Source organism: Dreissena polymorpha, chromosome 3 (genome assembly GCF_020536995.1).
Source record: "Dreissena polymorpha isolate Duluth1 chromosome 3, UMN_Dpol_1.0, whole genome shotgun sequence".
In the NCBI taxonomy this organism is placed as follows: Eukaryota; Metazoa; Mollusca; class Bivalvia; order Myida; family Dreissenidae; genus Dreissena; species Dreissena polymorpha.
In genome coordinates this window covers 52957475-53018422 of record NC_068357.1, presented here as the reverse complement: position 1 = coordinate 53018422, position 60948 = coordinate 52957475, and the positions used below count along the sequence as shown (strand labels likewise).

General features: G+C 35.3%; 3 protein-coding genes across 4 annotated transcripts in view; 1 reads left to right on the top strand and 2 right to left on the bottom strand.

Annotated features, from left to right (window-relative positions):
• Positions 1 to 829: 829 nt before the first annotated feature.
• LOC127874169 (polyadenylate-binding protein-interacting protein 1-like) lies at positions 830 to 16643 on the bottom strand. 2 transcript variants are annotated; one of them, XM_052418368.1, is made up of 10 exons: positions 16622 to 16643; positions 12385 to 12494; positions 11857 to 12078; positions 9407 to 9519; positions 8647 to 8749; positions 8216 to 8338; positions 7544 to 7650; positions 3972 to 4092; positions 3001 to 3278; positions 830 to 1168 (listed from the first exon to the last, which is right to left on the bottom strand). In XM_052418368.1, exons 1-10 carry the CDS (start codon positions 16626 to 16628, stop codon positions 1072 to 1074), a joined length of 1281 nt encoding a protein of 426 aa, XP_052274328.1. In that variant the 5' UTR covers positions 16629 to 16643; the 3' UTR covers positions 830 to 1071. The 2 variants fall into 2 exon arrangements, with proteins under 2 accessions (XP_052274328.1, XP_052274327.1); XM_052418367.1 differs by lacking the exon at positions 16622 to 16643 and adding an exon at positions 15640 to 15865 and having other exon boundaries at positions 834 to 1168.
• A 4703-nt stretch (positions 16644 to 21346) lies between these two features.
• LOC127874170 (polyadenylate-binding protein-interacting protein 1-like) lies at positions 21347 to 48441 on the bottom strand. Its single transcript, XM_052418369.1, has 10 exons — positions 48245 to 48441; positions 33927 to 34027; positions 33384 to 33428; positions 31479 to 31697; positions 30101 to 30213; positions 29192 to 29300; positions 28503 to 28625; positions 28048 to 28148; positions 25040 to 25147; positions 21347 to 23908 (listed from the first exon to the last, which is right to left on the bottom strand). The coding sequence occupies exons 1-9, from the start codon at positions 48297 to 48299 to the stop codon at positions 25081 to 25083; spliced, it is 933 nt and encodes a 310-aa protein (XP_052274329.1). The 5' UTR covers positions 48300 to 48441; the 3' UTR covers positions 21347 to 23908; positions 25040 to 25080.
• Positions 48442 to 53162: 4721 nt separating this feature from the next.
• Positions 53163 to 60948, top strand: part of LOC127874171 (ribosome biogenesis protein BRX1 homolog) — a 14117-nt gene continuing 6331 nt past the window's right edge. The window contains exons 1-4 of the mRNA XM_052418370.1: positions 53163 to 53437; positions 58146 to 58257; positions 59015 to 59058; positions 59460 to 59530. Coding sequence (XP_052274330.1) covers positions 53318 to 53437; positions 58146 to 58257; positions 59015 to 59058; positions 59460 to 59530 — 347 coding nt within the window. The 5' untranslated portion in view covers positions 53163 to 53317. The remainder of the gene's footprint in view (positions 53438 to 58145; positions 58258 to 59014; positions 59059 to 59459; positions 59531 to 60948) is intronic.

Below are 60948 nucleotides of genomic sequence, written 5' to 3'. Positions count from 1 at the left end.
AAAAGTGTACATTAAATGAGCGATTTTGACACATATATTTGACCTTTGACCTTGAAGGATGACCTTGACCTTGATTTTTCACCACTCAAAATGTGCAGCTCCATGAGATACACATGCATGCCAAATATGAAGTTGCTATCTTCAATATTGCAAAAGTTATGGCAAATGTTAAAGTTGGAGCAAACAAACGCACAAACCAACCTACAGACAGGGCAAAAACAATATGTCCCCCACTATAGTGGTGGGGGACATAAAAAGGAAATTCAAGTAATTGTATAGAAAACTAATATTGAAATACATGTCTAATGAAACTGTTAAATTAGAAAATCGACTTTCAAGCCAAAATGTGTCGAAAATGAAACAATTATTGCTCATATAATTATGCATTTTAAGCTCAATGTCCAGCATAAGTATATCTGTTGAATCACTTTTACATAATATCATGCATGTCTTTAAAGCTTATTAACTGAACATGCACTGTGCACACATTGGTATGTACAACATAAATTGATAATTGAATTCATCCATGAAAATTAACTATGAAACATGTACAAATATTGGAAAACATCATTTTTGAAAAAAAACAAGAGATGTGTTCGTCAGAAAAACAATGCCCCCTACTGCGCCGCTTTGAAATATATATTTATTTTTTATTTTTTTTACCTTTGACCTTGAAGGATGACCTTGACCTTGAACTTCTACCACTCAAAATGTGCAGCTTCATGAGATACACATGCATGCCAAATATCAAGTTGCTATTTTCAATATTGCAAAAGTTATGGCCAGTGTTAAAGTTTTTTTCGGACAGACGGACAGACTGACATACTGACTGACAGTTCAACTGCTATATGCCACCCTACTGGGGGCATAAAAATGCAAAAAATAGATAACAGAACATGTCCCTTGAAAGCCAAATGACCTATCAACCTTTGCATATACATTACATATATGCATATTGACCCTTTAGGTAATCAAAGAACAAATATTACAAGACAAGAAATACAAATAGCAACTATGATCTACTCTGAGCACATTCAAGAACATTGAAAGAACAAAGCCTCCTGGTGAAGATCAGTGTCGATTCTGTCCCGATTCTTTGAGAAACATTTCGTAAGCTGCGGCCATTTCGTCGTCCATTTCATTGCCGTAGTCTGGGTAGTATTCACCTCTACAATATTGGTCAATTGTTATATCATAGTTTTCACTCAACAAAATGTGTAGCACAACAAACGGAAATTTATGTACATTCCTTATGTGCTATGTAAGAATATTAGTTGAGTGACTGTAAACACTTCTTCCTTATTTTTGTGACAAATTTTTTAAAATGGATTTTCATTGGGTGCATAATTACTATAGTTCAGTGACAACTATAAGTACAGAGCATATTTTTGTGTTAATAATACTCATGTACTGAACAGTCACACCAAATCATAATGGTACAGTCTTACTAAGACATACTACCCTTTTTAAATAAAGAAAGTATTTGAAATACAATTTTGGTAATTTTAAATTATGTTATTTGCATGTACAATTCAATAAAATATAATAATAAACAATTAAAGAAATAAGATGTACTGACAACATACAGGGCACAATATTGATATTTTAAGGCATAAGTTCCACAGATTTTCCACATGTCCTATTGTGATATGTATTTGTCAAGAATAAAAGTAGGGTTTGTTTAATAAACAGTGAGTTTGTATCACATTGTCTTTAATTTTACATGACAACACTTCATTGTGATTATCGTTCAGTATCAAATAAAACAAGACTATTGCCAAGCAATATATGTCCCCTACCGGCTCCACCATTGTCAGAAATTCGACCATTGTCAATTTTTTTTTTTTTTTTTAATATTTGTTGCCATTGCAACCAGAATTTTTGACGTAGGAACAAACTGAAATGACGTGCATAATGTCCATATTGGCATCTATCCATGTTTTAAGTTTCATGAAAAAATATGAAGAACTTTCAAAGTTATCGCAGGATCCAGAAAAAAACACCATTTTCAGCAGTATTTCTAGTCTATTTGTTGCCATAGCAACCAGAATTTTTGACAAAGGAACAAAATGAAACGACCTGCATAATGTCCATATTGCCATCTATCCATGTTTCAAGTTTCATGAAAAAATATGAAGAACTTTTAAAGTTATCACATGATCCAGAAAAAACACCATTTTCAGCAGTATTTCTAGTCTATTTGTTGCCATAGCAAGCAGAATTTTTGACGTAGGAACAAAATGAAATGACGTGCATAATGTCCATATTGCCATCAATCCATGTTTCAAGTTTCATGAAAAAATATTAAGAACTTTTAAAGTTATCACAGGATCCAGAAAAGTGTGACAGACTCACAGACTGACGAACTGACTGACTGAAGGACACACAGAGCGCAAACCATAAATCCCCTCCGGTGAAACCGGTAGGGGACAATAAAACCCTGCTGTAGATTTGTTTAATACCTCCGCATCAATTATTAAATATGTTAGAAACAATTATTTGTTCTGTTGGACCAGCCAGAATTTTCACAACACATACACATACAAACCCCCAAAACACGCACTGAATCCCAGCTGTTTCTGTACTTATTGTGTACATCAAGGTTCACACACATAAAACTATTGTTGTTGTTTTTTACAAAAAAATCAAATAGATACACAAGCTTCACACTCTTTCCTCAACATTTTTAATTGTGTCGTGTTCTGAGAAAACTGGGCTTAATGCATGTGCGTAAAGTGTCGTCCCAGATTAGCCTGTGCAGTCCACATAGGCTAATCAGGGATGACACTTTCCGCATAAAACTTGATTTTCAGTAAGGAGGGACTTCCTTGAAACTAAAAATACCTTAAAAGCGGAAAGTGTCGTCCCTAATCTGGGATGACACTTTACGCACATGCATTATGCCCAGTTTTCTCAGAACGAGACACAATTGTTCATAATCATCATCCCCCCCTCCAACACACACACACACATAACCCCCACCCACAAATGCACACGTACCCCTGCTCCTGCTCAGCAGACCACTGTGTGTAGTCATCCATGCCCATCCCAGTGGACCACGCCTCCTGAGGCTCCTCCCCCCAGCCATTGTCCCCTGCAAGCTCTGCCCCTGGCCCCATCCAGCCCTGCTGACTGGCGTAGGTCTCCGCCTCCCACTGTAGGTATGCCTCCTGCTCCTCCCGACTCATGCCCACAAAGTCACTGTCATCTGCCGCTGCAAACCCTGCCTCCTCACGGCTAATTGGCTTACCATCAATGTTGTAGAATATCGGCTCATTCTGTAGAAAAATGATTTTTAACCACACTGTTGTTTTTGCAAATATTCTTATGGAAATAAGCAATTTAACAAGAGCTGTGATGTAGAATATCGACTCATTCTGCATCAAATAAAAAATACATGCAAAAAAAACATATTTGACAATAGCTATGAGATTCCTTAGCACACTGTTGTTTTTAAAGTCCAGTCTTAACACAGTTAGTTCTTAGTTTGTCTAATGACCCAACACATCAAATCTCTTTGATTTGCAATTCAGAACACATAAAAGGGAATGTACCTCAGGTTTTATGAGGCCCAATAACAATATCAATGCCAAAAACAAGTATCAGTAAGTATCACCATTTACAGAATATGTCACGAGCCTAATAAGGTTTATCCATAGCAATTGCCATTTACAGAATTTGCCTTTTTTCTGATATAAAACACATACAGAATTAATGATCTGCAAACAGACTGTCAAACCAATCTTTCTTGTCAATTTCACTAATATGGTTTACAACTATTATAAATAAAGTCATTTTCATTGTCTTTTATAAAGACATATAGAAACAGAAATTGTGGGGCAAGGGCAACCCTTAGTTTCACAAATGCTTTCAACGGAGTCAATTATCATCAATTGATTATTGCATTAAATATGCGAAGGTTTCACTGGCAACTGGGGTATGGTAGATCTCAGTACATAGCTGGTACTTACACTGAAGCTGCTGTTGGAATACTGAGGGGAGGCCATAGGCTTCACAGGGGAGGGCTGTTGATCCACACCGAAATTGTACTGCAGTCGACTCAGTACGGAATTGATTAGACAGTGACTAGTCCTGTAATTGGAAACAAATTTCATTTTGTATAACAATGTTAATTCACAAGCAAAGGGTAGGGGGTTCACATTCTAAAAAACAAAACAAGCTCCCCGTAAAAATGTAACAATAACATGATGCAGTTTCATAGTTTTTACAGTATGGGTTTGTACAAATATATTTTTTAAATTTCACTTTTAATATATTTAATGTTGGATGATTTGCAATTGCTTAAAAAAATGGATACAGCCATTAACATTAATTTTCCAAACATTTTAGCCAGCATAACAAAAATATTTTCAAAAACAAGAAACGTGGCAATGACAAACAAGAGGGCCAAGATGGCCCTAGTTCGCTCACCTGAGAGGAGTCGGTTCATTTAATCTTTACCAAACCTCAAACTTGACCTAGATATTGTCTAGACAAACATCCTGGTCAAGTTTCATCATTATTGAACCAAAACACTGGCGTATGGAGTGTTTTTGTTTTTGTAAGATTTTACCTGGTGACCTTTATTTTGAGTTGACCCCCCTTACCAAACATCAAACTTAATTGCTTACAAAAATAAATATTTTGACCAAGATTCACAAAATCTGAAACAAAATTGTGACCACTAGAGTGTTTACAAGGATTTTGTATAATATAATGAAAATTTGGACAATCTAAGGGCAATAATTATGGCATTAATTATGTGATTTTGCTCATTATCAAACTTGACTGAGATCTTTCAGCAACTTTCATAAAGAATGCTTGAGAAGTGTGAATGCTAGAGTGTTTACAAACCAAATGTGGACGAACGGACAGCGGACAAAGACCAATTCTAAAACCCCACCTGAGCAATGAGGTGAGCTAAAAAGTGTGTTTCACCGATCTGAGCCATTTTCCAACTTGTCCGAGAAATCAATTAAACCAATGTATTGACTAAGTTTCATGATGATAAGGCAAAAAATGAGACTTCTATAGTGTTCGATCACAAGGTCTCTCTCTAGTCACATTAGGAAAACTGCCCCCCCCCCCCCCCCCCGGCGGCCATGTTTTTTGACCGATCGGGACCATTTGTGAACCGAACTCATCTGAGATATATATAAAACCAATAATTTCACCAAGTTTCGTGATGATTGGGCAAAAAATGTGACTTCTAGAGTGTTCACAAGCTTTTTTTACTATATAAATATAAGAAAACTGCCCCAACCCCCCGGCAGCCATGTTATTCAACTGACCCGAACAATTTTTTAACTCAACTTTCGTATCAAGGAAACAAATGTTCTGACCAAATTTCATGAAAATTGGGCCAAAAATGTGACTTCTAGAGTGTTCACATGTTTTCACTATATACATATAGAGAAAAATGCCCCGCCCACTGGCGGCCATGTTTTTCACCGATCTAGACCATTTTCGAACTCCTCCGAGATATCAATAAAACCAATGTTTTGTCCAACTTTCATGATGATTGGGCAAAAATTGTGACTTCTAGTGTGTTTACAAGGTTTCTCTATAGCCAAATAAGGAAAACTGCCCCGCCCACTGGCGGCCATGTTTTTCAACGGACCAGAACCACTTTTGAACTCAACCAACATATCATTAAGACAAACATTTTAACAAAGTAACATGAAGATTGGGCATGAAATGTGACTATTACATTGTTTACAAGGTTTTTCTTTTTTTTGACCTAGTGACCTAGTTTTTGACCCAGCATGACCCAGTTTCCAAATTCATCGAGATATCATTGGGACAAATCTTCTGACCAAGTTTCATGAAGATCGGACGAAAAATGTGGCCTCTAGTGTTTACAAGGCATCTCTATAGCCAAATAAGGAAAACTGCCCCGCCCACTGGCGGCCATGTTTTTCAACAGACCAGAACCACTTTTGAACTCAACCAACATATCATTAAGACAAACATTTTGACAAAGTTTCATGAAGATTGGGCGTGTGACTTCTACAGTGTTTACAAGGTTTTTATTTTTTTTTACCTAGTGACCTAGTTTTTGACCCGGCATGACCCAGTTTAAAAACTCGACCGAGATATCATTGGGACAAAGCTTCTGACCAAGTTCCATGAAGATTGGAAAAGAAATGTGCCCTCTAGAAAATACACTGTATTATTATGAAAACATTAATAGTCAAAGGGGAGTAACTGCTGTAAACTTAAATGCAATATTTAGAAGAGTTGTCTCGCATGTTACATGACCTAAATTCATGATTGTTTACAAGCCTTTTTACTATATAAATATAAGGAAAACTGACCGTCCCCCTGGCAACCATGTTTTTCAACGGACCGGAACCATTTTCAAACTCAACTCTCATATCAAGGAAACAAATGTTCTGACCAAATTTCATGAAAATTGGGCCAAAAAAGTGACTTTTAGAGTGTTCACATGTTTCACTATATGCATATAGAGAAAAATGCCCCGCCCACTGGCGGCCATGTTTTTTCACCGATCTGGACCATTTTCGAACTTAACCGAGAAATCAATAAAACCAATGTTTTCACCAACTTTCATGATGATTGGGCAAAAATTGTGATTTCTAGAGTGTTTACAAGGTTTCTCTATAGCCAAATAAGGAAAACTGCCCCGCCCACTGGCGGCCATGTTTTTCAACGGACCAGAACCACTTTTGAACTCAACCAACATATCATTAAGACAAACATTTTGACAAAGTTACATGAAGATTGGGCATGAAATGTGACTTCTACAGTGTTTACAAGTTTTTCCTTTTTTTGACCTAGTGACCTAGTTTTTGACCCGGCACGACCCAGTTTCGAACTCAACTGAGATTTCATTGGGACGAAGCTTCTGACCAAGTTTCATGAACATCGGAAAATAAATGTGGCTTCTAGTGTTTACGAACAAATGTGGATGGACGGACGGACAGACGACAGACAAAGACCGGTCACAAAAGCTCACCTGAGCAATCAGGTGAGCTAAAAACCAGGTTTTATTTAATAACTCATCATTTAAATAATAAATCCCAAGGTAGGTCTGCATGTTGGCTACCAGAACACACAATTTCAGAATTATAAGCTCATAAAAACTTCAGGAGAAAAGAGTTTATCTTTTTAGAAACAGTCACACTGCTCTTGATCCAACTGGTCCCAAAAGGATTTACCAGCTGAATATACATGTAAGCTACATATGCAATTACTCTCAGCACAATATCTCCTTCCGTATTCAAAGTATAATGCAGAAATAGTTTTTTCTATTGACATTAACAGTTATGTTGACCTCAAACACTGGCTCCAAAAAAAACAAGCCCAAGATAGGTCTCTTTACAAGCTCTATATTTCCAAAGTTTTATCAACATTGGCTAATGCAAACTAAGGTAGTGACCACAATCCAAGCCCCCCACCATACCTCAATATCAGAAGGATTGTCAGTTTAATTAACAATCTGCTTTAAAAAACAGAACTCATTTTGGGTGTCAACAATTCTTTTTATAGGATATAATAGTGCCTATTATTTGATACAAACTTGTTTAACTGTGGGTGCTTTTCTAATGACTTTATTTGGTCAAAGGTATCATCAAAGTTCCCGCTGTTTGGCAAATCTTTGGTCTCCATTATGGCTGTTCCAGTAAGCTGTAATATAATATGAGTGATGGATTAAAACTATATTTTATTTGGAATCAACTATAAATCCTTGGGTACAAAACAACTTTTTTTTGTGATACACTTGTTGCACATGAATATCACATTTTGACAAAAGAGGTTGCTTTAGTTTTAATAGCAAATACATGTGGATTGAGGTCACTTCATTTTTAACATCATGTAAATAATGTAAATAAGGGGACCCAGTGTTAAGTGATTTTCTAATAACGACTATTGTATCATCGTAAGTGAGGGTGATAAAACTATTAGAAAATTTACAGCAATTCTGATAATAGCCAGTTTTAGCCACTGAATTTACGATCCATTTTGAGAAATAGTTTGGTGTTCCCACTCATGTGGATATGTATGTTAATCAGGTACAAACCATTCATAAAACATGGTTTGTACCTTTCAAGGTGCCCAACCTTTTTTTTCAGTCTCTAAGCAAATCTATTGAATTATGTAATATTTTTTCTTTTTTTTTGTTACAACTGAAACTCATAACTGGCCAACTCCATCCGCGATTCCCCAGTTATCTACTGTACAGCTGCTTTACCTTGAGTAATTGTGTAGCACACTTCACTGTCACATCATCCGGTTTTGAAAGGAGAGTTCTCAGCAGATCACTGATTACCTTACGTAACAACCCAAGACGCGTTGTAACACCATTTGTCTCTATCTGTAAACAACGAAACTGTTGTTTTTTCATCGTATTTTAATTACTAGTATTTAAAAGCGGTAAGTTATTTGCAGGAGGCAAATTTCAGATATTTCACAACAATAACAAATACTCTGGGCATGATTCGACTGGTTATTAAAATGAAAAAAAAAATTATTACAATCATTTTCACAAAGTCTGGAGAAGAATGAAATTCTATTTGGCTAATTGGCATATATGACACATAATCTAAGTCTTTATTTATGGATGAGAAAAGTTGAGCAACAGAATGCAATATATCTTTCAACAGTCAGACATTCAGACCTCACCTCTAATATTAGGAACAACTCTCCAATGAACATGGAAAGCCCACACAGTCGGTCAATATTGTTGTCCAGCAATGTTTCTCTGATATCAAATTCTTTTTTACATCTGGAATCAACAGAACAAGCATATGACCAACAAGGATAAATAAAGATTGCTATCCTTTTGAATATTAGCACTGTGTTTACATAACTTATCAAAATTGAGTAATGCTTGTTCACAGATAACAATCTGTGAACATGATATGGTAGAGGAAATTCAGAACTTCCTTTTTCCAAGTATATAATCATACACTTTAACCCTTTCCCATTAAGAAGCTGTGATAATCAGAACAGCCTGCCAGTAACTCACAAACTGTTCAGATTTTATGCTGTTTGCTGCTCATCAGTATCTAAGGGTTGGAAATTAAGCCTTTAAAACTTGAATACAGTAAGAAAATCTTCAATTAAATTTAACTTCTAAGTAACTACAAATGTGTCAAAATACGTATTTAATGCTTAAGGGTTAATATTATTCCTAATAAATTATATAATTAAATGTGTAAATTACAGCCCAAGATTTTACTTTCAAGTAGTTATAGCAAATAACAATTTTTAGAATATTCATTGTATTTTACTTCCGTTTAAGAATCTGGTGGTGAATACGGGCCCGGATCATGTTCCCAACAAACAATCACAAATAATGCATGCAATCAGTTTATTATTACTAACATATTTTGTATGCAAATTTACAGTTTCGTAAATAATATGTACAAAATAAAATCACCTTTGTAGAAATAAGCCCCTAAAATCGCTAAATGCAGGATGTGCTCTGAGGGCATGGGTCAGGTATTTACAGATCTTTGCCCCAGTGAAACGAAAATTTGCTTCTGATATACTCTGAAAATGAAAGATCATGAACTTCAGTAGAAATAAATAAATATGAATTAACACTTACATACGTGTCATGAGGTTGGCGTATAGCAAACATGAAAGATCATGAACTTTAGCGGAAATAAATAAAATCTGAATTAGCACTTACATATGTAACCTCAAATATATATATATATATATATATATATATATATATACAAGTAGGTTTAAACACCTGCAGACAATATGTCCTTTAATGTAAAGCATTCAAACCAAAAATGTTAAAAGACAAGAGATGTGTTCGTCAGAAACACAATGCCCCCTATTGCGCCACTTTGAATAAATTTCATTATTTTTTTTACCTTTGACCTTGAAGGATGACCTTGACCTTCCACCACTCAAAATGTGCAGCTTCATGAGAACGCCGCTTTGATTATTATTTTTTTACCTTTGACCTTGAAGGATGACCTTGACCATGAAGGATGACCTTGACCTTGAAGGATGACCTTGACCTTAAACTTCCACCACTCAAAATGTGCAGCTTCATGATAACGCCGCTTTGAAATTTTATTATTATTTTTTGATCTTTGACCTTGAAGGATGACCTTGACCTTGAAGGATGACCTTGACCCTGAACTTCCACCACTCAAAATGTGCCGCTTCATGAGAACGCCGCTTTGAGTTTGTTTTTTTTTACCTTTGACCTTGAAGGATGACCTTGACCTTGAAGGATGACCTTGACCTTCCACCACTCAAAATGTGCATCATCATGAGAACGCCACTTTGAATTTTTTTTTTTTTTTTTTTTGACCTTTGACTTTGAACTTCCACCACTCAAAATGTGAAGCTTCATGAGATACACATATTAAAAATGTTATGGCCAATGGTAAAGTTTTCGGTCGGACAGACGCCATATATTTGACATTTGACCTTGAAGGATGACCTTGACCTTCACCTTTCACCACTCAAAATGTTCAGCTCCATGAGGTACACATGCATGCCAAATATCAAGTTGCTACATGTATCTTCAATATTGAAAAAGTAATGGCCAATGTTAAAGTTTTCGGACGGACAGACGCCATAAATTTGACATTTGACCTTGAAGGATGACCTTGACCTTTCACCACTCAAAATGTGCAGCTCCAAGAGATACACGTGCATGCCAAATATCAAGTTGCTATCTTCAACAGTGAAAAAGTTATGGACAATGTTAAAGGTTTTTTCGGACAGACGGACAGACTGACTGACATACTGACACACTGACGGACAGTTCAACTGCTATATGCCACCCTACCGGGGGCATAAAAATAATGAATTTTTTTAAGGATGGAGAAATGTACATAATATTATACCCAACAAGCCATGATGGCCTTTAACCCTTTACCCTTTACCACTTTGATACTTATTTTTTATGCATGTGTAGTCCCTAAGTAAGTTAAATATAACTTAAGACCTTTCTTACTAGATTCAAGTTTTAAAGGCTTCATCTCCAAACCTTAGATACTGATGAGCAGCAAACCGCATAAAACCTGAACAGACTGCGAGTAGCTTGCAGGCTGTTCTGGTTTAATGCTGTTTGCACATAGCCATTTTCACTTTCCTTCTAAGTGGGAAAGGGTTAAGCGCTAGCCTATTTTTCACGGAAACCAATTTTTGAAGAACCAACGTGACACAGATTCAAACATGACTTTCATATTGTAAAGATAAACGTTTCGACAAATTTTCATCAAGATGGAGTCATAAATGTGCCTTCTTAAAAGGTAAAGTTTGTTTTTTTAAGATTTGACATGCCTGGTGACCTACTGTTTGTGTGCACATAACCCAGATTTAACATCAACCTAGATATTGTCTTTTTTAACATTGAGACAAATTTCCACCAAGATTGAATGACAAATGTGGCCTTTAGAGTTGTGATAAGCCTAATGTTGATGATGCACATCACTCGACGACTGACACAGGACGTAGGGTGATCGAAAGAGCTCACCTTTCCCACCTCGTGCTTAAAAACACAAACTTTAACAAAGATGCGTAGAATTTTAAAACAGTTCGTGTTAGCCAATTATAATCACTGAAAATTAGAGAAAAGAGTATTATGAAGTTTAACTTTTTGTTTACAAATTCTACAATAAGTGTTTTCAAATCATACAGATGGATAGGGAGATAAACTGACATTTCTAATGTTTTTTTTTTAAACGTTCATTTCTGAATTATAAGAAGTCATTTGGGAAAAATATTTACCAGGTACTTAGAGTTACAGAATGGGGTCAAAAGCGTAACAAGTTCTTTCAACTTCTCCAAAGAACTGAAGCGCTACTCAAAAATTACCTAAAAAATATTGCCTCACATGTTTTATCAATAGATTACCTGTTCTATAAGTGTTTCTATAATGTTTTGTATGACTGCCATATCAGTAATGCCAGATTCTAACATGTCTACAATCCGCTTCATGTACTCTTCCATAGGACCAGGGTTAGATGTGAGACTGAATACAGCGTCATTGAAACTGTCCGCTGCACTCTCACCACTTGTATCAAGGTGGTTTGGCCTCACATTTGCCAGCCGCTGGAAGTCTTGGTACAACGAGTCCTGATGAACAATTAAACAAAATAAAACAGTAAATTATAAGTGGCGTACAAAAGCGTACTTCAATGCATGGCATGTGCCTCTTTTCCATCTTATCTTTTTGACTGTAATGAGATAAAAATCCTGCGCCATGGCATTCTTTCATGACTTCTATAACAGGTTATATGATTGGCTACCTTAGTTACTACATTTACTACAGATGAAAAGATTTACATACATGTAAGCATAGATAATTAGATATTGGACAGATAATCATTTTTGTGTAAAAACTTTTTTTCATTTAAAAGCATTAACAAAATAAATTTCTACCTGAGATTCACTGGTGTCTTGAAATAAATGCAAGGCATATTTTGGAATAAATTCTGGTGCTTCTGCTGACAGCTTGGACTTCATAACTGCAGGGTTTTCTTCCTCAGTATCTGAAAACAATAACAACTAAAAAGATAATTACATGGTTGATGATATTTTTATAGTCTTCTTGACTTATATGGTTTGACAGTGTAGACTAGTTAAAATATACTGGTTGATCGTTACTTCATATTGCTTTTGGTCTGAGCTGGAGAATTGCTGGTTGACCTGGCAACATAGACCTACTGGTACATGTACATATAATGCAGGGAAAACCTTCTTGGAAATCTGATTATGAGTGTACTCAAACCCATAACTCGCGGGTCAAATCTGACAGAAAACATTTCTCGCTACAGGAATAAATCGATTGTTCTTTAATTTAATGTCGTAAAACTCGGACTTAAACAATACTTGACATTGTATAGTTAATGGTTAATTGTTGTTACGAAGAAATCAGACATTGCTTGAAAATAACTGTGCTGTTAATTTTATTTGATGTCTTAAATTCAATATTTTTGAATTGTTATATACATTATTGATTGTTTCTTTGCACGGTATGTTAGATCTTCGATTATTCATGAATAATTTAATATTGGTGCCGTTAAACCTATTTACAGCGAATTTTACGGGCGAAAAAATAAACAACACTGGCGGACAGAGTTGTTGGTTTTGTGTCTACCGCAGTTAATATTGAAGGATTTTTGTCATATTAAAAAGGCAATCATCCAATAAATTTAAGTTGAATATGATTGCACTTTAAATAATTTATCTGATACATGAAGATGGTTTCTAGACGCACAGCACATGAATATTCTTAAGTACCGCAAGTCAAATGTGTTAGAGTATAAATACTGTCAGAATATAATTGTACAAAAGAGTTTTGACACATATCAAAGCAGCATGCAGTTTCTAACCATGTTTACGTTGTCCGAGTAAGAACATGATCTCCATAAGTTTATAACGTGCCTATTACCCATTGAGACCTCAATCCACATTTTCATCAACCAAGTTGAAGTTATTTTGAGTTGCCACAGGAATCAGTAATTAGACAGAATTGTGTTCAGATATGACTAAACTGAAATAGGGGCAATTGCACTTTACCGGTACGTAAAAAAAGAACGGAAAAGCGTATCCTAACCCTAACCCGCCACACCTAACACATAACGCAACATCTTATAATCCTTTTTATCCTATATATTTCCTTAGTATCGGGGCTACTGCCGGTAAAATGCAATCTAGCCGTGAAATAATGTATCATGGACGAACCATCTTTCGAACCTCTTAATTTTTGACACGTCAATTTGACTCAAATATAATATTGAAAATAGTGCAACATATTAATAAGTACTGTATTTGATAAATAACTTGTTTCTACATGGCTGGCAACTTTAATTGCTAAGTAAATCCTTTTTTGATCACAGATTTTAACAAGTTTCCAGCACATCCATATCATGTAAAACTATCAATGTCGCCTAAACAACGAGTACCTGCTTTCGAACCCTTCAGTGTACAACATTTAAAATAAATTAGTCACATGTGTTGACCATGGTCACGTGACTTATTGCAGCAGCCGAAATTAGTCCAAATTTTTGACGCTCTTAAATATTAAGCTACTTTTTATATGGGTAATATTTGGCGCGTACAAAGGGGGAAAGACCAAATTAATGGTGGGAATTTTTCGTTCTTTGTCTATATTGTTGCGCAAGGATTTTGTGCGCAACATTCAAGCCCCGATATAAGACACTTAATATCAACGGATTGCAATAATATTTACATACCTGTGTAGATAATTCATTTCTCGATAATGTTCCGTAGAAATTATGTAATGACACTTTGAATTTTGCACGCCTGATCAATTTAAATCCAACCACTATTCAATTTTTCAATATCTCTCGATTCGCTCGCTGTGTAGATATAAATCGATAACACGACCTCGATGTAAAGCATCTGGTTTAAAGTGGGAGAATAAACAGCGTAAAATACAGTTTGCCTTCGTCTGTTGTGGTGCAGCGCGTTACATAGTAAACCGATGTTATACTTTTCTGGATTTATTTAGCATTGTTTTTTTTGTAAATTGACAATTAAAAAGTTCTGAAATAAATTACATCTTTTATTTTTATACTGTACATTAATAATATTGATACAGATCGTACAGTATACCGTCCTATGTAACGTAGAATGTAAGTACATAAAACAACACAGACAGAGGTGCGAAAAAGACATGCATAAACATTTGCTGAAACTTAGAACAGTGAATAGAAACTGCACCATATCTGTTTTGAACATATGCTTATTAAATCGACAAAAATTAGCATACTAGATCTAGTTAGGTAAAAGTCGGTGTTAAAAGCTCATGTTAAATAAAATTACGCGTACACGTTACACCGTAATGCCTTCTTCTGATTGGTTCATATTTAAATCAGTTTCATGACATGGCTACAGGTCAGTGATTGTTTTGCGATTTAAGCAGAAGTTTAACTGAAGAATTTATGCCTTTCTAACTCCGAATCGACGATATTTGATGTAAAAATGGACTTCTGAATTAAAACTGAATGAGTTGGTAATGTTATTTTGCATTTTTACGCAAATTGATGAAAATTTAAACTTTCTGGTTTCCACCACAAAAAAGGTCCTTCAACGATGAGACGTTCCAAAGAATTTAGCCCATATAAAAAGTATCTCTAAATTCTTCGCGAGTCTTATAAATGAGACTACAGCCGAAATGTGACAATTGTCAAGCAAAGTTGAGAACAAAAATTAGACTGTTTTTATAGTTTTTTAAGAAAAATCCTTATACATGTTAAAAATCATTTAGAAATACAATGATTTTTACGTGTTTAATGATAAATCTATTTATTGTACTTGTTTTTGACGTATTTTTGTTGTTTTCCCCCAACATGAGAGTCGTAGTAAACAATTACTTATACACAAAAAAGCGGTGACATAGTGCTCGTGCGCGCATGCTAATAAAATGTAAACAAATGAAAGGTCCGAAAAGAGGTGAGGTTCGAGAAGAGGTACTTTATTTTTGTCTTTAACGATACATGTACACATGTCCCATATGGACCCCTCTCTACAAACAGAGTTTCATCATTCTAGCTTAAATACCTTATTAGTTGTTGCAGGATTCATTATTATTATTAATAATGCGATTCATACTAGTTGGAATAAATAATTTAAACATGTGCTACCAGAATCATATATGATATAGTTTACCAAATTCTCCTTTTTGCAATCTTTCGTGTGTCGCTGGCAAGGGTCTGCGTAATTTTCTACCTTTCTCGGGAGAGCTCCCTTCTGATTGCCCGGGATTCGAGTCAGCTGACATTATGCACTCAGCTGAGTGAACTGTTTAGATATGTCACGACTTCTAGTCCGACAGATTATCCGAAAACAATGTTATTAAGCTGAACAGTGTTCACTAGATCGCCATTGATGGATTAGTCTAATATTTTAACGAAAAGCTCTTGTCATGGTCAACATAAGATTTGACGTCATGTAACTTTCACGTGGCATGTCTTCGAAAAAAGCTTGATAATCCTGAATCATAATCGCCATCATCATCATCATCAATATATTTATCATTATTTTCTTCTTCTTCTTCATTTTCTTTGTTTTTTGCTTAATTTTATTCACATCTCCGTTTAATAAATCTTTTCATAATCACCACAATTGAAGCCGATTCTTGTGACCCTAGGGTGACTTCAAGCCGATTCATGTCACCCTGGGGTGACTTCAAGCCGACCGGGTAACTCGGCTTGAAGTCACCCCAGGGTGACACGAATCGGCTTCTAGTCACCCCAGAGTGACTTCAAGCCATTTTAGGTCGACATGACCCAATGAGCCACATTACCATATGCTGTGTAAACGGTAAATAACGTCGATCGCGTATATACTTGTGTAATATACATTGGCTACACATTCAGTCAGTTTCTTGGTACACTTGCTACACGTTCAGTTAGTTGCAATAATCCAAATACCAGCTACTGACCATCCTGAACGTCTGTACTCATAAAAGCTCAAAACATTCAAGAAAAACTATAGTTAGTACACGGTCAACACGTTCAGCTAGTATGTTTGTACATTGATCTAATTACAATCTCAATGACAAGGTCTACAGTTAAATACAACTGTATAAGCATAAGTTTTACACTACAGCCTTTGATCATACAATAAATAAAAAGCAAACTATAATTACCTTGCATTTCTGTGTCCTGAAGTGTATATTCCACAATCAATGAAGTGTAAGGTTTACTTAAATTTCAAAAATATCGGTACATATGTACTAGACGTACGCGTAATTAACACGAGATGCTCAAGGAACGCGAGTTTTTTTCGATCACCAGAAACTATATGCGTAAAAGAACTTAATTTTTATATGCCGTCCATAAAGTATGCCATGCTATTTTTGACCATGTTTAACCCCTCCCCTCCCCTTGTCACAAATATTTGACACCCCCTCTAAAGTACGTCGTAATTTAATTTAATTTTAGACCTAATTAAAATAATCAAAAACATACTTTACTAGTAAATTGTATTAACATATACAATTTCCACTTAAGGTTCATGGGGGGGATAAAATTCATTAAAACTTCGCTTTGGTTTTTCTTCATTCAACGTGGTACAATATAGTCAAACTATATATCATTTTAAAGCTTAAGACGGATAGAATAACATAAACACATTTTTGACATTCAATATTTGTGTGCTTTATTCATATTTTGGTTTGAGTCTAATAGTTAATCGTCAAAAGTTGTCTCAGTCATTCATAAAAGCAGTCACTCAATCTAGATTTCCTGCCTTTTAAACATAAAACTAATTCAAATCTTTTACTTTTGATTTGTTTCAGCCTTTTTGATATACTAACAAAGAAACAATACAAATTCTTACATCCCCCTCCCTCTGGAGTATGACGTTCTTTGTGGACGACCACTAATACAATAGCCTGGTGTTGTGTTTTACAACGTCGACGTAATACGCATACTAAATGTAAAAAAAACAAACAGTTATTAAAAAATATTTGGGCATTATTTTTATAAATAACTTGTAATAAGATAAGCGCAAAAGATATACATACGTATTTTATTTTCGTGTTGTGAAATACAATAATTGAAGCGCGTTAGAAATTTTAATTTCACTCAGCACATATAATAAAAGTGGTCCGAGATACATAGGTTCACTATAAACATTATACATTTTAATTTACCACACTGTAAAGGCCCGTGTAGAGCAATAATCAGTCACCCGACTGGAGTTTCACCGGAGGGGAGGAAACGTTTGCCCTCCGTCTGCCCGTCCGTCTTTCTTTATAGCGTTAGTGTTTATATTAAACGATAACGGTGTATGCTGTGTTAGTTTTAATAATCTTTCTTAGAAGTTCTTTCCGAAGTTCTCTCCGAAACAAACTGGACCCGGCGAATACTAAAAAGTAATTGAAATAATTTAGAAATTACTTAGTCAGAGGGGGTAATCAAGTGAGAGTCAAGATGGCGTTGTCCATGACAAGACAAGTATTTTTCGCCGTATTATACCGTTTGTTACTTTAAACAAGAAATATCATTAAAAAAAGATATACGGCGTTGATTGTGGTCGATGTTTATGAACGATCAAAAGTTTTCTCTATGAGATAAAAAGTAGCGGATGCCTTTTTTCTGCGCAGTTCTTAGCTACATCATAAGCAAATCAATAACGGGGTGTTGCGCCAGATTTCGTGGCTTATTTTGCTTTATGTGATATTATTACTCAGATATCTATATTTACAGAATAGAAAAACACAAGAAACATGCAAATAAACGAGTGCATATAGGTCAGCCGGCAATACTCGAATCTTATTTAATTGCATAATTATAGTATAGTGAATTATTGTGCTCATGCTTAATAAACTGGTCTAAATGGATAAATAGTTCTAATTAATTTTATCAAAATTGGTTCTTATCATGCAAATGTTGAAACCATATTAAAAATCGATGATTGACATACCACAATAAAATCGCCGAATATCTTTATTTAGTATCTTTCTGATCAAAACAGACTTCAAGTGCACAAAGTTTACGAGACGGCGTTTATATAAAGATTTCTGCAACTGACCGCAAACTGACCTTGATACCTTGCGGATTGGAATGCAATGCATTACAGTCACTACGTTATTGTCAGTAAGACCGGTGTAACACAATGATCGCAACCCCTTCTGCGAACTCCGGTGATGAACTGTATATAAACTCTGATTTTCACAAATGGCCGCGAATTGACCCGAAACCTCGCGGGTTGAAATGCAATGCAAGTAAGTACTAAATATGACAACATAGCCTTTAGTATAAACGCTTTTGCGCTGGTAATTCTCTGAAAATAAAAGGTGAACGCACAAACTGTATTTATGTCGAAAATTGATTGTAAAACTGTTCTATCTATTGAGCCTTTTCATTAGAGATAAAATTGTTTCATGCAGTAAAACAGTGGTACAAAGACGCGGATATGTTTCCAATGTTCTGGTGTTATACTCAAATCAGCCAATGGAATAAATGAAGTGTATTCATTCGTACCTAGCCAAGGGAAATTTTATTTGAGTATTATTGGACACTTACAAAGGTCAAGTCAGGGTGAAAAGCTGGCTTAATACAGCTTACGCCGAAAAAATGCCTCTCACTTTCCAGCCAGATCAGTAATAAAGTGACAGGCGTTTATTTCGTATTGATATTCGCTTTCTATGTTGTCTTAACTCGCTACGAATTTTCTTAGCAGAAGCTGTAATTGTGTGATACCGCTTAGAAATTTCGTAGCGAGTTTAGAAATATGATAATATAAACGTTACTCTTTGATAATTTCAAATATGTTGCGAAAGGTCAGCATTAGGTATAAAGTGTATGAATTTATACAACTGAATTATGTTGCCACTATTTCTTTCAGCCATGACCCCTTGAAATCCGAGACTATTCGTATTGTTTAAGGTCAAAGACCTTTGGTGTCCAAGGTTCCGCCACTGAACTTATGGTGAACTTTTACAAAAGTGCCAAGTCATATTGACTCTTCATGTAGTCGACAGACGCATGTAAGAATTAGTATTATACATGATATTATATAAGAAATGATACATTTTAGCAGCGTTGTGGGAAAACGTGGCTTAGTACATGTGCGTAAAGTGGCGTTTACCTTACCAGAATCTCTTTGAAGGGAAGAGCATTTCCATTCACATTAGTTTATTTCTTTATTTCAGTCACATTTGCATGAAGCGATACCGTAATAGTGATAAGTAATTTATTTAATTTTGTGAGGTTCTTATGAAAAAGGAAAATGTAAAAAGAAAATGGTTACCAAACTGGGAACATTACTTGTGAACAAAGTGTTTTTTTGTGTGTAATTAATCCACGTTAAATCAAAGCTCTAAAGGCACTGAAGTTGTTCGCTGTCGTCATCCTTGATTAGCTGTGGGCATTTCACAGGCTAATCAGTGTGCACAGGATAATCTTATTTGACATGAATTAAGCCCCGTTTTCCCTGAAAGCAGCCAATATGTACATATTTCAATGAAAAACACTAGACTGGCCAATGTCGTCTTACAAGCTGGTAAATACACACAATGCAGTAGTAGAGCAGACGCTCCTAAGCATTCGTTGTCTGCAGTGCAGACAGGCAGCAATAATCGTTCCTAGAGTAGCGAGTTACCGTTTTCAGCGTAGCTAAGCACATAATGATTTGCAAAACATGCTCTGTAAATTAAGTCGGTTGCTAACGCAACCAACTAAAAACAGTCTAGTTGATTTTCATGTCGTGAAATGTAGAATTGATATTATATTTAAACTTCATACATTAAACATGTTTTACATATTGAACAAAGTGTGTTTGTGAAACACAATGTCCCCCTATATGATGTTTGACCTCGAAGGATGACCTTGACCCCTATATGATGTTTGACCTTGAAGGATGACCTTGACCCTTCACCACTCAAAATGTGCAGCTCCATGAGATACACATGCATTTCAAATATAAAATTGCTAGCTTCAATATTGCAGAAGTGACATTACATGAGCAATTTTGACCCATATATTTGACCTTGAAGGATGACCTTGACCTTTTACCACTTAAAATGTGCAGCTCCATGAGATACACATGCATGCCAAATATCAAGTTGCTATCTTCAATATTGTAAAAGTATTCATAAAATAAGCGATTTGGGCCACATATATTTGACCTCTGACCTTGAAGGATGACCTTGACCTTTCACCACTCAAAATGTGCAGCTCCATGAGATACACATGCATGCCAAATATCAAGTTGCTATCTTCAATATTGCAAAAGTACTCATAAAATGAGCGATTTTGGCCACATATATTTGACATCTGACCTTGAAGGATGACCTTGACCTTTCACCACTCAAAATGTGCAGCTCCATGAGATACACATGCATGCCAAATATCAAGTTGCTATCTTGAATATTGAAATACTGCAAAAGTGTACATTAAATGAGCGATTTTGACCCATATATTTGACCTTTGACCTTGAAGAATGACCTTGACCTTTCACCACTCAAAATGTGCAGCTCCACGAGATACATATGCATGCCAAATATCAAGTTGCTATCTTCAATATTGCAAAAGTTATTGCAAATGTTAAAGTTGGCGCAAACCAACCAACCAACCAACCAACCAACCAACCAACCAACAGACCAACAGACAGGGCAAAAACAATATGTCCCCCACTACTATAGTGGGGGACATAAAAAGTTTCTACAACATTTTCTTTTGTGTAACTTTATTTGATAGCCCTGTAAAATACACTGATATACCGGTAGAAGTTATATGAACTTCTGACATACCAGGAAGTTGTCAAGCACAGATGGGCAGAAGGAATGAAATTTTTTCAAGCAGTACGAAGTATACAAACATAAGAAGCACTATCAAAGAATGGGTAAACACAAATAAAACCAGAATTCCCCCTGGAAACGTTTTATTTCAGACAAAATATAATGGTATATGTTTAACAGGTGGAATCAGCTGCTCATGCACAAGAACACAAAATAACTTAGACTCCCTGACAACTACATCTCCAAGGTCAATATGGCCATACCATTGCACAAGTTCATCTTATTAACCTCCCCTTGAAAAGCTAGCCTTCGTAAGGTCAAATGCCACAAACTGTTAAATTAATGTCCCATAAACTTGATTTAAACGATTTAAACTTGATATTGTGACTGTACTTGGAAACTCCATTGACTATTTAAGTGACACACAAAGTATAAACTTTCTAAAAGATTACTTCTGACAGTTTATTTTGAATTATCATCGACAGCAATTTTATCATGGGGATAATTTGTACCAAATTGATAACTTGTTTTAAACATTAAAACATGTTTACATGAAACACTCCCATAAAATAAGTACAAGTCGGACGTTTAAAAAATAAAACAAAAGTGTTTTTGGTCATGGAAAACCCCATCTTTACTAATTTACTTCAATTATAGGTTATGTATTATAATTTACAGTTCATTCAAGACTGGCCGTATGTCCTATTGCAGAAGTTTTTTTTGGCTAAAAGGAACAACTGACCTGACTAATTTCAAAACAGGAGATATGTATACCGTGTGCACATTTGAGCAACAAAATAATACATCAATCTTGCAATGAAATAATAAAAATCACATACACAATTCTACAATATCCAGGAGCCCTTCTTTAACAACCATATACTAAGAGATAACCTCTCACACTTACACTTTGTGAAGAAGTTACCAATGCCACAAATAGCAATCACTACGCAAGCCTAAGCACATGGGTGTTTTTTCTTTATCAAGCAATGTCTTTCAGTACAAAACACCATATGAACTTCTTAAACAGCACTTTATGGATATTCATCTACAAGATTAATACTCAGGCAGTTCATGTTTTCTTTTTTCATTCCAGCAAAATGATGACAAATTGAAGTCCAAAACATCGACCCAATATATTCACAATGCTCCTTATAGAAAACTTCAGTTATGTTGTTTATAATCTCAATATTTTTTTTTATCTAAGCCTGTTAAATGCATACTTTTTCAGATCAAAATAGATGAACTAGTAAATACTAGTATTGTTTAATTATTTTTAGCCATTTTGTTAACAGAAATCATTGAATTTTACACATATTAAAGAAATAACGTGAAAGTTTCATGTCAACAAACTTTTTTCAAAACTTGTTCTTTGATTTGATTTCTCTATTGAAGCATGGAATAAATAACTTCTCAATATCAAAATAATTATATAAAAAAAAAATCGAAGACATTTATTTTCCCTGACTAACCACCAGCATACTTGACAAAGTAAATACCTATTTTTCTGTTCACTAACACGCCAACAACTGTTCTTGAATAGCCTCTCTATTTTTTGTGTCACAGATGCTTACATATTCCAAAGCAGACAAAAATCTTTCACAAATCTGTTTTTCTTGATGATGACTTAAAACATTGTACAAAAGTATCAGCTTATTATTATTTACATACTACCCGGTATGATGGGTACATTCAGTTTCTTCATCAAGGATTTAAATATTCTCTTTCCTCACAGGTATCCTGACAACGCCATCTCCATGGCATTGTTTAAATGTACAACTATCCATTCCTGCACCAAATACTGTGTCCCAATGCGCATGCGGAATACACAATAATTATCATAATAGTCGCAATAATCATGAACGGTATATACACTCGACACGAGATCCAGAGGGGGTGGGGTAATGCACGCCACCACTTCCTTGAGGGAGGCCCAATGTCTGCACAGTCTGTTTTGTTTTTGTTTGTTATTAACAGCAGTTTTCTCCTTCTGGTACTTTTGGCGTTTTTATTTCAAATAAATGCGAATATTTGCGGTATGCCAATTTTAGCAATATTGCGATGCTCTATGAAGAAAAAGCTGTCACCAAATAGATTCATGTTAAGCCAAATTTGCATAACTTTATGTTTATTTTTATTTAGCTTGAATCAAAAGTATAAGCACTGGTTGAAAGTTAAAGCTGTGATTCACATTTTTTAATGATGAAATTATTATCATGACTACTTGTTAACTTGTGTACATTTTTCTCACTACAATGGTAACCAAGCCAATCCAAAAATATTAGCAATAGTATAATCAAAGTTGCCTGGTATAGTTTAAATTATTTTAAAAAGCCAAATTATCACACACAAAAAATTATATGCGGTTTAAAATCCAAACTTCATGTTGGTATTAAATTTAAGCCAAAAATACTAAAAGGAAGAACATTTTGAAGTGCAAGGCCGTTAACAAATCACACATGATTGCACAAAACCACACCATGTCTATCAAACGCTTAAATGCTGGTGAATGCTCGTATTATTCATTTACCATAAAATTGAGTTAGGCCTGTATTTATATCTTATTCAGAGCAAGAGAACTTTGTGATAAATAAAATATTGGTTCGATTTTGTTAACTTCAGGTTAATTCTTCTTTGTTTTTTTTGAGTACTTTGTGAGAAGATTTTCGCAGACAACATGTTGTGGATCTGAAAATAGAAAATGAAACAAACTGTGAAAATCTTCTTAGCCATATGTCAACTTTCGCAAAAAATGTGGATGGAAGGTGGTGTTATTTAACAACTGGTTACATATATGTTTATATTAAAGGACTATTTGCTTTAAAATGCTAGTAAATCAGTCTTATTTCACAGACTGTATTTGTTATATTGTAATATAAAAACTGATATTTTGTACCAACATAGACTTAATCAGTTGTATAAAAACTATAAACATTCTACCATAAACACTAAGAGGAAAATCTGCAATACCATTAAGAAAATTTCGAAAACAGAATAAGAATAATCAATAAAACAAGTTTTAATAGGGACCCTTACATGTTACCAGCAAATTTGTTTAATTGATATCCCACACCAATAAATTTTGTTTATGGATAAGCGCAGATCCCTTTATATATGGTATATTCATAAAACAATTAAATGTAGGGTATATTTTATGCATTTCAGCTTTCCTCATTCTATACACCCATGAAGTTTCATGATAAAATCTTGTATCGTATCTGACATGTAGCCCTAAAAAGTTACATCATACAAGAATAACAAAGGGCAATAACTCTCATTTAAGAAAGTGTTGGGTTTTGGTTCTTGTGCAAGGCAACTTTCCTCAGTGGCCCTTCTCCTTATTGGTATCAATACACCAATTAAGTTTTATGTTGAAATCTTGTATTGTATCTGAGATATTGCCTTCAAAAGTAACAAAAAGTTACATCATACGAAAAAAATCCAAGAGCAATAACTCCTATTAAAGAAAGTGAAGGGTTATGATCCTTGTGCCTAGCACTTCTCATTGATATCTTAAGTTTGTGACAAACAGAAGGATAGACTGAAAACACAGAATCTATATCCCTATGACTTTGGCGGGGGGGGGGGGGGGGGGAGCCCTTTATAGTTAATCATACGGTTTACACAGGCTTATCATTGACAACACTATCAGCCTTAACTTGATTTTTGCTAAGAAAAGACTTTTTAAACAAAAAATAATATAAAAAGCGGAAAGAGTCGTCCCTGATAAGCATGTGCAAACTGCACAGGCTAATCTGAAATGACACTTTACGCACATTAATAAAGCCCAGTTTTCCTACATTTCCCTCTCCTACTCACTCATGTGATGTTCAAGGTGTGATGGCCGCGCCCTCACAAGGTCAGGAGCTCACACCCCAGTTGTACTCCAGACGACTCAACACGGAGTTAATCAGGCAATGACTAGTCCTGAAATGGCATGTGATGTTAAATAAATTGTCATAAGGAAACCTGGCATAATGCAATAGCTTAAAGTGTCAGATCAGCACACTCATGAAATTAAGCACTTTGACAGAGCAAGCCCAACATTTTGAACTGTTATTTTAAACATCATTGAACCAAATTTCTCATTATTTCAAGCATTTTTACAATCCAAATTGTAGTTTAATTAGAGACACAAAATATGTAATATATTAAAAATTAACATAATAATTCTTTATAAATAACAAGAGGACCAAAATGGCCCTAGTTCGCTCACCTGAGAGGAGTCGGTTTATTCAATCTTTACCAAATGTCAAACTTTACCTAGATATTGCCCAGACAAACATTCGGGTCAAGTTTCATCATTATTGAACCAAAACTCTGGCGCATGGAGTGTTTTTGTTTTTGTAAGATTTGACCTGGTTACCGTTATTTTGAGTTGCCCCCCCCCCCTAACCAAACATCAAACTTTACTTAAAAAAATAAATATTATGACCAAGATTCATAAAATCTGAAACAAATTGTGACCTCTAGAGTGTTTACAAGGATTTTGTATAATATAAAGAAAATTTGGACAATCTAAGGGCAATAATTATGGCATTAATTATGTGATTTTGCTCATTATTAAAACTGACTGAGATCGTTCAGCAACTTTGATAAAGAATGCTTGAGAAATGTGAATGCTAGAGTGTTTACAAACCAAAAGTGGACGGACGGTCGGCGAAAAAAGACCAATCCTAAAACCTCACCTGAGCAATCAGTTGAGCTAAAAAGTGTGTTTCACCGATCTGAGCCATTTTCCAACTTGTCCGAGAAATCAATAAAGCCAATGTATTGACTAAGTTTCATGATGATTAGGCAAAAAATGTGACTTCTATAGTGTTAGATCACAAAGTTTCTCTCTAGACACATAAGGAAAACTTGACCGATCGGGACCATTTTCGAACTCATCTGAGATATATATAAAACCAATCTTTACACCAAGTTTCATGATGATTTGGCAAATAATGTGACTTCTAGAGTGTTCACAAGGTTTTTTTTACTATATAAATATAAGAAAACTGCCCCAACCCCCCGGCAGCCATGTTATTCAACTGACCGGATCCATTTTCAAACTCAACTCTCGTATCAAGGAAACAAATGTTCTGACCAAAGTTCATGAAAATTGGGCCAAAAATGTGACTTCTAGAGTGTTCACATGTTTTCACTATGTACATATAGAGAAAAATGACCCGCCCACTGGCGGCAATGTTTTTTCACCGATCTGGACCATTTTCAATCTTGTCCTAGATATCAATAAAACCAATGTTTTGACCAACTTTCATGATGATTGGGGCAAAAATTGTGACTTCTAGAGTGTTTACAAGGTTTCTCTATAGCCAAAAAAGGAAAACTGCCCCGCCCCCCCCCCCTTTGGCGGCCATGTTATTTAACGGACCGGACCACTTTTGAACTCAACCAACATATCATTAAGGCTAACATTTTGACCAAATTTCATAAAAAATGGGCCAAAAATGTGACTTCTAGAGTGTTCACATGTTTTCACTATATACATATAGAGAAAACTGCCCCGCCCCCTTGTGGCCATGTTTTTTACCGAATCTGGACCATTTTCGAACTCATCCGAGACATCAATAAAACCAATGTTTTAACCAACTTTCATGATGATTGGGCAAAAATTGTGACTTCTAGAGTGTTAACAAGGTTTCTCTATAGCAAAATAAGGAAAACTGCCCCCCCCCCCCCCCCCCCCCCTGGCGGCCATGTTATTCAACGGACCGGACCACTTTTGAACTCAACCAACATATCATTAAGGCTAACATTTTGACCAAATTTCATAAAAATTGGGCCACAAATGTGACTTCTAGAGTGTTCAAATGTTTTCACTATATACATATAGAGAAAACTGCCCCGCCCCCTTGTGGCCATGTTTTTTCACTGATCTGGATCATTTTCCAACTCATCCGAGAGATCAATAAAACCAATGTTTTAACCAATTTTCATGATGATTGGCCAAAAATTGTGACTTCTAGAGTGTTTATAAGGTTTCGCTATGGCCAAATAAGCAAAACTGCCCCACCCACTGGCGGCCAATCAGGTGAGCTAAAAAACATCGAACCTCGAATAACAATTAACACATAAATGATTCACACAACTACACTCTATTATTATGAAAACATTAATAGTCAAAGGGGAGTAACTACTGTTAAACTTAAATGCAATATTTAGAAGAGTTGTCTTCCATGTTACATGACCTTAATTCATGATTGTTTACAAGCCTTTTTTACTACATAAATATAAGGAAAACTGCCCCGTCCCCCTGGCAACCATGTTTTTTAACGGACCGGAACCCTTTTTCGAACTTAACTCACATATCTAGGAAACAAAAGTTCTGACCAAATTTCATGAAGATTGGACCAAAAATGTGAGTTCTAGAGTGTTCACATGTTTTCACTATATACATATAGAGAAAACTGCCCCGCCCCCTTGTGGCCATGTTTTTTCACCGACCTGGACCATTTTCGAACTTGTCCGAGATATCAATAAAACCAATGTTTTGACACAGTTACATGAAGATTGGGCATGAAATGTGACTTCTACAGTGTTTACAAGGTTTTTCTTTCTTTGACCTAGTGACCTAGTTTTTGACCCAGTTTCGAACTCGATCGAGATATCATTGGGACAAATCTTCTGACCAAGTTTCATGAAGATCGGACAATAAATGTGGCCTCTAGAGTGTTTACGAACAAATGTGGACGGACAACGGACAAAGACCGGTCACAAAAGCTCACCTGAGCAATCAGGTGAGCTAAAAAAACACTATTGTACAACAATTATTAAGTATAATGAACGTTGATTGGTACAGAAGTATTTTCACAAAAATATACCGATTCAAGGAAGGGTGCTTTTCTAGACTCCTAAATATGTTGTACACTTCTGTAAAGTCGCCAGGTAAGTGTGAATTTTTGGTGATTTCAAATCCTGTCAACTGAAAGGACAAAACAAACACATCTAATTAAACAATGGTCATGAAAGTGTTATGCTCATTTTAATCAGGCTGCAGTTCATTAAATAAATTGAGGTCAGTCAATGATATCAATTTATTCTTCAACGACCTTAAAATAATTAAAATATGCATTTAATGAAGCAATTACATAAATCTGGCCAAGACGTAGAAGGATAAGCAACTAATTTACTTCTAGGCTTGCATTCACATCATCTTCCCAAAATTTGTTGATGGCGACACATTCTCCAAATTTTGTTGAAAAACAACCAAAATTTCCCCAATACGGCCATTCCCAAGGAAGTGTGGTAGGAATAACATGGCCGTGGAAGACGTTACCTTAAGGAGTTGAGCTGCTGTTTTGATTCTTTCGTCGTTTGGCTCGGCCATCAGTGTCTCAAGCATACAGCTGATTGCTTCACGCAGGAACCCCAGCTTCTGTGGCTCTCCATTTGAGTCATCCTGAAAACAGAACCATATCTGCTTGTGCATGGGAATTACAACGGAATAAGATATCTCAAGTTGATCTCCAAAGACGCAAAAACTTTTAATTGGAACGAAAATCTTTTACTGTTTTATTTTTCTCCTGCACATAATTTTTTAATCTATTATAAATATCGAAAATTTTCATCCTGACCATCTTTGAACAAGTCTATCGAACATTTACTGACAGTAAGCAAACTTCAAAACTTTATAAACACAAATACTTTCCTATGAAACATATATGCAGAACAATTATTCCATTTTGACCAATAAATTTAACATAAAGAACCCTCGGTTATCCAAACCTTTCTCAATTGGCTATCCATCATACATTTTGAATTGAATTGTTTTAAATACCCAAAAGTACTCGTGGCTACAATTTTCTGCAATTCATAAATGCTCAAACAGGCCATTCTCAGCCTGTTGTTTGTTTCAACACAACCTTACCTGCATGCCTGAAACAATGCATAGCAGATCAGAATCAGTTATTTGAAGTACTATTTACGTAAACAACATCAAATCCTCACATACTCAATCTAGCATACCTCTAAAACAAGGAAGAGCTGCCCTATCAACATGGCCAGATTGGACAGCTGGTTGAACATGGCAGGGTCTGCCACCCATGCGTCCCTGTTGTCGTAGGCACTTTTACACCTGCAAGTGAACATAAGCTTCATTAAACATCCAAACTTATAGGCCAGAACTAGGATAAACAAAAGATATATAACAATCAAAGAACCTGTATTTTTCTTTTTTTCTTTTAAATCTAATCATGTTGGTTGAAGTACAACATTCGAGAGAATCAACTACTTTTTTCTTCAAATTTGTCAGCTACAACTACAGTCATGGTTAGTTTAAACCTATTATTTTAAATCCATTTCATTGAAAGCCTCAGGCTTATTGAAACGCTCTCGCGTCTGTTTCCTGGGACTCGAACCAGGTCTTGGTGTCTTTGGGGGAGATGTAAAGAACGCTCTCATAGTGGGGATTGAACCCGTGACATCCCGGTCGCTAGGCGGACACCATATCCATTACACCATGGCGACCTTTTATACAAATTCAATAACAGCAATTGGAAAAAAAAAAAAAAGTAATAACTACTTATTTGAAACACTCTCCGGTCCTTTTCCTGGGTCTAGAACCAGTACTTGGTGTCTTTTGGAGAGATCTAAAGAACGCTTCCACGGTGGGGATTGAACCTGTGACCTCCCGGTCGCTAGGCGGACACAATGTCCATTACACCATGGCGACCTCAAATAAAGTCATGGTTGTTATAAAAGAAACTAATACCATCTGAGGCGCATGTCATATTTTGAAGCACACTGCAATAACCATGGTATAGAAATTCTTGGGTTACTTTGGCAATTTGTATCATTTGATAATAACAGCCCATGCACCCCTGAGTCCACTTATTGATAAAAGTTGTTTATATACAATATTGAGGAGAAACTTACTTATTCAGGAACAGAGTTCTGAAATTGCTGAACGTACTGTGAGACTTCAGTTCACTTGCAAGACATTTGCAGATTTGAGCACCTGTGTAACTGAAATTGGTCTCTGCCAAATTCTGAAATGTAATTTTCAAAAAAGTTTATGAAATTGAGAACTCTTACAAGATGATTCGTTGTCAATATTTCCTGAGAATTATTTATAATAGGCATGAAATATTTACAACAGAAATATATTCCTCTTTATAAAGACACTGGGAGCTGATTTTTTACATCTTAATAAAGATTTAAAATCTTATGAAAAGTCACTATATTTACATAAGAGTCTTGTGTTCAATTGTTAAAACTATGTAATATGGGCATAAAAATAGCAGGTTTCTCAAGCAAGTCTGGGGTCCTATATATTCTTACTTAAGAGCAAAATAAAACCAACAAGTGTGATAATATGAAACAAGAGGACCATGATGGCCCTGAATCGCTCACCTGACTAACCAAATACAATCCCAAACCAGATTTCATCAAGATAAACATTCTGACCAAATTTCATAAAGATTGGATGAAAACTGTGACCTCTTTTGTCTACACAAGGTTTTTCTATTATTTGACCTAGTGAGCTAGTTTTTGACCCAAGTGACCCAAATACAATCCCAAGATTTCATCAAGATAAACATTCTGATCAAATTTTATAAAGATTGGATGAAAACTGTGACCTCTATTGTCTACACAAGATTTTTCTATTATTTGACCTAGTGACCTAGTTTTTGACCCTAGATGACCCAAATACAATCCCAACCCAGATTTCATCAAGATAAACATTCTGACCAAATTTCATAAAGATTGGATGAAAACTGTGACCTCTACTGTCTACACAAACAAATTGTTGACGGTTTTTCTATTATTTGACCTAGTGACCTAGTTTTTGACCCCAGATGACCCAAATACAATCCCAACCCAGATTTCATCAAAATAAACATTCTGACCAAATTTCATAAAGATTGGATGAAAACTGCTACCTCTATTGTCTACACAAGGTTTTTCTATTATTCGACCTAGTTTTTGACCTAGTGACCTAGTTTTAGTCCCCAGATGACCCAAAAACAATCCCAACCCAGATTTCATCAGATAAACATTCTGACCAAATTTCATAAAGATTGGATGAAAACTGTGCCCTCTACTGTCTACACAAACAAATTGTTGATGGACACACGCACACATGCACGCACACACGGACGCCGTACATCACACAGTCACATAAGCTCACCATGTCACTTCGTGACAGGTGAGCTAACAAAGAGTAAAAGCAAGCCCCAGTCAACATTTTGGGCCGGACTTGCATGCTTATACGTTTTTTTCGATCACTACTATATCAATGAAGTTAACATACATGATCAAACAGAATGTCAATCATTTGATTGAGAATGGCCTTATCGCTGACTCCATTCTTCAGCCTTCCAATGATGGGCCGCATGTATTCCTCCACGTTTCCCTTTGTAGTCAAGGTGACCACAGCAGAGCGGAACAACTCGACTGGGTCGTCTGTTTGCGGGAACGAGATCTCCGACAGATGCCTCGCAGCAAACTTCTCCATGTCCTCCAGCTCCCTCTATTCATGTGTGAAAGATGAGCAATATTGTACACTACAGTGTTAAAGTGAGAAGTATTCACAATATTGTACAGTGTTAATGTGAGAAGTATTCCCAATGTTGTACAATGCTAATGTGAGAAGTATTCCCAATGTTGTACAGTGTTAATGTGAGAAGTATTCCCAATGTTGTACAGTGTTAATGTGAGAAGTATTCCCAATGTTGTACAGTGCTAATGTGAGAAGTATTCCCAATGTTGTACAGTGTTAATGTGAGAAGTATTCCCAATGATGTACAGTGCTAATGTGATAAGTATTCCCAATGTTGTACAGTGTTAATGTGAGAAGTATTCCCAATGATGTACAGTGCTAATGTGAGAAGTATTCCCAATGTTGTACAGTGTTAATGTGAGAAGTATTCCCAATGTTGTACAATGTTAATGTGAGAAGTATTCCCAATGTTGTACAGTGTTAATGTGAGAAGTATTCCCAATGTTGTACAGTGTTAATGTGAGAAGTATTCCCAATGATGTACAGTGCTAATGTGAGAAGTATTCCCAATGTTGTACAGTGTTAATGTGAGAAGTATTCCAAATGTTGTACAGTGCTAATGTGAGAAGTATTCCCAATGATGTACACTGTTAATGTGAGAAATATTCCTAATGTTGTACAGTGCTAATGTGAGAAGTATTCCCAATGTTGTACAGTGTTAATGTGATAAGTATTCCCAATGTTGTACAGTGTTAATGTGATAAGTATTCCCAATGTTGTACAGTGTTAATGTGAGAAGTATTCCCAATGTTGTACAGTGTTAATGTGAGAAGTATTCCCAATGTTGTACAGTGTTAATGTGAGAAGTATTCCCAATGATGTACAGTGCTAATGTGAGAAGTATTCCCAATCTTGTACAGTGTTAATGTGAGAAGTATTCCCAATGTTGTACAGTGCTAATGTGAGAAGTATTCCCAATGATGTACACTGTTAATGTGAGAAGTATTCCCAATGTTGTACAGTGCTAATGTGAGAAGTATTCCCAATGATGTACAGTGCTAATGTGAGAAGTATTCCCAATGTTGTACAGTGTTAATGTGATAAGTATTCCCAATGTTGTACAGTGTTAATGTGAGAAGTATTCCCAATGATGTACAGTGCTAATGTGAGAAGTATTCCCAATGTTGTACAGTGTTAATGTGAGAAGTATTCCCAATGTTGTACAGTGTTAATGTGAGAAGTATTCCCAATGATGTACACTGTTAATGTGAGAAATATTCATAATGTTGTACAGTGAAAATGTGAGAATAACTCATAATATTGAACATTCATTATGTTATAATTATTCACAATAATGTACTGTGCTATGAAAATTGTTCACAATGATGACAATTGTTAAGTTTGTTTCATTTTTAATGTTAACAAAAAATTAAATCCAGAATTTGAAAATTTAAAATTTAATACAATTATTTTCAATACATCTTAAAATAAACCATCTGTGAACCGTTCAAACAAATGTTAAGAGTTCATGAATTCTATCTTGAGAGCTGTCATAAGTGACTTTTCGACAGATGTATGACACATCGGCAGTGGTTATACTGAGTGCACCTTTAAAATACCCTAAACATAGAGGTCATAATAAACAAGTGTCAAAAAGCACAAATATTGCTTTAAATTCCTTTTTTTTTAAACCTTTAGTTGTAAAAGCCCACTTACTTGTGTTGGTTCATGATCATTCATGCAAGCCTCAAATGGGACAGGCTGGAAATAATGTATAACAGCATGTAATATTTGAATGAAAGATTAATTTATGTGTGCTTTGGTTGGCGCAAAACAAGATGTGATTCATTATTTGACTTCAAGTTATTTGAAGAACACCATTTATCACACGAGTATATGACTAAACTTCAGATGGATATATATATATCAACTAATACAAACTAATTGTCACAGTAGATTACTATGCTTATACATTATCATGGTGGTAAAAAATTATTTGCTTCAAAAGTTACCATTGATACCTGATTCTAGGACTTTAATGCTAACTAATGTCAATGAGCATGTTCAACCAATAGAAATGCAACAACGTAAACTGTGAAGCCTGCAAAGTCACTTTTATAACAGATTTAATCATTAAAATAATTGAATTTTGTCAAGACCTTTTAAAACAAATCATTTGAAGGAAAATGACTGATTTTCTCCAGTAACAGCTGATAAGCCAGCACCTTCTACGGGTTGCTAAAAGATTAAAACACCCACCTGGTGGAAACTTGGCTGCACCATTGTAAATTTTGGAACGAATACTGGGGCATCAGCAGATAGGGTATAGGCCTTCTTCGGACTAGCTGTAGATGACTGACCTGAAGAATATACAACAGATTGTGAACAATATTTAATAATTTCAAAAGACTAATTCAAATACCAGGGAAAAATTCAGGCATAGCCATTTAAACAAGGGCTGTTTGTAAAACATGCATGCCCCCCATATGGGCTGTCAGTTGTAGTGGCAGCCATTGTGTGAATACGTTTTTTGTCACTGTGACCTTGACCTTTGACCTAATGTAAGATATTATCCAGAAACCATTGCACTCATTAGAGTCACTGTGACCTTGACCTTTGACTTGAAAATCAATAGGGGTCATCTGCCAGTCATGATCGATGTGACTATTAAATTTCATGATCCTAGGCGTAAGCATTCTTGAGTTATCATCCGGAAACCATTTTACTATTTCGAGTCACTGTGACCTTGACCTTTGACCTTGTGACCTAACAAGAGCTGTCAGAGGGCTCGACTATTCGAGTGCTTGACAGTATAACATAAGCCATCATGGGGAAATTGTTCATATTCAATAATTTATTAGACGATCTTTCAAAAATAAAAAAGACAAAAAAAAAATTTTTTTTAGGGGGGGGGTAGGGGGGGTGGAAGGGGGGTATAATGTGGGGTGTGGTAATTAATTACATGTTTAAAAAAAAATTGGGGGGGTGGGGGGGGAGTGAGAGGGGGGTTTTAATGTGGGGTGTGGTAATTTATTAGATGTTTAAATAAAAAAAAATTTTTTTTAGGTGGGGGGTGGGGGGGTGAGAAGGGGGTATAATGTGGAGTGTGGTAATTTATAAGATTTTTAAAAAAATAATTTTTTTTTGGGGGGGGTGAGGGGGGTAGGGGGGGTGAGGGGGGTATAATGTGGGGTTGTGGTAATTTATTACATGTTTAAAAAACAAATTTTTTTTTGTGGGGGGGGATTTGGGGGTGGGGGTGGGGGGGTGGTAGGGGGATGGGGGGTGAGAGGGGGGTATAATGTGGGGTTGTAGTAATTTATTAGATGTTTTAAAACAATTTTTTTGTTGAGGGAGTGGGGGGGTGGGGGGGTAGGGGGGAGTGAGAGGGGGGTTATAATGTGGGGTGTGGTAATTTATTAGATGTTTAAAAAAATAATTGGGGGGGGGGTGGGGGGGTAGGGGGGAGTGAGAGGGGGGGGGTATATTGTGGGGTGTGGTAATTTATTAGATGTTTAAAAAAAAAATTGGGGGGGGTGGGGGGGTGGGGGTGAGAGGGGGGTTATAATGTGGGGTGTGGTAATTTATTAGATGATGTTTAAAAAAATAAAATTGGGGGGGTGAGGTTGGGGGGGGGGGGAATATAGGTTGGGGTGATGTTGGTAAACAAGTATGCAAAATATAAAAGCAATATGTCAAGGGACAATGAAAAAAATAAATGATCTCACACTGACATGAACAAATATCCTCTATTTATTAAACATGAAATTTAAACTTATTGCATTTGTTTCCCCTGTATATAAGAAAGATATAATAGTGTATTACCTCCCCTGTCCTGCTTATATTTATATTAATCAACAATATTAAACATTAACACAATATTTTATATACAAAATATACAAAGAAATCTCATATTCTGATAATATTTTTACTGATTCACTTTATTTTACTCAAATGATGATGTTTCATTGGACTGATAATTATAGATTTAGGATTACAGACCAGTTGCTTCAGTTATATTGTTCAGAGTTCACCCTGTTGGCCGCGTATGCGTTCTTAAGTTATCATCCAAAAACCATTTTACTATTTCGGGTCACCGTGACCTTGACCTTTGACCTAGTGACCTCAAAATCAATAGGGGTCATCTGCGAGTCATGATCAATGTACCTATGAAGTTTCATGATCCTAGGCCCAAGCGTTCTTGAGTTATCATCCAGAAACCACCTGGTGGACGGACCGACCGCCAGACCGACCGACCGACATGTGCAAAGCAATATACCCCCTCTTCTTCGAAGAGGGGCATAATAAGTATTTAGTTGACACAGAATTATGCATTTGCGTTAAATCATTGTTATATTAATGGGTTGAGAATATTATAGTATTATAACAAGTGATGTCACATGGATCGAATAAAATCGTTACGTTGTTGGATTTTCTTTTAGTCAGCGATTATCGAACTTTAAACAAGTGACCCAAATTTTAATAGGGGTCATCTACTGTCCAATGCCAATGCACATGTGAATTATTAAGACAGTTGGTCAATTCGCTCGAATAAAATCGATCAATCGTTGTTGGATTTTCTTTTAGTCAGCAATAATTGAACTTTGAACAAGTGAACCAAATTTCAATTAGGGTCATCTACTGTCCAATGCCAATGCACATGTGAAGTATCAGGCCAATCGGTCAAGTTGTTGACAAGCTATTGATCGGAGACAATTTTCACACTTATTGTGACAGTGACCTTTGACCAAGTGACCCCAATTTCAAAAGGGGTCATCTGCTGTCCAAGGCCAATGCACATGGGAAGTATCAAGCCGATCAGTGAATCAGTTGACAAGTTATTGATTGGAAACTATATTTCACGCTTAGTGCGACAGTGACCTTGAACTTTGACCTAGTGACCCTAATTTCAATAAGGGCCATCTACTGTCCAAAGCCAATGCTCATGGGAAATATCATGCCAATCAGTCTCTCCGTTCACAAATTATTCAAAAGGAAACAATTTTAGTGTGACAGTGACCTTGACCTAGTGACCCCAATTTCAATAGGGGTCATTTACTGGCAAAGGCAAATGCTCATGGAAAGTATCAATCCAATTGGACAATCCGTTCACAAGTAATTGATTGGAAACAAACTGGTCTACCGACAGACAGACCAACTGACATCCAGCAAAACAATTTACCCCATCTTTTTCAAAAGGGGGGCATACAAATATTGCTTTAAGTGATAGGAATATGGTGTCATCTGAATAATTGCATAGCCAATGATCAGTTGTAAAGTATAAAACAATCAATATTCTAATCTCCAATGATACTCTTCATATCTATAGCTTTTTGACAGCCACCCTTGAATGACCCCCCATGTTATTTTTCACACAACGTCTGTTGGACGTCACTTGACAAACAGGTGTAATCTGCAGACAAACTTCAGTGCAAACACTGGGGTCCCCAGGAACATAACAAGTTGAAGAGCTAGTGGTAAAACTAGTTTGTACGACAAAGAACAAGTCGCAAATGATCAAATGTATAAACTGGAATCAATAAAGATTTTGTCATTTGCAAAGTCGTGTATTTGTGTTGTTTGTATTATTATCAGGGATGGGAACTATTTTGGAAATCTTACTTGAATTTTCCTAACCGTACACAAATACATTAAAATATTTGATTTCTAAATCCTACAGTCAAAGGCTGAACATTTCAAAGGTCTGTCACATAGTCATGTTCTTTGTCATCACAAAAGACACTGATAACCTTATGTTTGCCTATAATTAATACTATCATCTTGTTAATCAATGACAGCTGCTATCAAAACATTAACCAATACAGGACAGTCATCTTCACTTAACATTAAATGTGTCTTTTCAGTTTTGATTTTATAAAAAAGATATAAAAATGAAAAGCAAATGTACAAATTGTATTTTGGATTTGAATATTCTGCTGATTTTTGAATATTTGGAAATTGGAATATTCATTCCCATTCCTATTTATTTTGTTAAAATGCTGCAAATATGCTATTCATAAGTTCCTGTTCTTGCATACATATTTTTTTAACTTCCAATTTTGTTAGAAAACCAACTTCAAAACTGCATTACGAAAAGTGCTTGACAATAATGATGCTTTTAAGCATGTGAGCTTTTTTGCCAGGGCTTACTCTGCCCTTCGCCAAATTAGCCAATGGCTACAAAAAATGAAATTTGGCTACAAAAAAATACATTTGGCTACAAGGTTTTCTACATTATCACCCATAAAATGTCCAAAAATACATGTAATATGAATGAAGACATAAAAAGATAACATTGGCTTCAAATATTTTTGAGCCAGAGGGAGCCCTGTTTGCCAACAACAAATAATTCACAAATCATTTTTGTATTGCAACTTGCACATGAACATTAAATAGAAAAGAAATAACCAAGGGCACTTGATGTTTCTTAAGATTTTGTTGTTATTTTTATTTATTAAAATTACAGTTTATAGTTTAATGATAATAGTTTAATCATATACATATAAGTTAACCCTTAAAGAAAAAAATAAGAACAATATCTATCATATACTAGTAATCTGTGAAATAGTTAAGAATATCACTGACTTGGGATTATAATTAATTTAATATTCGGACTTAACACATGGGCTTTTCAATTTAACAGGATCTACTGTAATAAGAACTCATTTTGAAACAAAATTACTGATGTGAAAAACTATTTGAGTTCTAAAATTAAAGTCTAAACTGCCTCCTTTGGTTTAAATCCTTTCTTGATCTGATACAATACATCAAAGTGTTTAAATACCAAAACCTCTGTTGACAATGCTAAAAAAGTTATGATTTGCTTCAAGTCATTATAGGACTTCATACATGCCATAATTGTTCCAAGTCAAAACCAGGATATTTCATGATAATTGCATCGACATTTGAACTTGTAATATTATAAAAACAAAAAAAATATTTCCGTTTATTGAAACACAATAAACACAACTGACTTAAATTTATAACAGCAATTTCAACAAATAATGACCATAAATGTGTTAAACAATTTCATAAACACAAACATTTGCCACTTTTGTAAAATAAACATGCAGTTACACAATGCGCAATATGGCATACAGTGAATGTATTGGTATGTCCATTTTGAAAGTCAGGTTCCCTGCTGCCATCATATTTAGATGTCATAATGTATGGTATCCGGACAATCGCTCCTACGCTAAATTTGACAGGGCGGACAGCCGCTCCTACGTTTTTTTGACAGGGCGGACAGTCGCTCCTATGCTGTTTTGACAGGGCGGACAGTCGCTCCTACATTATTTTGCCAACCTGGACAATCGCTCCTACATTATTATGTCAACCCAGACAGTCGCTCCTACATAATTTTGACTCCACGGCACAAAGTCTACGCTGATCAAAGGCTAACACCTATAATTAACCGACAATTAAAATTACCGACTTGTTAAAAGTAAGCCGATTCAACATGAGCCGATCAATGTGATTTTAATTAATTAATTTACTTATTAAGAAACTATGTTACAGTTTGTCGATTCTTTAAATGTAATTTAGCAAACTGTGAAAGCAATATGTATATATTGTAATGCCCTACACCTTCCAATTCACTTCCAACATGGAACTTCTAACCAACAAACGCGGTCAGTCTGTGCTATGCTTAGACGGTCATTTGTATTCCAAGAAGCACACGTCAAAGTCAACAATACGATGGGTATGCAGTAAAAGTCGTTCCGATTCCTGCAAGGGATCGCTCATAACAGATCTAAGTGTAAGTCAACATATAAAAAATAATTTTATTGTTTATATTATGACCATTCATGCTCACGAAACATTTATTGTGTAAATAATATACTAAAAAATTCACGATTAAAGTGAGAATGGAGATTTTGTCAAATAATTATGAATTCATATAAAATGTGTAAAAAACTTATTATACATATATTTCAATATAAATTTAAAATAAGTTTAAGAAGAACATTTGTACGAAGAACATGTGTAGAAAAATGCGAAATAAGCCAGATATGTTATTCTAATTTTTCTTGTCTATTTTGAGTTATTTGTAACATATACATATAACATTTTATTACAAATTAACACATACAAATCGTGCAGTATCACTTGAACACAGTATTTTAATAATAATTGAAATGCCGATTAAGAAATCGTTCAGTGGCATATATCAATGGGTCAAATGTGATAACAATGACCTAACCAATTGTTTACGTACCTTAATTAACTTAAATGTGACACCTGTCTGTAATCTTTATGCACGGTTCGCACATCATAGGTGTCAAAGTGGTCATTATCGATTGATACTACCATTGTTGATATAGCAATTATTGATTAAATGGTATTTATTGAAAGATTGTACTTGAAAAGGATGTATGCGTATTATTAAGACTGTTTGATTGTTGCTACCTAATTTTCCAGAAACACATGTTTTAAATTAAATTTTATTGTTATATACATACTAGATCTTTGCTATTATATAAATATAACTTCTGATTTCAGGTAACACGAGTGAACGGTACGAATCCTCATTCGCACGAAGCAGATCATCACATGATTGAGGCGAACAAATTACGATTTGAAATCATGAACGCTGCACACGCGAACAGGGGTCAGCCAGGACAGATACTGGCCGACAAGCTGGTCCAATTTCCAGTACAGTTAATAATGTAATAGTTATTAATATAATAATATATTAGTATATATTAGCATAGTAATATATTAGTCTGTTTACGCATTTTAAATTATAAATACTATCATTTAAGTGTTATATATAATAAAAAATATACTATAAATATTGTATAATATCTTTAATATAATATATTTTATATATCCTCTAAAATACTATTTTATAATATCTTTAATATTATATATTTTTTATATCATGTAATATAATACCTTTTTTATATAAGTCATTGTCAAATGATTTATAGTAATCTATGGGAAGTTTTTTTTTAGAGTCATATCAGTTGAACTTTATTTTAATTATTTTTATATTTTATATTTATGAAGTTGCAAACTAATAAAACACAATTTATAAATTACAGGTCCAAGCGGCGTTAGGCAAGACGGAGACTTTGAAGCGTGCCATCAGGCATGTGAAGCGTGGTACGGTTCCTAGCGAGCCTCTTTCCATGCAAACCATCCCTAACCCACTCCCGGAGGAATACACCACCACCACAACAGAGGGCAGTGAGCCGTTCCTGGTGTACGACAATGGTTCGGAGACTGCACGGCTTCTAGTATTTGCCAGCGAGACTGGCCTCAATCTCCTTGGGAGTGCTGAGGTATGGTTCAAGGATGGAACGCATTCCACGTCTCAAGCTCAGTTTGCACAGTTGTTTTGTATTCGGGTGCCAGTGGGTGAATCATACTGTGCCGCTGTCTACGCTCTCCTGCCTGGAAAGCAGCAGAACCACTACGAAGAGTGTTTGACATCTATCCTGGACGCGTGTCTTCGTCGAGATGTGCGCCCGAATCCGGAGAAGGTTGTCGCCGACTTTGAACTCAGGATACACAACGCATTGAGGTCGGTTATTCCCTCTATCTGCATCCAAGGCTGTTTTTACCACCCGACACATCCAGGCCGAGGGATTGGCAAGTGTCTACAGGGAAGATGAGGAAATCCGTCACTTCTGTGGCATGTTAGACGGCCTTGCGTTCTTACCCGTGGATGATGTCGCCAGCGGGATGGCCTACATGAAGCAGTCCGCACCAGACGTCCTCACATCAGTAGTGGACTACTTTGATGCTACCTACGTGTCTGGTGTGTTCTGGACGGTGAATTCCAACTGGCGGATACGCTTCAGGCGAACTCCTCCCAGGTTCCAGCCAGAATTGTGGAATGTCCACGCAGCCACCATCTGCTCAAGTGACCGCACCAACAATGTATGCGAAAGTTGGAACAATGGTTTCCGGCACCTGGTCGGCTACGACAACCCGTCGCTGTGGGTTTTGATTGGTTGTCTTCAGAAAGACAATGCGATGGTAGAAACGGATGTCTTCCGACTCAGCAAGGGCGAACCGGTGGAGAAACGCAAAAGAAAGAAGACAGTGAGCCACCGACAGACGCTGAAGACCTTGAGTGAACAGTATGTGGCTGGAACCATGTTGATGGTGGAGTTCCTGCAGAGTGTTGGACATCGAATTCGTATTGGTCACTAGGATGTGTTACGAATAAAGATAACTGACTCGTAAAAATCGAGCTGTGTATATAAATCTACATATGTGTTTCTTTTCGCTTGTATGTGCTTTCAATTGCGTATTGTGTGTGTGTATATGTTTATAAATGTTAATATGTGATATAAATCAAGCTGTGTGTATAAATGTTCACGTGTTTCGTTTCGTTTGTATGCGCTTTCGTTTGCATATTTTGTGTGTATTTATGTTTATAAATGTCATATAAATGTCATATCATAAATACAAATGAACTACATATCATCTATGCCGTTTTTATGTTTATTCCATTCGCAAAATGGCACTTATTCCAATAAATGTAATGTAGGAACGAATGTCCCATGTTGAATCGGCTTATTGTTAACAAGTTGGCAAATTTAATTGTCGGTTAATTATAGGTGTTAGCCTTTGATTGGCCTATACTACGTTTTGCCGTGGAATCAAAATTATGTAGGAGCGACTGTCCGGGTTGACAAAAGAATGTAGGAGCGATTGTCCGGGTTGGCAAATTAATGTAGGAGCGACTGTCCACCCTGTCAAAATATCATAGGAGCGACTGTCCGCCCTGTCAAAACATCGTAGGAGCGACTGTCCGCCCTGTCAAATTTAGCGTAGGAGCGATTGTTCGGGATTCATAATGTATATTTCATTAAAAAACAATAAAGACATGCCAAGATGGTTATATGGTTCATGAATGCAAACAGGTTAACCGTTTTGTATTTCTGGTGATTCTTCAATAACAAATAATTGCAGTTAGCTTTTATCTTACTGTCATTATTTCCAGGTTGTAGACAAATATTTTTGTTGTTGATGTCAAATGGGTAAAGCCAAAAATCATATGCAACAAAACAAATTAAACTGAAGTTATGATTTTGCAAAACAGCCACGTAATTTCCGCTGTGTACAATATAAAAGCATGTATAGGAGGTTTCGGGGATTCCGATAATGACGTCAGTTTGCGCATGCTTAGATTTTGGCCGTCAACACTGAGGCCATTTATTGTTTGCATTTTATGAACCGCATCGTGATAAGGTTACCATAATAATCTCTACTTGACACATACTCGCGACCCTTTTAAGAACAACAAAATACTCAGAAATTGAAATTCTTTCAGCATACATTGATTTCAATGAACAAACACAAAATTAATAAGGACAAAAACAAACAACAAATAGATCTAGATTGATTTTATTTAATCAACACGAACTGATTTGAACCAATATGTCTGTAAAAACTTACCTTGTTACAGAATAATTATATCCTCTTGATAAATCAGCGATTTTTTCCCTTCTTTATAAAGTACCCGTAAAAGGTACTTTCCCAATTGAAGGAAAACTACAAAATTCCCAATTGTAGTCTAAAACATTCCCAAAAGGAAGGATAAATCCTTAAATTTTGTTCCTAAAGTTCATTATCCAATAAGTTAACAATTAAAATGAGTACTGACAGTGAACATTTCAAGCCAAAATGAATCTTAATATTTGAGATGATTTGTGCTGTTAACACCAAGTAATTAAAAATACCCATAATTCCCAATTGGGAGATTTCACGACGCAAATTTTCCCAATTTCAGGGTTTTTCGCGCTATTTTTTTCCCAATTGGTATGGTACAGGTACTTTTCCCAATTGGGTAAGAAAAATCGCTGTAAATGAAATTGTTTTTATTTTATTGTCCACACCAATTTTGACACTCTTTGTTTCAGCATTTTTATCCCAGTGTTTAATTGCCCCTTTGTTCATCACCAACCGATTATCTCGATATGATCGAATACTGTCAAGACAATTACTAAGAAAACAGGGTGTCATAAACCCGGGGACCTATACCCTGCATATGCCACATGTGTCTGGTCATTGAACACAATTTATGATACCTCCATATCATTTCTTGGCATATTGAGCAGTCATTTAAGCCAAATACTTTATAGTTGCTTTAATAAAATATTTGAACATATTTAACAAATAGACATTTGTCTGACATGGATTGACAGGAACTATTAACTGTATAATGTTTATTAGCCAGTTTAAACATATAAATGAAGTGTTTATACCTATAAATTTAAAATATTGTACAAATTTACTGTTACACACTTAACGTATTTAACGGGTAAAGATCGTGCGTTACTACAGTGTTCGAAACATCATCACGAAAACATGCAAACACGTTTGATCATAGTAGGGATATAAAATACTTGCGTAAAATAAATTAAATGTATAGATTTATGGTATCATAAAATGCTACATTTGTATCGCTCATTAACACAAGTAAAGAGTTTTCTATATACATGTAGAGCTACATGCCAGTTCAATTTTCAAAAAAAATAAAATCATTTGAATGCTAATTAATTTTATTAATATTTTCATTCAATGTAAACTAAATGAAAATTTATTCAATGTAAAAGAAAATTAAAATAACATTAAAAGATTGAAATGTGTGTTGCTTTTTAATGGCTTTGTTTTATAACTAGTTCAATGCACCTCGCTGATGATAAATAACACTTTCGCATTCACACCACTTATAATTATAATCAAATTATTATATGTTTTATTTTTTTTTTAAATATCATTTACTAGCGTCTTACTTTAAGAAAGAATACGTGTATTTATAGTTTGTTTGTGTGAAATTGTCAGTATTTAGTCTTCCGACGACCTTTACTTTTATACAATAGGAGGTTCAGTGCTTTCCACAGGATTTTTGTCAGGCGCCCCGGGGTTGATAGGTGTGGTTCGGGAGGGGTGTCCCCTCCCTACGTTGATTTTTTTAATTTAACGTGTCAATTGACGTTCTGTGGTGCGTTACAACTCAAATAAAAACAGCGTCAAAAGACGTCATTTGGTGCGCTATGACTCTTCAAGAAAATCCCCCAGTCATTTAAAAATATATAATATATTGTTTAATTATTTTAAAACTTTTCCGCATAGATAGTAAATTCCGACTCGAACGAGTCCCCAATACATCCGTTTCAACCCGACTCTAACACTGTATACTTACTACTTTTCAAGTTTCTATTTATTACCCAATAATCCCGTTTATTCCGATTGTATCAATCACTTTCTGGTAAATACTGACGATAAAAGCTCTCAATGAATTCTTTAACACAAACCTTGCCGTTTTTCTATTGTATCAAATAAATTTTAAGTGACTATTTATATTTTACCCTTTATTTATATTTTACCCTTTCCCGCATAGATACGAATAATCCCGTCTCGATCAATTCCTTAATATATCCGCATCAACCATACCTTCTATCTATTACTGCACACTTACTACTTTCCAGTCACTACTCATTACCCGATAGTCCAGTATATTCCAGTTTTAAAGCAAATTCTGGTAAATATTTACGATAAAAGTGCTCAAGAATAAAAAAAAATCGCCATATTTTATTAAGTATCAAATAAAATTTTGGCATGTGTTACTATTTAAAGAGGTGATGAAGTATTGTCCAATCAGGGCGTTTTTTTCCCCCGGAACACGCGTAAATCGCCTGACATGATGTTCATGTTTTTAAAGAGCACAAAATACATCCACACTTTCCATTCGACGTTCAACATATTTTTCGCGCGCTTTTTATTGAGACGAAGGATAATACACTGTTTATTTGACGCTACAATTTGTAAATGTCGCGTTAGCATTAAAATTCGGAAGCGTGTTTCGGATTACAAATTAATAATGCTCATTTGAAAATCAAACGAAACATTTTCAGTTGTGCGTAATTAATTCAACGATTATATGTTAAAGCGCATTACGTGTCTAATAAAAGTCAGAAAAAGGAGGTTAATCAGTTCTATAAATGGACATGATGAAATAAACATGTACTGGAATTAAATTGTTATCGCATAATCGGGAGTTATTTGCTAAACTTAATCGCTACAAGTAAGTAATTGCTTACCACTTGCAATTAATTTCTCGTTTTAATTATGTGTCATCAGTAACACTTGTTTACGGTAAAAGGTGTAATGATGATGCCCGAAACCGTCTTTAAGGTACTGTTCTAGTTTCCGGTTTTACATTATGTGAATGGTACAACTCCTTGCTAATCAAGCTGCGATAAACTCTTACTTCGTGCCTGACGTCAATCAAAAATAATTGTCGATAGTTAACCCCGCCCTCATAAGCATTCGCGTAACCGATTGGACGATGAACATCACAGTTTGATGACTGAAAAGTTACCCGAGAGTTTCCTGTGATACATCCGTGCCAGCATAAATGACTGTGTAATGTGGCTAGAATAATCGATACACGCGTCATGCTATCTGCTATTAGTGGATTATCTATGACCCCATGTGGTGTTTATGGCGATTACATGCGAAAGTAGGTACCAAGTGCTCTTTTAAAACAGGGAATATTGATACACTGATAAAGAACCCTTGATTTTCTTGACATTCTCCATTTTCTTTTACTGTAGAAATACAATGATCGTAAAATTTCAAGCGCCCCGGGGACTCTGATTTTTGGAATTTAAGCGCCCCGGCAAGGGGCGCTTAAATGGCCTGGGGAAAACCCTGGAGGTTTTGGGGATTCCGATAATGACGTCACGTTTGCGCATGCTCAAATTTTGGCCGTCAAAACTGCGGCCATTCTGCTATTGTTTGCATTGATGAAGCGCATCGTGATAAGGTTACAAACACATTCGCGGCCCTTTTGAAGAACAAAAAATACTCAGATATTGAAATTCTTTCAGATTAAATTGAATCCAATGAACGAACACAAATAAGGACGAAAACAAACAACAAATTGATTGATTTTATGTAATCAACATATAGCAACTGATTTGAACCTATTTGTCTGTAAAAACTTACCTTGTTACAGATTAACTAAATCCTCTTGATAAATGTTAATGTTTTTTTTAATTTTTAATTGTTCACACCAATTTTGACACTCGTTTCAGCATTTTAACCCAGTGTTTAATTGCCCCTTTCTTTATCACAAACCAATTATCTCGATATGATTGTATACTGTCCAGACTACTAAGAAAACAGTGTGTCATAAACCCAGGGACCTATACTTGTATGACTCTGTATGGGGTCTCTGCATAAACCACATGTGTCTGGTCATTAAACACAATTTATGATACCTCCATGTCATCTCTCGACATATTAAGTCAAAAACTTAACAGTTGCTTTAATAAAATATTTGAACATATTTAAAAATAGACATTTGTCCGAAATGGATTAACAGCTAGGAACTATTAAGTATATATATTAGCCAGTTTAAACATAATAATAAAGTGTTTAATAACTATACATTTAAAATATTGCATACATTTACTGCTACACAATTAACGTATTTAACGGGTACCTGCAAATGTAAACTCTGCTATAATGTGTAAAGATCGTGCGTTACTGAAGTGTTCAAAAAATCATCGTGAACACAAGCAATCGCGTTTGGTCATTATAGGGATATAAAATACTTGCAGTAAATAAATTAAATATGTAGATTAATGGTATCATAAAATGCTAGATTTGTATCGCTCATTATCACAACAGACGAGTTTTCAATATACGTGTACATGCAAAGACAGTTCAATTTGCAAAATATGCAGGTGTTTTTTCAATTTGAATGCTTAAATTTATTAATATTTTCATTCAATGTTAACGAAACGAAAATTCATTTAATGTAAAAGAAAAGTAAAAATACATTTCAAGATTGAAATGTATTGAGCTATTTTAGGGCTTTGTTTTATAACCGATTCAATGCACCCCTTACACTAAATTTCAATCGCGGATGAAAAATAACACTATCGCATCCACACCACTAATAATAATATTCAAATTATTATAAATGTTTTATTATTTTTGAAATATCATTTATTTAATTCTTATTTTAAAAAAGAATACGGATATTTATAGTTTTGTTTTGTGAAATTGGAAAAGTATTTAGTCTTCCGACGACCTTTAATCTGATACAATGTTATTGGCCGCGATCAAGAAGTTGACGGCCAATCTATTTTTAGTAACGGAAAACCCCTCGTGACGTCACACAAAAACCTATGTAAATGGCCGCGATAGAGAGTGTTGACGGCCAATCTATTATTAGTAACGGAAAACCCCTCTTTTGACGTCACACAAAAACCTCCTATATACAACAAATAAGCCTGTTAATCTTTTTTTTTTTAGTACAGAAAATACAGTTAATTAATAAATCAGTATTCTTAAACTAAAATATCAACAGCTGTTGTAATAACCAAAGTAAATATTTCACACCATCAATTTTGTAGAAATTCACAAAATCAAAATATAAAATAAATTAAAATCAATTAAAGATTGCCCAAATTGAAACAAAAGCTAGCTTTACATAAATAACAAGTTACAATTTGCACCAGAAAAATCGATGACACTATTGTGAAAGGCATCATGGGCATGGTCAAAAATGGATGTAAACTCACAACAAAAATCACATTTACCGTTTAGGCCATTTTGAAAGTCAGGTTCACCGCTGCCATCATATTTAGATGTCATAATGTATATTTAAGTGAAAGACAATAAAGTGACAAGAGACCTAAATGCTTCGTGAATGAAAACGGTTTATGTATTTCTCGTGATTCTTCTATAAAAAAAATAATCGCCGTTCGCTATTAACTTCGTGTCACTTTTTCCGGTTGTGAACGAATATTTTTGTTGTTGACGTCAAATAGGTCAAAGCCAACAATCATATCCGACTATCCGTCTGAACAAAACTCCCGCAGGTCTCGCTATAATTAAATACGAAATCACCACAAATTATGGTATACAATACAAAAGAAAGTTTATAACTTTAGTCAGACCACAAAATAAACATCACTCTATATCAGAACTCCTTTTTGAAAAAATCCATGGCCGGCTAAAGGACACAGGTGGTTAGCGTGTGGCTATGATATTAATTAGTGAAAACATCATTTTGAATGATAAATAATCATATTATAACGAAAAATTAACTTTTCTGAAAAAAAATATTTCACTATCAAATATATATATAACAAGGTATGCAACTCAAAATCAGCCCCAAACGGGGTGCATCGCTTTGAACAGCCATATCTTCATCAATTTTGCAGCGATTTTCACGATCTCGGTCTTATTCAACGCAGAAATGAATTTCCTTTCTGGAAATGTATATGTCTTGCAATATTTTTACAAATGCTGGGTCAACTTTTAAGAAATAACACGATACACAACACGCATGACCCAGTTGACAGTGATCATGCTGTCTTTAAGACTGAAATCTTCACGGAGTAAAGGGCAACTTCCCTATAAAGTTCATGTAGTTCGATACCATAATTCAATAAAACGTATGAAAAAACATTATTACCGTTCTTGTCGTTACATTCTGCATCAAGACTAACTGTCCAGCGCCGTTTGAAACCTTTGTTTACATACATTTCAACTAACTGACATTTTAAACATACGAGTGATTTCATTGGTCCAATGCGGAGGTGTGTCTTTACAACTGGAAATTTCATTCATAAAGAATACATGATCACTGTCAACTGGGTCATGCGTGTTGTGTATCGTGTTATTTCTTAAAAGTTGACCCAGCATTTGTAAAAATATTGCAAGACATATACATTTCCAGAAAGGAAATTCATTTCTGCGTTGAATAAGACCGAGATCGTGAAAATCGCTGCAAAATTGATGAAGATATGGCTGTTCAAAGCGATGCACCCCGTTTGGGGCTGATTTTGAGTTGCATACCTTGTTATATATATATTTGATAGTGAAATATTTTTTTTCAGAAAAGTTAATTTTTCGTTATAATATGATTATTTATCATTCAAAATGATGTTTTCACTAATTAATATCATAGCCACACGCTAACCACCTGTGCTACAGGATTGCGTAAAGGAATATCAAGTCTGGGAAAGGGATATGCACTTTTTGAGAAATAAATTGCAATACATAGAAAGATATTGATAAAGAACCCTTTACTCTTTTAGGATTACATTAATTTGTAAATATATTGTATTGATAACACGTGTTTAAATTGGACAGTAAATTAAAATTAAATCATTAAATATGAACATATTTAAACAGACCTATTTCAATAGTTACATATATAAAAATCTTGGAACTCTAGAGAAAATGTGAGGAGAGAAATTCTTGTCAAAAACGTCTTTAATCTAAGTCAAATGACCAAGTTCTTATACAATAGAAGACAATACTAACAAAACGACATTTAATATAAAGTCGCAAAAAAGCTTTTTATTAGGTCGCCGTGGTGTAATGAATATGGTGTCCGCCTAGCGACCGGGAGGTCACGGGTTCGATCCCCGCCGTGAGAGCGTTCTTTCGATCTCCCATATAGACACCAAGTACTGGTTCTAGGCCCAGGAAACGGACTCGAGAGCATTTCAAATAAGTAGGAATTTCTTTCTATGCAATCGAGCTAAAATAAATAGGTTTAAACTAAACTAAACAATAAAAGCTAGGGTCATCGCATTAGATCGGTAAATGAAAAGAATCGGGAATTAAAACAAAACGCAAAACCAAAGTTAAAGACCAAAAAATATTAAATTCCCTTAAAAATAATTTTGCTAAAAGATGCAAGAACAATGTTTGATTTAGCTTTTTTCACAAACATCGACACTTTTTTTAATTATCAATAATATGTTAAGCCATATCTTTTTATATAAATAATATAGTATGGGGATTTTTTTTAAATATTCAACTTATTTACCGGTGATAGTCAAAATACATGGTAACTTCTTTTTTTTAATTTCGCAACTAGCATTTGAGCTTGCATGCCAACATATTTTGGTTCGGATATTTTTCTTTTAATCGGAGTTATGGGCCATCATGAGCAAAGGTTTACAGTTGTTTATTTGCGTCGCTTCTTACTCAAAATATTGCTGATAGAGGGAGGAAACGTTGCAAACATATTAACCCGCATGCGAACTTGCCAACCCCCATATTTTTATTATGATATGTTCGACATAACTGGATACTTTATATAGCCCCCTTTTAAGATGAAAAAACAAACATTTTTAAGTTGCGTAGCTAGTAACTTAAAACTGTGCAATTATATCAGCCTGCATGTGAAATTGCGCACCTTCATTTTTAGGCTCGCAAAATGTCGACACATCTGGAGTTTTGGCCCTATTTGTATGAAAACCCAAATAATTATGTTCACATGTGTTGCGCTTTAATAAAACAAGTATTGGTGATAGAGGGCAAAAATTGTATACTCATATTAACCAACATCTGAAATAGCGCACCTCTATATGTTTTATCTAATCTTTTCTTAAAAAAATACTTATTGCTACTAGAGCTCACTGGGTCATTGTCGACCTGAAATGCCCACAAGTCACCCGGGGGTAACTAGATGCCGATTCATGTCACTCTTAGGTGACTTCAAGCCGACGCTAGTCACCTCCGGGTGACTAGAATCGGGTTTATTTTACCCCAGGGTGACAAGAATCGGCTTCTAGTCACCCCCGGGTGACTAGAATCGGATTCTAGTCACCTGTGTATTTTTTATCAAATGGCACCGCATCCAGGTTTCTAATATAGGCTATTGTGGCTTTTGAATATGTTGTATACATATATGATAGAATTCGTTTTAATGTTTCTCAAACACAAACCTTCAAACTGAATTTGGTCTTTCAGCTTCTAGTCGACCCCGGACGACTTGTGGGCCATTTCAGGTCGACAATGACCCATTGAGCGCTTCTAGAGGGCTGAATTTTTACCAACATGTTCACCGGCATGTGTACTGGTTTATTCTCACACGTTGGTTGACGTTTTCGTTAACAAAAGTTTAGTTTTTAGGCAAAAGATGAATGTAGGAGTTTGTCTTACTAATACATTTCTAATTGTCTTGTCGGCTGATACTCGATCTAGATCACACGACAAGTCGGACTTTCCCAGCATACCGGGTACATCATAATGTATGTTCATATATAAATAATACATTTCCCAATGTTAAGTATTTAATTGCATTTATGATATAATATTTTGAATTGTCAGGAATCTTAAGAAAAAAAAATAATCTAAGTATATGCCTTAGGTTACCTAGGGTGGTTTACCACCGCAGGTCTTTGGAACCCCTGAAGTTGCCCCCTTCTTCGTCCTCACTGGTTACTAATCTCAATGTGTTCCTTCCGGTGACTATTGTGTTGTATGATTCACACTTTTAGTAATACATCATACGATGATTACTCCAATATTTGTACAGGCGTCTTTTACACGTGTTCTTTTTCTTGACTGAAACAATCTCGCTTGGTAAATTATTCCACACGTTTACAATACGGTTTGAGAAAAAGTACTTGCGAATCTTGTTTTATACGTTTCAAAGGATGACCTCTTGTTGTGTTAATGTTCAAACTAAAAAATTAAGCTGTAGTTCGTTTGTCATATATATTGTTCAAAATCGTGTACGTTTCTATCATATCTCCCCGTTGTCGACGAAATTTTAAAGTGGAAAATTTAATAAATGTAAATATTTCCTCGTATTACATATCATTATGTTTTGGTAACATTTTGGTTGCTCTTCGTAACTCATTTTCAATGCTATCAATGTCTTTAATTTTAGATGGACTACATACGCTGCTAGCGTTTTCTAAGTGTGATCTAACGATGGACTTGAATACTACTCTGAAGCTTCTGTTATCTAGATACTAGTACTTAAACGAGCGTCTTACTAATCCCATCATTTGGTCGGCTTTATTTACTTGGTTTTGCATGTGTTCATCAAATTTCAGTTTTGTGTCTATTTTTACTCCTACATCTTTTTCGTTTGATTGCAACGCTTTCTATTGAAACTTGACCTCCAACATATGTTGGCATAGTATATGATCTTGTAACTGTTTTTGGTTGATACTGGCAATACTTTGCACTTGTCAGGGTGAACTAATTACAACCATGTTCGGCTCCACTCGAAAAGTTATTTATATCTTCTTGTAAAATTAACTGATCAGCCGTGGTGTTTATCTCACGATATATCTTTGTATCATCTGCAAACATAAAAACGCTAGGGTCCATGCATTTTGGTAAGTCATTTATGAAAACCACAAATAGGATGGGTCCTAGAACCGATCCCTGGAGTGCCACATGTGACATCGTGCCTTTGAGAATAGTTCCCTTAGACTTGTACTCTTTTTTACGTTTGCTTAAAATGTTCTGTACTCATTTACATGTTTGTGGGCTAATACCGTATCTTTCCGATTTATATAAATTAACCTTTTGTGGATGACATTGTCGAACGCCTTCATTGAGTTGGTATATATTGTGTAAATTTCTCCACCTCGATCTAGTAGTCTAGCCCAGTGGCCCAAAACTCTGAGTAACAGTACGTTGTTTGATCGGGTTCCTATAAATCCAAACTGACGTATATAACCTGACCTAAAATATGCAAAATATTAAAATAATCAAAGTATAAATATCTTTTTAACTAGCATTAGTAAATAGAATAGAGAAATGAAAACCACAATTTTTGTATCTAGAAAAAAATATTTATTCACTGTGTCAAAAAAAATATAGTATCGAGGTAAATCATAAAATAAAACATGGGTAAGCGATCTCGTAAGGTTTTTGAAGAAACTAAGAAAAATGAAGCAACGAAAGAGCTAACAGACGAAGTCATTTTACAGCCAGTGATAACTTCGGATGAACCTCCAGCAAAACAGGTGAATTTTCCTAATTTTATCGTCTTTGTTAATCGTTATTTACTGGATCGCGAAAATAGGTGACAACTGTCAAGTAAACACGCACTTTAATATGATTATCCTCGAAGGCCCGAATTCCGTGGGGGTCCGAATTCCGGGAATCCGGGTCGTTTCGCCCTAAATCCTGTTCGCCACCGAGTCGTTTCGCCCTGATTCCCATTCGCCCTGATTCCCCTTCGCCCTGGGTCGTTTCGCTCTAATTGCCGGGTCGTTTCGCCCTAGTTTTTATACGGATTTATCTTTAGCTTGTAACAACTAGAGTATTATTTTTTAAAATACAGTATTATGTTATCTTTATTACTGTTTCTTTTGTCTTTTGCTTCAGGTATATCGCAGGGCAACAGTTAAGGTTCAGTTTATCGTTTTTACGATTTTTATTTGACAGAAAACAAATTGAAAATAAAATTCAATCTTACAGAAATTGATTTTGAAAATGGAAAACCAATTGAAATCTTTTCTTCGTTGTTTTATTTTTTCTGTTTTCCGCCGTACCGCGTTTAATTATGATGTGTGTATTGTAATATTTAGTGCAGCCATAATATTTTAGTAAGTTCATATAAAAACCGTTTTTGGCCGGTGTCAATATAAAGAAGTGACTCCGCCAAAATAAGTTTGGGAAAATGTTCTCTGTCAAAAGCGGACGGGTTAGGAAACTTTCATTAACGGCGTGTTAAACAAATACTATTTGGAGCGAAAGAATCATTTACAAAAGCCTAATGTTACATAAGAAATAAATAAGGGCGAAACAACCCACTTGTAAGGGCGAAACGACCCGGGGCGAAACATACCGGGGTGACAGAGGGCGAACGGGATTAAGGGCGAAACGACCTGAGACCGAATTCCGGTGACATTTGTTTTTGTCTCGTATCGCTAGAGTTGAGATGACGTCACGCACGCGCAGTTCGGTAAATATTGACAGATGCCAACGCAACTGTCACCTACAAAAAGACGCTCGAAATGAGACCAAAACAGGTAACACTCGTGTATAATGTTTCTCACACCTGAATTTGTATGTTTTCTACTATTCCTAATTCATGGCCCCCTTTAAACCCCTTTATTTGGTCCCAAACTCGCTTTTAAACATGTGACAGTCCGTTTGAATTGTCGGCTGGAGTTGACTCGTAGAAGTAGACCGGAAGTTTTTGTTTTTTCTATTAGGCCAACCTTTTTTTTTTCTATTAGGTTGCTGGTCGTATCCCTTCGACTACTTTTTCATATTTTTTCAATTATATGCATTTAATTGCTGAATGTGAAGATCATGAAGAATAAACTGCTGGCACATATGAATTGTAAATAAGTCAACCTATTTATGTGTTTGATTGTTAAAAGAGTTATTTTAAAAGAATATTTATAAGTTGGAGCTCTAAGGAGGGGTGACACTTTACTCTGTTTGTGTTGTGATTAGGAAGAAAAAACGAATGAAAATACAAATGCATAAACTAATTGTAAATAAGTTTATATATTTTGACTGTTATAAAAAAAATTAAAGAATATTTCCAAGTTAAAAAAAAATACAGAAAAACTAACAAATAGCAGTTGCTTGGCCTAAATACACCATTAGGTTTGAGTAATTTCCCTTTGAATGACGTCACCGGAATTAGGTCCTCTCTAAAAAATGGCAGACAGCTTCGACCAGGGCTACTTTACGAAGCCGAATCTTATTTATTTAAGCACATATTTGCCAAATTCGGTTTGGTAAATGTAAATAGAGGATTTTTCCATCAAGGTATGTACACAATTTTGTGTTGTGTTTGTTTACTTTCATTTCGTTTTAAAAATTTATTCTTACCCCCACGGAATTTGGTCCTTCGAGGATATATCTGCTTTATAAGTCACGGGTTAACTATTATAATGGGGCTAATCAATGTTCATTGCAAGGATTATCAATTTATAATTTTGAAGAAGTACAACCACTAAGGCACATCTGAACGACATTGTCTAGAAAGAGTGATGGTCGGAATGGTATATCTGCCTATAGCTTGTGCAAATAGTCCTGCCAGGGTTTTTATCTGACTGTGGGGAAAGGGCCTGGCCTTTTTTGAGTGAAAAAAAAATCACACGAAATGCCGCATTTTTGGGGAAAAAAATCAAGCGAAACGCCGGATTTTGAGGGGAAAATAAGGGAAGTCTTATATAATCAATTTAACATATTTTACTGTTTTTAAAACAAATTCATGGCAACAGATAATTTAATTATGCAATATGTTCTATTTTCTACACTGGATCAGGTCAGGGTTTTTTTTCCACTTTTTGGGAAGATAGCCCATGGCTTTGGAATTGGGAGTTTTATCGGCATTTTCATGAAATTGGGAAAATAAATTCATTAGCCTTTTTTTCACACGAAAAGTCCACTGATTAGGGAAATACTAAATTAGATATAACCCTTTATAATCATTCTAATTAAAAGAACAAAATCATATAATACTTTGTTACATGTTATTGAATTAAAATTGAGATAAAATACACATTAGACTTCTTTCTAAAAAAAAAAAACAAAACAAAAAAAAATATTTTTTTTTTTTTTTTTTGAAATTGGGAATTTTTTGCCACATTTTGGGAAAAAAGTATACTTTTTGGGATTGGGAACATAGCCGAATTTGGGCTATAAAATCGGGCCAAAAAAAACCCCTGCAGGTTAACTTATGTATTTAAAGTTAAAAAAAAAAAAGGGAGGGGGGGGGGGGGTAAATGATGAAATGAAATCTGGGGGAAAAATTACCTGGTGAGGGGAAAAAAATTCAGAAGGGAAAGGGCCGTTGTTCGGCGGATCACAAAAAAGTAAAAAAAAAATCTGCCTGCTAAAACAGCTATTTATACTTATTCCTATGACAAGCTGCCATGAAAAACTATTTCCAAATGTCTCCAGTATCCGTTTTTTATTTCTTCTGTAGGGTGGCATATTGCAGTCGCACTGTTGGTCTGTCTGTCTGTCCGTCACACTTTTGCGTTGAGGTTTTGAAAAATGCTCATAACTTCTATGTCCCTTCAGATGTAACCCTTCATATTTGGTATGCATGTGTATATGGACAAGGCTTTTCCATTAGCACAAAATTTTTGACCCCTGTGACCTTGACCTTGAATTTAGGGTCCGCACTTAGGTTTCGAAATCTGCGTTTAGGTTTTGAAAAATGCTCATAACTTCTATGTTGCTTCAGATGTAACCTTCATATTTGGTATGCATGTGAATATGGACACGGCCTTTCCATTTGCAATTTTTTTTTGACCTTGAACTTAGGGTCCGCGTTTAGGTTTCAAAATCTGTGTTTAGGTTTGGAAAAATGCTCATAACTTCTTTGTCACTTCAGATGTAATCTTCATATTTGGTATGCATGTGTATATGGATAAGGCCTTTCCATATGCCATTGTAACATAAAGCATTAAGCAAGTTTTAAACACCTTTATAGTGTTATTTTTATGCCCCCTTTCGAAGAAAAGGGGGTATATAGTTTTCCCACTGTCCATCTGTAAGTCTGTCAGTCTGTCACACTTTTTGTGTCCGCTCTCTAATTCAAATAGTTTTCATCCGATCTTTACGAAACTTGGTCAGAAGTTGAATCTAGACAATATCTAGGTCAAGTTCAAATATGGGTCATGCCAAGTCAAAAACTAGGTCACGGGTCAAAAAAACAAATCCAAGGGAAGTAATAAGCTTTTAATGGACATAATCATCTGACCTGCCAAATTATATATTTTTGTTAAATAAATCAAAGCAGCGCAGTAGGCGGCATTGTGTTTCTGACAAACACATCATGGTAAAAGGTCAAGGTCATCCTTCAAGGTCTAAGGTCAAAAGTACAAATCCAAGGGAAGTAATAAGCTTTAAAGGGAGATAATTATTCAATATTGAACATAGCAACATGATATTTGGCATGCATGTGTATCTCATGGAGCTGCACATTTTGAGTGGTGAATCTACAGTCACGGTAGTGGCTTTTAATTGTTTGCTACTAAAAATAGAGATTTGTTAGAGACAATTATTTTCAAGGGAAGTAATTTATATAATTATAAATCTCAGATTATATATTTCCTTACCAAGAGTTTAAGTTCTTTTAACAGTTACTGTACAGATTTTTTATTTTGATTATTTATAACTCAAATGATTGATTTGTCAAAGTTTTTTTTAAATGATATCATTATCATTTCTTTCCTGTACTAATTTGTGAATGGTAGGGTTCATTACATACCTGTGGACTTATGTCCATAGATACATGATGAATTCTGGCTATGATCTCTTTGGTAACCACAGGCCTTGGTTGTAAGTGATGTCTGACTTTAGTCATTTTTGACTGTCTACAGACCCCCCCCCCCCCCCCAAGGGAACTAATAAGCTTTAAAGGGAGATGATTTCTATACCTGCCAAATGATAAATAGAAATTTTATTTCAAAGCGGCGCAGTAGGGGGCATTGTGTTTCTGACCAACACATATCTTGTTTAATTATAATATTGTTTGACATAATTAACTAAGCTTTTTGAACGCATCATTGTTACAGTTAAACAATAAATAATCAAATGCCTTTTAAACTTAGAGGTAATGCAGTTTTCAAGTTTTCTTTCAGGCATTGCCCTGGGTCTTTTTCCCAAAGTGTGCTTTCGGTTAATCTATGTACCCAGCCACAGTAGAAATGTGAAACTAAATCATTCTATATTTGTCCTGTGTTTACCTTGTAGTCCAGATGGATAAACAAGCAGAGAGCACTAATATTCTCATCTCGTGGAATTTCTCATCGTGCAAGACATTTGATGATAGACTTGAGAACGATGATGCCACATTCAAAAGCAGGTAAGTACATGTGTGTTTGTTTGCCACAGTGTTTGGTGAAATAAAACAGCTACCCCTTCATCTTTTAATGATGTCTGCCAGTAGGTCAACTATTTTAGTCCAACTGTAATTTATGATAATCCACTAACTTGAAGAAAATGTTTGTAGGCTAGACCAATTGAATATGAGTCAAATTCATTGCCTCAGTTTGTTTAAATGTGGTAAATCAGCGCTTTTTATCCTTATATCCCAATTGAAACTAAGGTCATTTTTTCCCAAAATTGATAGAGGAATTTCCCAAATTGTATAAATAAAAATTTTTTGTTTTTGTTTTTTTTACTAAGACATAGCGGCCATTTCCCAAAATGAAAGTAATGAGCTCCAATATGATTAAGAATGCACCACAATGTGTCTTTTAAAACTTCTGCACAATGAAAAAGACCCTGTTTCAAAAACTAAAAAAAACACAGTTTTCCCAAAATGAGCAGTTATCGCGCATGACATTCCCAATTTGAAAGGCTAGGGCCTCTTCCCAATTTCCTGATGAAAAGCCCTGTAAATGAACACATTCTTCGGAGATTTTGGGTGTAAATGACACTCTTATGAATCTAAATGTGTATGCCAGTATAGGTAACTGTATACTACTACTGTATGTTGTACAAATTTGATATACATCAAAACTTACTACATGTACCTTGGAAAAAACAGCTATATGTTTATTTTATTTTAATTACGCAAATTCACATGGTGATATTATATTACTGGCAACTTGTTTCAGAACCAAAAATGGACAGAAAAGATAAACTCTTTGTCATAAATGAGGTAAGAATAGTAATTGGAAGATTGGTCAATGTTGAAGATATATACTAAGCAATTATACTATAGAATTATCTTAAGTTATTCAAAATTATTTTTCTATGATGAAATGAATATAATTAAATATTTACAAATGACCTATGTTGAAGAATCATATATATGGCATATTTCTAGTTTTACTGGAATATTTCAGATTTGTTGAGCACTAACACTTGGATATTTAGAAAACTGTTGCTTTTAATTTTACCGTTTCTAATGATTAAACCAACCCGTATCACCAAACCAAAGATTGCCAAGTACCTACTGCACATATTTATACAGCAATGTTGTCAAAACTTCCAGTTGGTATGATTGAAATTATGTATTTGTGTTTGTTATGTAATTACATGAATGTTTTTTTATTATAGATCTGTGAAATGAAGAACTGCAATAAGTGTGTTTTCTTTGAGGCAAAAAAGAAACAAGACTTGTATATGTGGTAAATGCATGTTTTATTTTTTTTTTTATGTTAAATTATCTTTTTTGTTTAATTTTGTTAGCTCGGCTGTTTTCGGAGAAAATCCCGAGGTATTGTCCTTGACATTTTGCTATAAATCAAAGTGCTTCCACCTACAACTTTGAAACTTCATATGTAGATGCACCTTGATGAGTTCTACATGAGATTCTGAGTTGATAAGTTCTACACGCCACACCCATTGTTGTGTCACTAGGTCAAAGGTCAAGGCCACTGTGTTTCACAAGCTTTAATTATCCCCCGCCATAGGCTAAGAGATATTGTTTTGGAGGTGTCCGTCCACCCTTCCTTCTTTCCGTCTGTCCGTCCGGCACTTTTGTGTCCGGAGCCATATCTTGGAAGTGCTTTGGTGGATTTCATTGAATCTTGGTATGAGTATATATAATATATATGGATAAGAGGATGAATCATCATGATGCATGCCAAGTGGCATTGTACACCATCTGTATATAATGAATATATGGCCCTTTGTATCTTAAATAAATGCTTTTTTAGTTGAGTGTCAAATTTAACACTTTTGTGTCCAGAAGCATATTGGCGGGGGATATCAATTTAAAGGGATCTTTTCACGCTTTGGTAAATTGACAAAATTGAAAAAAGTTGTTTCAGATTCGCAAATTTTCGTTTTAGTTATGATATTTGTGAGGAAACAGTAATACTGAACATTTACCATGGTCTAATATAGCCATTATATGCATCTTTTGACGATTTTAAAACCTAAAAATTATAAAGCGTTGCAACGCGAAACGATTGAATAATTTGGAGAGTTCAGTTTTTGTCGTTAAATTTTGTGAAACTACGAAGATTGCTAATATAAGGTATAAAATACGTTAACTAAGTGTACTCGGCGGAATAGCTCAGTAGGCTAAAGCGTTTTTACTTCAGGACTCTGGCAGGACTCCAGGGGTCACTGGTTCGAAACCTGCTCCGGGCAATGTTCTTTTCCTTTTTTTAATTTTATTCTTGATTTTTTACTGGAGCTTTTACGATCCAATGTTTACATTTATTAATATAAAGCGTTTAATGAATAAGTTAAAAAATGCCAAAATCTGTGAAAAGGCCCCTTTAAAGAATTTGCTTGTTTATTCAAAACTGCAACCGCAGCCGAGCGTTGGCACCCGTTATGCAGTGCTCTTGTTTATTTTTATCCCACCTGAGCACAATGAACTCGTGAGCTTTTGTGATCGCCTTTTGCCCATTGTGTGTCGTCTGCATTTGCCTTGTTTACACTCTGATCTTCATGAAACTTGGTCAGAAGATGTGTCCTAATTATATCTTGGACAAGTTCGAAAATGGTACCGGTTGGTTGAAAAACATGGCCGCCAGGGGGCTGGACATTTATCCTTATATGGCTTAGTAAAAGTTGTTATCACTCTAGAGCC

Excerpts from the sequence above, each read along its gene's own strand:
- LOC127874169 (XM_052418367.1), bottom strand. The coding sequence starts at position 15,751 with ATGTCAGCTGACTCGAATCCCGGGCAATCAGAAGGGAGCTCTCCCGAG. Across the intron at positions 12,495-15,639 it reads ATTGCAAAAAGGAGAATTTG|ATACTGAGGAAGAAAACCCT; the intron begins GTAAACTATATC and ends TATTGTTTTCAG. Across the intron at positions 1,169-3,000 it reads TCTGCTGAGCAGGAGCAGGG|AGGTGAATACTACCCAGACT; the intron begins GTACGTGTGCAT and ends CCAATATTGTAG.
- LOC127874170 (XM_052418369.1), bottom strand. The coding sequence starts at position 48,299 with ATGACATCTAAATATGATGGCAGCGGTGAACCTGACTTTCAAAATGGC. Across the intron at positions 33,429-33,926 it reads TGCAGCCAAGTTTCCACCAG|CCTGTCCCATTTGAGGCTTG; the intron begins GTGGGTGTTTTA and ends CATTATTTCCAG. Across the intron at positions 30,214-31,478 it reads TTGACATTCTGTTTGATCAT|AATTTGGCAGAGACCAATTT; the intron begins GTATGTTAACTT and ends ATTACATTTCAG.